At 41.6% G+C, this 62,981-nt stretch overlaps 2 protein-coding genes across 2 annotated transcripts; both read left to right on the top strand.

Moving 5' to 3' along the window:
- Positions 1-43,175: 43,175 nt before the first annotated feature.
- Positions 43,176-44,864, top strand: LOC140223931 (uncharacterized). The gene has a single exon (XM_072296455.1). It carries the CDS (start codon positions 43,176-43,178, stop codon positions 44,862-44,864), a length of 1,689 nt encoding a protein of 562 aa, XP_072152556.1.
- A 90-nt stretch (positions 44,865-44,954) lies between these two features.
- On the top strand, positions 44,955-48,380 carry LOC109038277 (uncharacterized). Its single transcript, XM_019053299.2, has one exon. The coding sequence runs from the start codon at positions 44,955-44,957 to the stop codon at positions 48,378-48,380; it is 3,426 nt and encodes a 1,141-aa protein (XP_018908844.2).
- Positions 48,381-62,981: the final 14,601 nt, after the last annotated feature.

Raw genomic sequence — 62,981 nt, 5'->3', positions numbered from 1 at the left:
CCCTATACTTTTCTGAACCCGCCAGCTCTTTGCAAGGTTGTCAAATGTAATAGTAGGGCCCAGCTAATTGCAGGGTTGCCAAATGTAATCAGTGGTGCCAAAGAAGAGTCTAATGTTATGTAAGTGTAAAAGTCACTGCCACAGAGTAAAAGAGTTTGAGTATCAAAATTAATGTAACAAAAACGATTTCCACAGCCTCGTCGTGCTCATGCTGGCCAGATGACTGATAAAATCACATGTGATCAGCTACAGTTAGAGTGTTACAGTTGGCTATTGCCGCCATTTTCATTTCTGAATGTAAACAATACCCGCCAGCTCCAGCTCAAGAGCTCCAGGTCCCTGTTCTTCTTCTTCGTCACGAAATCTGCGAGAGTGTCCTTTCTATAGGCGTAGCCTTATTATTCTATGCAAACGGGAATAAAGATTACAGAAATTGAACGTTTTTCGTAATCTTTGATCGGCCCATTCTCAAATTCCTTTCTCCGTTCCTCCTCTCATTCCGTTTGTTCCTTGCCGAACCCGTAATTCCCTGGTCCATTCCAGATTATAATCTTTGCATTCGGTAAAAATGTAATCTTTATTCCCGTTTGTGACACTGTGGAGGCCTAAAATACGGGAACCAATCAGAAATGGATTCAAATTGTCTTGACTCAACGCCACTGAGAGTGAATGGTGATAACAAACCATCAAACCGTGCGAGAGCATAGAGTACAATAGAGTCGCAATGTACTGGAGCGCCGATGAAGTCAATCCATTAACGGGCCTTTCCGAGCCGCTTGTGCTCCGAAAAGTGTGAACCAAGTGTGAACCCGACGGCACTTATCATCATTGTGGCATATGGAGAAATCAAGAACTACTTGTGTTTTTTCGACATTTTTTTAATTCAATCATCATTAATTTTTGCACATTTTGCTGCAAACGGGTAGTTAAAGCCACAGTAAATCCATTAATGTATCATACTCTTGAATAATATTCCAAAAAGGAAGTAAATTGAGACTTAAACCAAGTGTGAACCGACAAGCATTTCTTATCACGGCGGCTTACGGGAAAAGCAACGACTGCTTGTGTTTTTTCGACATTTTTTAAGTCAATCGATATTAATTTGTGTAAATTTTGCTATAAATAGATGGTCAAAGCCATAATGAATCCATTCATGTATGTTACTTTTGGATTTTATTCATACAGGGATTTAATTTCTGACTTATACAAAGTGTGAACCAAACCGGCATTTCTAACACGGTGGCTTATGGAGAAATCAACAACTGCTTGTGTTTTTTCGACTTTTATTAATTCCATCTACATTAATTTTTGCAAATTTTGCTATAATTAGAAATTCAAAGCCATAATGAATCCATTAGTGTATGTTACCCCTGGATAATATTCATATATGGGCTCAATTTCAGACTTATTACCGGCCTACTTGGCTGGTTCAATGTGTGTGGACCTAGCCGACGAACGGAGCCGAGTCGGGACTTCGGGAGTCATGGGGAGCGCTGAGCGCGAGTCTCTGCGTATGCGTCGTCGCTAGTCGCCGTACACTAGTCTCCGGAGAACTGGACAAAACAGCCTCGAAAAGTGACTTCAACGGCGATCCAGTACTTTGCGACTCTAATGTACTCTATGTGCGAGAGGCGAGAGATGACTCGATGATAACTGAAGCCCCACATACACGGTGAAAGTGGACCTTAATATTGGCTTAATGTGGGAGTCACCGATGCGTTGTTGAGCGGTTGTTACACGATTAAATCGGCAGGGCCTAGCATTGTTGCCGAGCTAGAGGCCCAATACAAATTTTTCATAAGAGTTCAAATGGGTTAGTGATCATATTTGTACAACCCTGACAACAGTGACTCAACTTGTTTGGTTTTTTAAAATTCTGGAAGTGCACGTGAATATTGAAGGTTATGTGTTGAGTGTGTTTTGTTATTTCCAACCATGAGGGAGTTGAGGAAATAAGCCCCTCCATATTGTCGAACATATTATGATTATTTTGGATAGGTGAATTATTATTCATAGGTTCAGGAATAACTTTTTTGGGCTGAACCACTACCCTCGTGGATTTGTCATCGTGCACACCAGCTCTACCTGCTAGCACCTCCCTGCATGATTTACCCAGCTTGGGCATAATTTTAAGAAGGACCGTTTTCTTTCACGTTCTTGTTACTATCGATGAAAGACATTTTAATGACTGAAAATTGCGAAACGCATGCGGACACGAATACAAAAACTCCGAACTCCGAAGTCACTAACCACACAACACACACGACCGGGAGAAAACCAAACACAGAGCAATCCTAGAGTACCTATATTGAGAGAGTATGGCCACTTGAGTTACCACCTCTGATTGGCTCAGCCAGGGACGAGTTCTAGAACTGGTCCCTGGCTCAGCCATCTTAGGCTGAATGGAGCCCTTTAGAGTACCTGTATAGGGAGAGTAGCGACAGATCTGAAACTGCGAAAGTCCATCAGGCCTTCACCGGTGCCTCCGCGAATAAAGTTAGGGCCCAAAAGGGCAGCCAACCTATGAATTTTAAATATCCCGAGTGATTTACAAATACAATTGTTACGAACCGTCGTTTAGAAAGCATGTATTTGGCTTACTTTTTGCATAAATTTACTTATTTTTGCGAAAGAACGCTCATTTATGTACATTCTTAGCCATCTTGGTTTGAATTGAAATCTGTAGGCTGGCAGTGAAATCTTGTGTGTTAGAAGTTGCTCACAAGGGTGGCTGGCCCTAAGCCCTCCATGAACCGATCTGTCGCTACTCTCCCTATACAGGTACTCTAGAGCCCTTAGGACCCAAAAATGGCGGACGCCATAAGTTAATGTAATGCAAAATGACTCAAAATGTAGTTGTCTTTGCTTATCGTAACGAGAAATTTACTCAAATGCACTATTGCGACATCTTTACATATTTTTAAGGCTAATCGTGTGCAATTTTTGAGAAAAATTATCTTAGATGTAGTAAGGTTGGCAGCAAGTGCAGTTGGTGATAACCGTCAAAAGTTGGCAATGACCCCCCTCCCATCCACAAAAACCAAAACAAGCACCGCCATTTTTGGGTCCTAAGCCTCTCCATGGGGCCCAGTGGCCATACTCTCTCAATATAGGTACTCTAAGCAATCCTCCAGAGGATGGTGATCGTTGATTCAGAATACCATCGGTGAGCCTTAATAATTGAGACTGAGATGAGTGATAACACGGTCACGGTACAGGTTTATCTACAGCTGCGTGAAGTAAGAAATTTCTCCGCGCAGGGGGCGCCACCGCCGTGTTTTGATATTTTGGTCCTCCACGCTGCTATTAGAGTCCGTACAGCTCCACGTGAGTCCTTGAGCTTTTATGAAAGTTAAAGGAATTTCTGCTTAAATCGAAGAGTCATAAGTTCTAGCCATAAAATTCTACTTCCTATTGACCAGAGAGTTTTCGATATCCTGGCGGTTTTTGGCTGGATAAAAAGGAATCTTTCATTAGATTCTTGAAATATCAAATAATTTCATGCTAATCCATCGGTAAAGAGACGTAAAACTGATTTACCGCAATTTTTCCGCCGCCATTTTGGAATTTGTCAAAATTTCAGATATCCAATGAAAAATTCATTCTTTTCGTGCCGAAATACCCCCAGATACCAAGTTTCATGCAAATCCAACGATATGCAGCCCAAATATCCACTTTCCGCTCGAGGCCGCCATTTTGAAAAGGACTGACTTTCCTGGAAAATCGATGCCAGAATTGTTTTTCTCATCTTGAAAAACGCTAGGATTCCGAATTTCACATCAATCCGTCTATAAACAACAGAGATGCCAAATTTCCGCCATTTTGAACTTTGACCGGTCGCCATTTTGTCAAAAATGAACATTTTGACCTGCGGTTTGCGCCAAAAATTTCCTTTTTTTATTATCTTTCGAATGAGGTATCACAAAGGGGGGTTGCTTTTTAAAAAAAAAGTTAGCCCCCGCCCCCCAAAATTTTGGGGGGACCAAAAAGTTGCTACCTTAGACCGAGGAACATTCCCAAAGTTTCAAACTTCTATCTCAATTTGGAAAAAAGTTACAGGGGTGGTCAGTGACTTTTGGATAACCCTGTAGAGTCGCAATGTACTGGATCGCCGTTGAAGCCACTTTTGGAGGCTGTTTTGTCCAGTACACAAGAGACTAGCGTGCGGTGACTAGCCATGACGCACGCGCAGAGACTGGCGCTCAGCGCTCCCCACTCCCCGACTCGGCTCTGCTACATGCGTCCAGCCCACGTACAAACTGGGGCTCTCAAACTGGCACTAATTCTTCTATTTCTCAGCCATTTCTGCACGGAATGCCTTGAAAATTTCAAGATCTGATCTGTGATGTATCCCGCACACATCGGTTACCCTCAAAGATCGTCGGGCCGACGATCTTTGAAAGGCAACAGTCAACAGTTCCATCGATGAGCCTCTTTGAGGCCCCTAGTTTGTAGGTGGGCTGGACGCTACAGTGAGGACCATACACATTGAACCAGCTAAGTAGGCCGGTAATAAGTCTAGCTGAAATTGAGTCCATAGATGAATATTATCCAGGAGTAACATACATGTATGGATTCGTTATGGCTTTGAATATCTATTTAAAGCAAAATTTGCACAAATTAATATAGATGGAATTTAGAAAAGCCGAAAAAACACAAGCAGTCGTTGATTTCTCCATAAGCCACCGTGTTAAAAAATGCCGGTTGGTTCACACTTTGGTATAAGTCAGAAATTAAATCCCTATATGAATATTCTCCGGGAGTAATATACATCAATGGATTCATTATGGCTTTGACTATCTAATTATAGCAAAATGTGCACAAATTAATATCGATTGAATCAAAAAATGTCGAAAAATCACAGGCAGTCGTTGCTTTTCCCGTAAGCCGCCGTGATAAGAAATGCCGGTTGGTTCACACTTTGTATAATTCAGAAATTAAATCCCAATATGAATATTATCCAGGAGTAATATACATCAATAGATTCATTATGGCTTTGACTACCTTCCAATAGCAAAATTTGCAAAAATTAATGCTAATTGAATTATAAAATGTCGAAAAAACACAAGTAGTTCTTGATCGCTCCATAAGCCGCCGTGTTACAAAATGCCGTTGGGTTCACACTTGGTTCACACTTTTCGGAGCACACGCGGCTCGGAAACGCCTGTTCATGGATTGGCTTCATTGGCGCTCCTGTACTTTGCGACTCTATTGTACTCTATGGGTTAAGCATGATGACCTTGATGCAACCAATCGCGATTGATCGCTCTTAGCAGTTGCAGATATCTCTCTCCCACCGTGAGCTGTCTCTCTCGCACTTACAGATATCCCGTAAGAGAAACTGGGATCAAGTTACAGCTTTTATATTAAACTTTCAAAGCTCGCGTTTGTTTCTAAGGATTCCAGACGTATGCTGCTAGAACTTATGAGTCTTAGAATTTAAGATATCTATTGTGATATTTAAATAATCACTGATTTCGGAGTCGGATTTTAGCAGCGCGACTGCGCGACGTGGTGGATTTTTTCGGAACTACAGCTGAGGATTAACCTTGGCCTGGTTACACGATCAAATTCCCGTCAAATTCCGATCAAATGGTGACTGGTGCGCAGTTGCGCACCATCTGCCATCAAATTTCTGCGGCCTGCAAAAATTTGATGGTAGATGATGGAACTGTGGGGCTCATCCTTCATCTGCTTTCCACACAACCGCGCTATCCCATGCTTATTTCAATCAACACGCTGTTTTAATTAATTTTACTCATCAATCTAGATAACTCTCGACCGCCATCTTGGTCATCATTTTGATCGGAATTTGACGGGAATTTGATCGTGTAACCAGGTCATTAAGCTCAGCAACATAGAATAATAGCTACCAGAAAGTTAACTGGCAGATTCTCCCGTAAGATCGCGTATGGTCACTTTTTCGAGCGGACTTCGTCGTAGTTCCCCGCGAAATTTGAAACGGCAGGCTGAGCGGGGGTCGCGGAGATTTCAAGAATCGGAGCGGAGCAAAAAAGATGGCCAACTGCTGCCCTTCCAGAGACCAGAGACAAGAGACCCTCCACTGGTATCTTGGCCATGGTGGAAGCTTTTACTTTCGGGACTTCAGCATTCTTCCGTTGACTTACCTACATGGTTGATGTTCAACAACGTGTTGGCAGTTTCGTTTCGCAAACAAGCCGAAAATGGCCGACGTTTGGGAAAGTTGTTTGGCTCATGACGTCATCCGAAGCTCATCATCGACCATGTAGGTAAGTCAACAGCCGAAAATAGGGTGATGACTGTTGCTCGCTAATAATTGTCCATAAGGAATTGTTGAAACCCCGAAAGTAAAAGCTTCCACCTGTCGCTAGGAGGCCAGGGGAGGGTCTCTTGCAGAGACAAGAGACCCTCCACTGGCATCTTGGCGACAGGTGGAAGCTTTAAAGGGCTGGACACACGTTCAAAGTGGAGCTTCTAAGTGGTAAACGTTTAGTCAAGTGTTGATTGATGACCTTCAAAGGAGACCCGCTCTCCTTTGAAGGTCATCGATGCTCTGCGGATCTCAACGTCCATCTAACCTCTCCAAGCGCGCGGCTGTTACAATAATAATTTAAGTGCGTCTGTGTAGTGAAAAATTATGGAATTTAATCAGGTCATCGCAAAAGGTCTTGCCGTTTCGACTCTGAAAATTGTCAACCTAGTTGAAAACCCAGCCTCACTTGCTCCTGCAACAACCAATCCATCACTAGGACAGGTTATCGCACAAGGTACAAATCCTGCTGTTTCCAAAGTAAATCAGGTCATCGCTAAAGGTCCTGCTGTTTCGGCTCTGAAACTTGTCAACCACTACAGCTTTTTTAACAAAATTATCACGATCTATATCCATTTTAATAAAATCAAACTGCTTCAGCACGATCTTTGTTTACTTTTAATGTTTGTTTACATGAAATTTTATGGTTAAGTCTTCAAAGTCGTGTAAACACCGCTACAAAGTGAACACATCAAGGGCCACGTCACCAGTCAACTCTTGGCTAAACGTTTACCATTTTGAAGCTCCACTTTGAACGTGTGTCCAGCCCTTTACTTTCGGGGATTCAACAGTTCCTTAAGGCCTAGATACACACGGCGATTAATCGCCGCGATTGGGTTGGTTCGGGTCGCATCGCTCAACGCAATACAATCAACAGAGGCCATCAGTGCGATCACGTATACACCTAGCGATTAATCGCCGCGATCAGCGCTAATTGTTAATGTTATTATAACCTTAAAATGATCAGTATCCTATCTAGTTGATCATATTGATAACAGGATAGTCGTAAGTACTGTGCCCAAAAGACTAGTGCCTTTTTTTAATTGAATGAAGATGAAGATTTTCAACTGAATAATGTTTCCTATTTCTGAAGTTCTGGTGCCTCTCTTGAATAATAAGTGGCTAATGAACGGACACACTTCTGCTGCAATTTTAACAATTCTCGCATCAAATGTAAAAATAAACATACTATAAAACTAATTGACGAGCACCTCGAAGACAGAAGAACGTAAACAAAAACACATGTAGACCACATGTACTGGTGGATTTCGCATCCATCAAGAATAAACAGGACTCAACAAATGCATCTACTCGCCCAAAAAGTAGGATTGAATCCTACTTTGGATTCAATCGCGGCGATTGGAGAAATTCCGAGAATTTCACTCGCCCGTCGCGGCGATTGACCGAATACACCTGCGTTTAAACGCCGCGATTGCAATCGCGGCGATTAATCGCCGTGTGTATCTAGGCCTCTATGGACAATTATAAGGGAGCAACAGTCATCACCCTAATTTCGGCTGTTGACCTACCTACATGTATGGCGTGATTCCGTGGTCAAAAGTCGGAAAAAAAAACGACCATGAGAAAAAATACGGAGCCAAAAAAAAAACAAACCAACATTAAAAAAAAAGTAGACACTGATGCCGTTGAATGTTTATCTGTTGCCTGATGACTGGTGAGGCGGCAAATTCGAATTCCAATCTTACGCGGGAAATTCAAATTCCGACTCGAACAAGTAGGAAACAGACGTCGGCGGAGGGAAGGGCATGGAGGGCGGGAGGGGGACAGGGGATGGGGGTAGGGAGGAGTGAGAGGGGAGGGGGGAGGGAGGGAGGGGAGGGAGGGAGGGAGGGAGGGAGAGGGGGGAGGGGGTGGTAGGGCGGGGGGAGGGATGGGAGGGAGGGGAGGGTGTGAGGGGTGGAGGGCGGGGGGGAGGTGGGAATGGGGAGGGGAGGGAGGGGTGATGGAGGGGGAGGGAGGGGGGAGGGAGGGGGGAGGGAGGGGGGAGGGAGGGGGGAGGGAGGGGGGAGGGAGGGGGGAGGGAGGGGGGAGGGAGGGGGGAGGGAGGGGGATGGAGGCGCGCGTTTCGTCGGTGCCAGTGCCAACACCTAAACAAACAACAACTCTTCAGCTTTTAATTAGCCTGAGATTTTCCTACATTTTCTCAGATTTGAAAGGAAATTCTTTGTGGAGTCGTCATATACTTGATTCAGGAAAGTGAAAAGAAAAAGAAAATTAACGGCACGTGCCCCTCAAAAATTGTCTTGTGTTTTTGCGCTTCTTCTTCCTCTTACTCTTGTCGTTTTACTTTTTTGAAAATTTCTTAAGCCCATCGCAGATATCTTGTGTTTGACCTTCCCCCTCCAGGGATTTAGTCCTCACCCTGATTTTCCCTGAATTATGGCCACCCCCCGGATTTCTCCTACATTTTGACCTCCCCCTTGAATTTCGTCGTTTTCCTGAGTTTCTTCTTCGATCTTTATTGATAAAAAAATTACGCATATCAAAAATCAGTTGAGCCATGAGCCATTAAAGTCGAGGATGCCCAGACTGGAGACTCTTGGCATCTGACGATGGAAGAAAATGAAACACAGTTACTAAAAAAATCCTTCTTTACTGAAAATCTTGAAAAGAGACAGAAAGTTTTAAAAAAGTATACTTCTTTGAAAATTTAAGAAGAGTTTTATATCGCCCCAGTGTGTTTTTGAAAATTTTTCAACCTCTTGCGAAATTTTTAGTGTAAATTTTTCACTTTTTCTTACGAAACAAGGGTTGCATGTGAATTTGTGGTGGTTTTCCACGGGCAGCACGGGCCCCTACCAGGGACCCAGTATCCCCCCCCCCCCTTGTGGCGGGCCTGGGTGCATGGCACAAAAGCCATTAATTAACAGGAAAAAAAAAATCTAGAGATGTTAGCCTGACGCGGAGTCGGGACAACGTCACTACAATTTTCCTGCTTGGGTTTTCCTTAAACTCTCCGCCAATCTCTAGCTACGGCCCTCGAATCAGCTATTTTATCATGTAGTCCGGGTTCTTATGTACTACCGTGGAACGGTAAGTGAAGCAAGTGTGGAAAATATCTTAATCTCTTCATTTCGATGCGTAAAAAAAGAATTTCGATGTTGTCAAGCTCAATTTTGCGTCTAACCCCCCAAAATCAAGATGGCGGCCAAAATGGGGGCTCGGGGGGTGAAAATTATGGAATTTGATTTTGATGTCATGATTGGGGTCAATTCTTATGTAATTTTGGTCGTAAAATCCGAATTTGAGGTCCAAAATACTTTCCGACCCAAAGGGTTGCCCCAAATCCAAGATGGCCGCCAAAATCTCCAAGATAGGGTCAAAACTGCGATACGTATGTAAAAGTGCCAAGTAGGGTGTCCTTGGTAGGGTTCTTTGGGTCGTAGATTTCACTTATGATGTCAAAAACTTACCACGGATCCATTGAAGCCCCAAAAAATCAAAATGGCGGCCAAAAGGGATCATACCATGTGGCAATAATCATTATTTTAAGATCCTGCGCTTATTGACGACCCATTTCTCACGAATTCTAAGCATGATGTTTGTGATGTTTCCTAATCTTAGGGAGTGCAAACTCCTTGAAGGACTTTGGGAGGGTAGAGGAATTTCCACTTTGCGGTTTGAGAAAAAAATGGGGAAATTACGAGGCAGCATTTTTAGCAATCGGTACCCGTCCAAAAGGACGGGGGTGGGAAGGAGGGCTAGGTTTAAGGGTGGGCAAAAATTCAGCATTGAGAACCCGTGATTTTGAAATGTGGCACTGTTTCTTTTTGGTCCTCAGATCACGGTCAATGTCTGAAAGTCGCATCCTCGCGCACAAACATCATGACTAGAAATCGTAAGAAATGGGTCGTCAATAAGCGCAGGGTCTTAAAATAATGGATATTGGCACAAGGTATGATCCCCTTCTATCTCCACGGAAAAAACGAGTTTAGGGTTGGGACCTGCGGGGCAGGGCCGCCCTACACCCGGGGTGGGTAAAATTGCTTCACCTAAACATCGAAGGGGTAGGCCCATGCTGAAGTTAAGGTTCAGCCCTACCTGCCTCAGGGCCCAGTCCTACCTGAGGCGGGGCCGAGCACTAACCACATAGGGCTGGGCCCTGGAGAAGGTAGGGCTGGGTCCTGAAGAAGGTAGGGCTGGACCCTGCAATGCGGGAAGGGCCGGGCCACCTAAAAAAGAATTCGAGGATGTTACTCTACTTATACGAGCATATTTAGCGCGCTCTATGCACTGTTCTATGAAGTATTCACACATTGCCGATAATTTCGTCTTTTTTTACCAATTTTTGACATTCTTTTGGCCTATTTGAATTTTTTTAGGCCCTTAACCGTCCGATAGCAATTGAAAAAAGTATATCAACCAATGATTATTGCCACATGGTATGATCTCCTTCCAGCTCTGAATATTGCATTTTAAGTTTTACATAAGTATTCCATGTGCAATATCCGAAAAAATGGCTCAAATCTAAGGAAACGCGGATTTCTATCGAATTTTATCGATGGTATGTGGCAACGTCGCGCCGCGGTGGGAGGCTGTATAGATAAACACATGTACATAATCACTAGTAATGTGGTCATAACGTATGAAAATTCAAGGTTTGCTGAAATTTGCTCAATGAGCTCGGCCAGGAACAGCCTCCAAATACTGAAATAGGCACTCGGTTTTTTGTGTTTTTCGGGGATAAAATATGGCAACATCGGCTTTTTTAGGAGGCTTTGAATCCAAAAACTTTTTTAGAGGAAGTATTTGACCATCTACGTACATTGTTTGCCAAAGGAGTTCAATTTTGGTGTAAGATGAGTCGCCCTTTTTAAACCATTTTAAAAAATGATGAAAAACAGGAAAATTATATTAACAAAGAAAAAAAAAAAACATTTTAAACAATGAGCTCAATGTTTAAAAGCAACAAAAAATGGCCAAAGTGACCCTCTTACACCTCTAATGAACATACTTGAAGGACTTTTTACTCGCCTCCAATAGGATCATTGTGAAACAGCGCGTCAAATGCCGCGACATTTAAGTCGAGCGACGGTCGAGCAGCGGTTTGACTACAAAATGCTAAAATCGCTGATTTTTGCATTTTGAGAGCTAAGAACGAGGGATTCTGATCCTCGTGGGTCCAAACCGTTATTTTTCTCTTAAAATATAGTATCAGAAGTCTCATTATCCGCATTTGCGACTTTTTACCTCGATTGCATTTACCGAAAAAAAATCCGCAAGATCGCCAAGATTGCCAAGATGAGAAATCGGTGAAACATCTTAAGTACCTTGCGGGACCACTCAAACTTTAGCTACGACCCTGAGATTTTTTGTGCTTTTTTTCTAACTATGAGACAACTTTTTGGCAGGTATCTCTGTTGGATTTCGCAATTTTTTTTTTTTGTAACTAGAGGGCTCCGCCCCCTGGCCGCTCCGCGGCCCAACCCCCTCGTATATTCTGTCAATTCGTTATGAAAATATCACTTAATTTTTTTTTAATTTACATTATTCTCGTAAATTGTATTAATATTAATACTGCTGAAGTTCTGTTAAGTGCTTATTCATTCAAAAGATCATCTTCAATTTAGCTAAAAACTTACTTCAATTAAGGTTGGAGTTTTAAAAAAAGGTGAATAATCAGTTTGAAACGGTTTATATGGGATAAAATAAAATGGATGGAAAGCAAATAGGATAGAATATAATATAATATAAACGAAATATAATAGGTTTGTCATTAATAAAACGGGATGTATTTATATTAACCTTGATAAAAGGCCACAGGTCGGTTTGATATTTAAATTAAAGAGTGGCGGTGATGCGTAACAATTTTTGGATTTGCTGCTGCAATTCCCGAGTAGTAGTGATCGCCATAAATTGCGATTTAATCGGAGAATATATCGCGATTTTATCGACGTCGCGATTTATTGCAATATTATCGGATAAAAAAATCGCGATTTTATCGACGGCGAATCATCGCAATATTATCGGGAGAAAAATCGCGATAAATTGCAATAAAATCGCGATTTTATCGAACGCGATTTTATAGAGATAAAATTGCAATAAATTGCAATTTTTCATCAACGCCTACTAACGCATGAATGACGCTTATGAAACATGTTTCTATGCCGCCGCCGCTGCCGTTTTTACCAAGGTCCGTTGGTAACTTTACCATCTCTTTTTTTTATCAATCATTGGTAATGTTAGAAAGGCAGACCGGTATTTTTACTGATTTTTCCAGGTAAGAATACCACTTTTATTCGTAATCAATTCCCGGTAACTTAATTTACCATTTTATCTCTGTAATTCTACCACAGGCGATAAAAAATATCGGCGTTTTTACCAAGGTCCATCGATATCTTTGCCATCTCACTATTCTTGGTAATTTTACAAAGACAGAATGATGAGATTACCAGTAGAACCTCATTTTACCAACCGTATTTCATAAAGTACAGTACGTATTTCATAAAGTACAGAGGAGGGAAAATAAAAAAAAAAAAAAAATCCAATGAAAACTCGGTGTCAGTCAACGCAATGTAAAAAGTTGTAAGGTTGCGAAGCGCCGATCCATCTACATAGAGGCAATTCGCACTTGGGAATCATGTTGCGGCCATAGCCAGATTCAGTGGCAGATTCATCTTGTAAATTGAAAAAGAGAAACTCGACCGAACCAGATTTTGAAACTTTCACTTGTGATTTTGAAATTACCTTACATTTAATTTGGATATTATAAGCATACTCATTTAAATCTTTAATTTTTTTGAAAGAAGACATTCCGAAATTTTTTTTAATTTTGTTTTTTGAAGGTTAAAACTGAAAAACCAAGTGGTGAAAAATACTCAGCTGTTTTTCATCACATGATAATGAAGTAATGCAACTGATAATGAAAAATAAGTCGCAAAGATAGGAGAAAAGAATTGTAATGAAATACATACAATTATTAATGATCAAAAATTAAATTCATATAATTTCGAACAGTAGAGAAATAGGAAGATTCGTAATTTTTTGTATAAATGGGGAAATTTGGGGGAATTTGGAATCGATAAATGCGGTTATCGAAACGTGCGATTATCGATACATGCGATTTGTTGTGTTTGATTGTGTTTCATGGTGTGTTTGATGTGTTTGATTGTGTTTCATGATGTGTTTGTTGTGTTTGATGTGTTTGATTGTGTTTCATGATGTGTTTGTTGTGTTTGATGTGTTTGATTGTGTTTCATGATGTATTTGTTGTGTTTAATGTGTTTGATTGTGTTTCATGATGTGTTTGTTGTGTTTGATGTGTTTTAGGTGTATCATGATGTGTATATCATAGAGTACATAGAGTCGTAATGTAAATGGGAGAGCTGGCGCCATGTTCTGCTCGACGGATTCCGAGCCCGGTGTGCGCCGAGTTCGGGTCGCTTTTTCGATACATTTTCGATCCAAAATGGCGGTGTGGAATACGTGGTAATTCCTATCTCCTCTGTTGTTGTTGTTGTTGTCATCGGATGGCCGGGTACCCGTGTATCGCAAACAATCGATTATGTATCGAAAAAGTGACCCGGCGTCACACAGGAGTCTCGGAATTCGGGACATGGAAAACGCTTAAAAGTGGCGCCAGCTCTCCCACTTACATTACGACTCTATGTACTCTATGGTGTATATTGCGTTTTACGTGTTTCATGATGTGTTTGGTATGTTTCATGATGCATTTGATGTGTTTTATCCCGGTTCCTTAACATAAGTTACATCCAAATGACTATACTGTATAGGTAAAATTACTGCATATTATCCCGGTCACTCTGAAGAAATCCGGTTTTATCCCAGTCATTACTGCTTTAGAAAAAAACGATGTATCGAAGATCGATACACAAAGATCGATATCCTTCCTGTTTTCCCGGTTTCTTAATATAGGTACATCCCGTTTTATCCATGACTATCCTGTATAGGTAAAATTCCTCCACTTTATCCCGGTCACTATGAAGAAATCCCGTTTATACCAGTCATTACTGCTTTAGAAAAAACGATGTATCGAAGATCGATACACAAAGATCGATATCCTTCCTGTTATACCAGTTTATTAATATAGGTACATCCCGTTTTATCGATGACTATCCTGTATAGGTAAAATTCCTCCCTTTTATCCCGATTATTATGAAGGAATCCCGTTTTATCCCAGTCATTACTGCTTTAGAAAAAAACGATATATCGAAGATCGATACACAAAGATCGATATCCTTCCTGTTATCCCGGTTTATTAATATAGGTACATCCCGTTCATCCATGACTATCCTGTATAGGTAAAATTCCTCCCTTTTATCCCGGTTATTATGAAGAAATCCCGTTTTATCCCAGTCAATACTGCTTTAGAACAAACGATGTATCGAATATCGATACACAATGATCGATATCCTTCCTGTTATCCCGGTTTATTAATATAGGTACATCCCGTTCATCCATGACTATCCTGTATAGGTAAAATTCCTCCCTTTTATCCCGGTTATTATGAAGAAATCCCGTTTTATCCCAGTCAATACTGCTTTAGAACAAACGATGTATCGAATATCGATACACAATGATCGATATCCTTCCTGTTATCCCGGTTTATTAATATAGGTACATCCCGTTCATCCATGACTATCCTGTATAGGAGGTAAAATTACTCCCTTTTATCCCGGTTATTATGAAGAAATCCCGTTTTATCCCAGTCAATACTGCTTTAGAACAAACGATGTATCGAAGATCGATACACAAAGATCGATATCCTTCCTGTTATCCCGGTTTATTAATATAGGTACATCCCGTTCATCCATGACTATCCTGTATAGGTAAAATTCCTCCATTTTATCCCGGTTATTATGAAGAAATCCCGTTTTATCCCAGTCAATACTGCTTTAGAACAAACGATGTATCGAATATCGATACACAATGATCGATATCCTTCCTGTTATCCCGGTTTATTAATATAGGTACATCCCGTTCATCCATGACTATCCTGTATAGGAGGTAAAATTACTCCCTTTTATCCCGGTTATTATGAAGAAATCCCGTTTAATCCCAGTCAATACTGCTTTAGAACAAACGATGTATCGAAGATCGATACACAAAGATCGCTATCCTTCCTGTTATCCCGGTTTATTAATATAGGTACATCCCGTTCATCCATGACTATCCTGTATAGGTAAAATTCCTCCCTTTTATCCCGGTTATTATGAAGAAATCCCGTTTTATCCCAGTCAATACAGCTTTAGAACAAACGATGTATCGAAGATCGATACACAAAGATCGATATCCTTCCTGTTTTCCCGGTTTCTTAATATAGGTACATCCCGTTCATCCATGACTATCCTGTATAGGTAAAATTCCTCCCTTTTATCCCGATTATTATGAAGGAATCCCGTTTTATCCCAGTCATTACTGCTTTAGAACAAAACGATGTATCGAAGATCGATACACAAAGATCGATATCCTTCCTGTTATCCCGGTTTATTAATATAGGTACATCCCGTTCATCCATGACTATCCTGTATAGGTAAAATTCCTCCCTTTTATCACGGTTATTATGAAGAAATCCCGTTTTATCCCAGTCAATACAGCTTTAGAACAAACGATGTATCGAATGATCGATACACAAAGATCGATATCCTTCCTGTTATCCCGGTTTATTAATATAGGTACATCCCGTTCATCCATGACTATCCTGTATAGGTAAAATTACTCCCTTTTATCCCGGTTATTATGAAGAAATCCCGTTTTATCCCAGTCAATACTGCTTTAGAACAAACGATGTATCGAAGATCGATACACAAAGATCGATATCCTTCCTGTTATCCCGGTTTATTAATATAGGTACATCCCGTTCATCCATGACTCTCCCGTATAGGATGTAAAATTCCTCCCTTTTATCCCGGTTATTATGAAGAAATCCCGTTTTATCCCAGTCAATACTGCTTTAGAACAAACGATGTATCGAATATCGATACACAATGATCGATATCCTTCCTGTTATCCCGGTTTATTAATATAGGTACATCCCGTTTTTCTAGGACTATCCTGTATAGGTAATAATCCTCCCTTTTATCCTGGCTATTAGAAGAAATACATCCCATTTTTATACCTGTCTACCTATCAATAATTCCTTTACGGAAGAATACATTTAAATTTCCCGGGGATTTTCAATGACGTTTAATGATTGGTTAATGAAAGACCAATGAGAATGCGAAATGACACGGACGTACACACAAAAAAGGCCTTATTTTTTTTTACTATAGTAAGAGTAAGACGTCCAAAATGGGACACGCTACTGTTCAAACGCGTTCAATGCCTGGGTGGCAGCCATTATGGCTTTTGGAGAACTTCTATCAGCTTATTTTGTTATTTGGGCCTCATTTTTGGAATCTACGACCCAAAAAACCTATACAGTGACACCTCATTCGACGATATTTGCCTTAACAAAATATTTCACCCCGCAACGGCAGCCCTTTTGGCCGCCATTTTGATTTTTTGGGGCTTCAATGGATCCGTGGTAAGTTTTTGACATCATAAGTGAAATCTACGACCCAAAGAACCCTATCAAGGACCTACTTGGCACTTTTACATACGTATCGCAGTTTTGACCCTATCTTGGAGATTTTGGCGGCCATCTTGGATTTGGGGCATCCCTTTGGGTCGGAAAGTATTTTTGACCTCAAATTCGGATTCTACGACCAAAATTACATAAGAATTGACCCCAATCATGACATCAAAATCAAATTCCATAATTTTCACCCCCCGAGCCCCCATTTTGGCCGCCATCTTGATTTTGGGGGGTTAGACGCAAAATTGAGCTTGACAACATCGAAATTCTTTTTTTGCGCATCGAAATGAAGAGATTAAGATATTTTCCACACTTGCTTCACTTACCGTTCCACGGGAAGCTTTTTTTGAACATAAGAACCCGGACTAATGATTATCTTCATCCTTTTTCCACTAGAACAAATGAATAAGGACTCCTAAGGAGTAAATTAATCGTAAAAAGTGACACGTATGAACGAATTCCGCTGTTTTATGCTGTTCGCGGATCGTTTCCGGATCTTTCTGAGTATAGGTATTACGTGTTCCGAAATCATCGAACATCAACTTTGTAGGTAAGTCTTTACCTAAGATTTTACGAAATGCGTTCATCTGACATAAAACCCTAAAAATCGAACAGTTTCAGAATACGTGACCGAAAACTGAGCCGAAATTTCAATACAAGATTGATGAGCTACGCAAACCATCTTCCTATGAATCTACTCGACAACACGAAGCATAATGTCCGGAATTGTAACTTTAGGTAGACTAAAAAGTAATCACACCTCAAAATGTCCTATAAACCATCCTACACGGAATTTTCTTGAGAATATCACACACTCCTTTTCCGCTAAGTAATACTTTTGATTCATTAAACTCACAACGGAAATCCTTCAACAATACTTAATAGTTAAAATTCTTGAGTTTACTTGAATTTTTTTCCAACTAGCTATAGCTTGGATAAACTGTGAAGGAGGGGTGGAATAATATGAAAAATTTAATTTGGGTCTTCTCCCGTCTCCCTTTTATTGGTTTTATAGCTTCTCTTGACAAAAATAATGTTTCTTAAAATCTGTTGGAAAGTTTTATTGGATTTCGAGGATGGATAACATTTGACACTGCAAGAGGGAGCAGAAAAATGAGATAGCTTCGTCAAAAATAGTATTTCCTGATCGGAAAGTATTTAGTCCATTTAAAAAAATTTCGTCGGGAAAATAATGTGATTTTTTGGGGAAAATCAATGAAAATTCTGAGAGAATATCCAACAAAATGTATCATGCGTTACGGATACCACCATTCAATAAAATTGGAGTTTATTAGAGTAGTTGAGAAACCACACAGTTTCAAAAGAAAAGGATTATGAGCCGTCAGGAGTGGCGCAAAATGTAGCGCTCAATGGAAACGGAACAAAACCCACGACGACGACTAGCTGAGAACGGGAATTAAATGTTTAAATTATTTCCAAATTGCCAAATTGAAAATCGGCCGATTGCGGATTTGGTCGGTTAGGGCCAGGCGGCATGTTGGACTATTTGTTATTGTTTGTATGCAGACATAATGGCAAGACGGCGCGATGACTCGAGGTTCGATATCTCCGGAACAGGTAGTATTATGAAAGATCCGGAATTCCGGAAACGATCTGGGAACGTCATTAAGCAAGGGGATTCGTTCCGGAATCGCTTTTTACGATTAATTTTCCCTTTTGGAATCCCCTATTTCTTTTTTAAAGTGGAAACGCACAAAGGTAATAATCAAGACCAATCCACACAGGTCAGTCATTACGCATGTTTTTGAAAGCCACTTCCCCGCCCGGCCCTAACTCGGCTGCACTCAATACTACGTCACTGCGCAGTGGAGTACCAAAACTCGTCCACGGGAATGACTGACCTGTGTGGATTGGTCTTGGTAATAATTATGATAAATAGCAGATAAGAGGTGGGGGTAAACGTCGGTGGAGTCGTGGAGGGGTGGGGGGAGGGGCGGGGGTCGGGCGGGGGAGGGGTGGTGGGAGGGGTGGGGGGAGGGGAGGGGTGGGGGGAGGGGAGGGTGGAAGATAAGGTGGAGGGAGGAGGAGTCGACGATTAGGGTGGGGGAGGGAAAGGGGTGGAAAGGAGGGCGGGGAAGGTTAGGTGGGAGGGGGGAGGAGGATGGGGGTAGGGGAGGAGGTAGGAGAGAGGGACGGTGGGAGGGAGAGGGGGAGAGTGGATCCGTTCGGACACTAATTTTCGAAAACAGGGATTTCGAGAAAATTCCTTCCGAACTTTCAGGAAAATCGATAACATAAATTTCGAGCAATGTTGCCGGTCTCCCTGCTGAGAGAAAATTCGCCTGTTGCAAATATTGGAAACTGGCTCAGACGTTTTTTGAATATCATCTGTTCATATACACTTGACGCTGATTCTCACAAGAGGGGACTCCGAGCATCCATTCTCAAATCCACAAATTCGTGTAAATCTTAAGCAGGCTTATAGGATTTTCGTAAATTTCATTTGTTCATCCCATTATTGACACCTTATTTCATTAGAAGAGTCTCCAAAGACGAATCTTACTAAATTTTAGGAAAAGCCAAGGAGTGAAAATTGGAGCAGCGTTGCCGCGATTTTCCGGATGCGCGAAATTTCCTAATGTCGAGTAAATGTGAAACTGTCCTAAGTGTTTCGTCAATTTCGTTTGTTGATCCCTTTGTACACTGTTTCCATAAGAAAGGTCACTAAGAATAACCAATCTCAGAATTTTTGACGAAAATGCAAAGGGGGGAATTGGACGGACGGACGGACGTTCCCGCTTTCCCGGATGAGTGGAAATCCGCAAAATTTGCGTAAATGTGAAGAATTGTTAGGTGTTGGCACTGGCACCGACGAAACGCGGGCCTCCCTCCCCCCTCCCTCCCCCTCCACCCCCTCCTTCCACCCTCCCCTCCCTCCCCTCCCTCCCCTCCCTCCCCTCCCTCCCTCCCCTCCCTCCCTCCCCTCCCTCCCCTCCCTCCCTCCCCTCCCCTCCCCCCCATCCCCACCTCCCCCCTACCACCCCTCCCCCTCCCCTCCCCACCCCCCATTCCCACCTCCCCACCGCCCTGTGACGGTAAATTTTCCCGTCACTTAAGTTCGAATAAGTATTTAATCATATGTAAAAATTTCGATGGCTACAACGGTAGCAGGTAATTGCGACAGTAGCGCACTCTGTAGGGACGGTGAAGTAGCGGAATACCGTAGTACACCGGTCGGCCGCCGCGCGCCACTCGGGCGCTCTCGCGGTGCCATCCGGACCCGACTACACAGCTGTTTAGCGTGTGCACGACGTCTCGGTCGTTCAGACTCCTGAAAAAAGTCGGTTTTTTTATTATTTTTGCTTTATTAGTTAATTGGTTTCAGCAAATTTACTCAAGAAAGTCGCAAAGCTAATTTAGGCAAATCATTTGATGTAAGAATGAATTTATTTGATTGTATATTTAACTTTTTGAAGTCGAATGAAGTTGGTCGATGCATGCGGAAGGTAGATGAAATGAATTTGATGGGGTCCCGACCGGTACCTCGCAGCGCTTGTCCGATTTTTCGGATCCCTTCATTTGCGTAGCTGTGCACGTGGTGAGTAGCACGCTTGCAAATGAGGGCTTGATTTCTCATCGCATTTATTCTCTTGTGTGACGCACCCATTTCTGGGTAGCTCCTATGGTGAATAAATGCATGAGCATGGATTTTTTACTTAGTAATCTCTTGTTGAAATTTATTTAAACGAATTTTATTCTTATTCGGAAGCACATCTAATTTAATTATATTTAATTTAATTTAATCATGAAAAATAAATCTCTCATAATTGATCAATTTCCAAGTGTGCACGTGTTGAGTAGCACCTGGGATTTTGGTTGTTATTGGAATTTATTTTGGAAAATATTTATTTCGTATCCTAAATCTACCATTCAAGATTGAGTGCACGTGGTGAGTAGCACCGGTTGTTTGGGAGATTTAAGGTAAAATAAATAATTGAAGAGTAATTCATTCGAAAGTTCGAACCCTTTTTGTCCCCTTTTCCGTTCCTTTCAAAGTACCTATTTTAAAAAGTCAATCCGATCAACAACATTCACCTTCAATCGTCCTAATTTTGATCTCGTATTTAGTTTTATTTTTTTTGTCTTGAGAATTTTTTAAGTTTGTAATTGTGTTCAAAAAGTAGTTTCTTTTCTTGTCAATAAAAATTGACTCTAGTACGTTCAAATTTGCTCTCATTATTCCTTCCTGCAACACCTGTCCTCACCTCAGGAAAATTTTATTTTTGATTACGCACTTCGAGTGTGTTGGCGCCCGAACCCAGGCGTCCCGACGAGCATCTGGCACCCAAAATTTGTGGCTTGATCTGCTGAAGCTCGATCCTTTCCGGAAGGCTTGCTTTCTGACGATCAGGATCGTACGAGCTCTCGCTTTTCCTCGCCACAAATAAGTGTCGGCCCGAACTGGGACTTTTTTCAACTTGGTTGACTTTTCGATTTTCGAATTTTTGGAACTTGTCTTGACTGTGTGTCATGACTTTTATTTTCTTGAAGGACAGGAAATTTTTGGAAAATTTTCGAGACAAATTTGAATGTTTTGAAAGAAAAGAAAACGTTTTACAAACTTTGCTACAATTTTTTTATTCTACTTACTTTATGATATTTTTCGGATTGATTTTTTTTCTCAATTACCATTCCCAAATTTTTCATTCCTTTCCACTGTTTTCCACACGTATTATTGAACTTTTGAGATTTCTAAATTGTTTTAGAAAATGTTTTAGTAGTTTGACTGAAATTCGATTGTATGTAGTCAATTTTTTTTATTAGATATCTTTATTAAGGTTTTATTTTGTGAAGTTTCACAATGGTAGCTGCTCGCGAATTTAATGTTGATTTTTGTTCTGAAATTTGGAACGCTTACTATTTTATTTCTTTGAAAGAAAAGAAATTCAGCTGACGTGAAAGAAATTATTTGGAAATTCATAGTATTTTTAGAGCATTATTTTATTTTGGCAAATAGGTATGTTTTTTTTATATTCAACTCTAGTGTTGAGTTCGAGAAGATTTGCAAAATTTTTCAGGAAGTTCTTTAATTTTTAAATATTCGGTACTGTTGTCAATTTTCCTTTTTACTTTATGTTTTTTGTCGTTGAAATTGTCATTATGTTTTGAAGGATTTTTCGGATGTTTTTTTTTTGTCTTACGGCAGTATTGAGATGTCATGCGGTTTAGTAGGTTTCATTTACTTTGTTGTGGGGAGAGCAATTTTTTTTTTGTGTGCCGAACTGGTGCGATTTCCCAGCGGCCGTTCTTGGTTGTAAAATGTATTGCAGATCCAATGTAGAAATGAACCTCAAGTTTTAAATTCGCAAATTTTAGAATGACATTTACAGTTATTTTTGGATCAGTTTCTTTTAAGTCCGTACCATTTTGTTCTTTAAATCTGATATTAGTCTGAAAAATAATATTCTGAATAGTAAGTTCTAGGATCAGATGGATTTCAGTAGGGTTTAGGGTTTACCTACAAAGTCGTGGAATGTTGTCCTCGGTGAAGGTTTATTTGGAATAACCGTTTTGTGGAATCTTCAGTGACCCTGACAAATCTGAGAAGTGTGATTGTGGTACTTTGGTTCAGTGGATTCTGACAAAGTTACAGCGCAATGGGAAATTCCAGTTGTAATTCCAGTGTCTCAACTCAGTTTTGTAGTTTGGGAGTCCGATTTTTTGTGTGGAATTAAGAATTGGCCACCATATGAGTTGCTAGGTTCATGGATTTGACTAGCCAAGAGGTGTTGTCCAATCTCCCGTTTTGAGGACTCCGCAAACAGGTTTTCGAGTTGAGCTATGTTTGGTTGCTGCGAAGTATTTGCGAAACCCCAATCACCAAGATTTGTTGTTTACATGGTTCACAGAGATTCGTTCTCACAAATGAAGCCGGACACATGGAAGACTAAAACCATTTGGAACAAACTATTTCAGTAAGGATTAAGTACTTAAAGTCATCATCTAAAACTCAGATCAGATATGGTGTTTCTAAATTATGTAACTTTGAATTTTCTTCGATTTTTATGCAAAAGAACTGTTCTTTATTATGTTTCTCAGAATGTTTTGTAAACTTCCCTCCTAGGTAAATTGACGAGTCCGAATTTTGTGTTTTTCCCCTGATTAATTTTTATATTTTTATCTCTGAGTATATGAAAAAATGAGGTCAGTTGAATTCCTTTTGAATTGTTTTAGAGGTTTTGCCATAAATTAGTTGTCAACCCCAGAATCTCACCACTTCAGCTGGAAATAGGGCAAATTTCCAAGAATTTCTAAAGATTGAACTAAAGAATTTTTGTTTTGAAAAAACAAGAAATGTATCAAGATTATTTGTACGTTTCAAGTCATGTGTATCAGGTCTATTATTAATTAATGTGTTCATTCTCTTTTTCCCCTGAATTAATTAATGATTAATTCCTTATTAATATATTAAGCCTGTATTATTTTTGTCGCGGATTGCCGCTCGCTTTAAGAGGGGGGGTATCTGTGACGGTAATTTTTCCCGTCACTTAAGTTCGAATAAGTATTTAATCATATGTAAAAATTTCGATGGCTACAACGGTAGCAGGTGATTGCGACAGTAGCGCACTCTGTAGGGACGGTGAAGTAGCGGAATACCGTAGTACACCGGTCGGCCGCCGCGCGCCACTCGAGCGCTCTCGCGGAGCGATCCGGACCCGACTACACAGCTGTTTAGCGTGTGCACGACGTCTCGGTCGTTCAGACTCCTGAAAAAAGTCGGTTTTTTTATTATTTTTGCTTTATTAGTTAATTGGTTTCAGCAAATTTACTCAAGAAAGTCGCAAAGCTAATTTAGGCAAATCATTTGATGTAAGAATGAATTTATTTGATTGTATATTTAACTTTTTGAAGTCGAATGAAGTTGGTCGATGCATGCGGAAGGTAGATGAAATGAATTTGATGGGGTCCCGACCGGTACCTCGCAGCGCTTGTCCGATTTTTCGGATCCCTTCATTTGCGTAGCTGTGCACGTGGTGAGTAGCACGCTTGCAAATGAGGGCTTGATTTCTCATCGCATTTATTCTCTTGTGTGACGCACCCATTTCTGGGTAGCTCCTATGGTGAATAAATGCATGAGCATGGATTTTTTACTTAGTAATCTCTTGTTGAAATTTATTTAAACGAATTTTATTCTTATTCGGAAGCACATCTAATTTAATTATATTTAATTTAATTTAATCATGAAAAATAAATCTCTCATAATTGATCAATTTCCAAGTGTGCACGTGTTGAGTAGCACCTGGGATTTTGGTTGTTATTGGAATTTATTTTGGAAAATATTTATTTCGTATCCTAAATCTACCATTCAAGATTGAGTGCACGTGGTGAGTAGCACCGGTTGTTTGGGAGATTTAAGGTAAAATAAATAATTGAAGAGTAATTCATTCGAAAGTTCGAAAACCTTTTTGTCCCCTTTTCCGTTCCTTTCAAAGTACCTATTTTAAAAAAGTCAATCCGATCAACAACATTCACCTTCAATCGTCCTAATTTTGATCTCGTATTTAGTTTTATTTTTTTTGTCTTGAGAATTTTTTAAGTTTGTAATTGTGTTCAAAAAGTAGTTTCTTTTCTTGTCAATAAAAATTGACTCTAGTACGTTCAAATTTGCTCTCATTATTCCTTCCTGCAACACCTGTCCTCACCTCAGGAAAATTTTATTTTTGATTACGCACTTCGAGTGTGTTGGCGCCCGAACCCAGGCGTCCCGACGAGCATCTGGCACCCAAAATTTGTGGCTTGATCTGCTGAAGCTCGATCCTTTCCGGAAGGCTTGCTTTCTGACGATCAGGATCGTACGAGCTCTCGCTTTTCCTCGCCACACGCCCTACCACCCCTCCCCTCCCACCCCTCCCTCCTCCCTACCCTCCCGAAAACCCCTACCCTCCCTGAAATTTAGCAAATTCGAGTTATTTTCATACAGATGTGTATCAAATCTACTCGAATAGTTCAGACAAATTCAAAATTGGTCCGATGGTTGCTAAGAATCGTTGCTGAATTTTGCGCGTTACGCGCAAAATTCAGGCATCGGGCCGATGACTTCCACATTTAAGCCACATTCAGCTCATCAGCTCCCACATTCAGCGTGTGATTGCGGTGCAAGATATATGCGATCAGGCCTGGATACACGATCAGCCTGAGCTTAGTCTAGCGTCAGTTTGATGATTGGTGCCTTAACCGTTGAGACGATTACGAGCCGATACACGTTCCTAGAGTACCTATATTGAGAGAGTATGGCCACTGGGTCCCATGGAGAGGCTTAGGACCCAAAAATGGCGGTGCTTTGTTTTGGTTTTTGAGGATGGGAGGGGGGTCATTGCCAACTTTTGACGGTTATCACCAACCGCACTTGCTGCCAACCTTATTACATCTAAGATCATTTTTCTCAAAAATTGCACACGATTAGCCTTAAAAATATGTAAAAAAGTCGCAATAGTGCATTTGGGTAAAGTTCTCGTTACGATAAGCAAAGACAACTACATTTTGAATCATTTTGCATTACATTAACTTTATGGCGTCCGCAATTTTTGGGTCCTAAGGGCTCCATTCAGCCTAAGATGGCTGAGCCAATCAGAGGTGGTAACTCCAGTGGCCATACTCTCTCTTAATATAGGTACTCTACACGTTCCGTGCAGATATCTGTCAAATGTACGATAAAAAGTGATGAGAACATGTACATTTTGTTATTATTATGTGCCATTGAACAACATAATACTGCACAAACATGATTGATTTAATAAAGCGCGTTTTAACCTGTCTAGGTTAGAGTCCCTTTATAAGTACCCAGGGGTATAAGGGGACTCTAGTCTAGGTTTGTTGACGTTTTTGCAGAGAATATAGAAGGTTAGAGGCCCGACTCATGCTAGGTAATTGAAACAGAAGCGCTCGCAGCGCGCTCGCTGGCAACGTACGCAACTACTATTTTCTATTGTTTTCCAGTGACTAGCGGCGGGTATGTTGCTGCCGGACCACCTCCACATTTTTTATACATCGTCCTATCCTCATTCTACATTAAAGTAGATTTTTGATGGCTTTTGACCGTGCTTAAGGAAAGATTATAATATATAATCGTATCTGAAGTATGATGTCAATGAATCTAATGGATCCTAATGAATCGTAGAAAAGCTAATATTTTTACGGATCGCCGTCTCTAATAGGAGGCATTATTAATTAATTACATATTCAATTGAAGATACCTCATAATATCGACAAGTCGAGTCCGAATATATGAATTCATCACATATCATGAAGACATTTACAATGAAGTTCAGTGGTTTGAATAAAAATTGTATAACTATTATCCTGCGATCAAAATTCCAATCAAACTTTATGATTTTGTGAAATTGGCAGTATCTTTCTAAATATTCCAGTAAAAGTGTCTGTGCCGGCGTGGAGCGCCGTCAAAAGCGAGAAAGTGTTGTGCGATCTTCGCACCATGATGGGGGGGGCGAAGCCCCCACACATGCCGGCGCGAAGCGCCGGTACGCGGTGCTTGCGCCGCGCATAAATTGGCCAGAGGCCAATTTTTTTTCTTTATGATAATTTGAACCGGAGTTATAATTTTTTGAAAATAGGTAAAATTGACCTTTGACCTATCATAACTCGGTTAAAAATTAAGATATTGATCCGCAGTTTGCGCCAAAATGCTTAGTTTTTTATGCTCTTTCGAATGAGGTATCACAAGATAGGGATTGTCATTTGAAAAAAAGTCAATTGGGGCCTCCCTGCTCCCCTGCTGAGGGGGGACCAAAATTTTGACCCCCCCCCCAAAAAAAAAGATGGTCCCCTTTGAGATATGAACATTCCCAAAGATTCATTTTTCTAGAGTCCCTTTATACCCAGAGTTAAGACAACTCACTTTTGATTGGGCCAGGGTTGGACTGAAAGTGGCCTAAAAAAAAATCCAATTCTCATTGGTTCTCGCTTATGGAGGCCGAAACGAGTGCACCAAGATGGCGGTACCTCGAATGTGAACAAAAATAATGAAAATATTACCTAATTGTGGTTTATTAGGAGTAACTTGTTATTTTCATCGGTCTAAAATGAAAATAGATTAAGAAATTATTCACAAACCAATCTCATTTTCTTTTTAATTGATCAATTTGTTGATGTTGTTGTTTTTGTGTGACAGACATCGCAGGATTCCTGATCCTTATCCCTCAATATCGTTCGTTTGGGTGCACTCGTTTCGGCCTCCATGGCCAGCCAAGGCCGGCTGCCAGTCAGCTGATAATCGAGTTGTTTTAACTCTGAGTATAAAGGGACTCTACAATTTTCTATCTCGTACCGTTCAAAAGTTAGAGGGGCCAGGACTTTTGGAACACCTTGTATGGTGGTTTATCGGAGCTTTGACTGTTTTCTCAGAAGCAGCGTTGTGTTCTCGGAAAGTTTCGGCTGTGTTCTCGGGAGTTGCACATAGAGTACATAGAGTCGTAATGTAATTGGGAGAGCTGGCGCCACTTTTGAGCATTTTCCATGTCCCGAATTCCGAGACTCCTGTGTGACGCCGGGTCACTTTTTCGATACATAATCGATTGTTTGCGATACACGGGTACCCGGCCATCCGATGACAACAACAACAACAACGGAGATAGGAATTACCACGTATTCCACACCGCCATTTTGGATCGAAAATGTATCGAAAAAGCGACCCGAACTCGGCGCACACCGGGCTCGGAATTCGTCGAGCAGAACATGGCGCCAGCTCTCCCATTTACATTACGACTCTATGTACTCTATGGAGTTGCACCGTGTTCTCGCCATTTTCCTGTGTGTCCTCTCGAGGTTAGGTTTGGACACAGATAGCGTTCCATAGTATGAGCTACTACTCGTTGCTGTTAGAGTCCCTTTATACTGAGAGTCAAGACAATGCGAATCCATTTCTGATTGGTTCCCGTATTTTAGGCCTCCACAGTGTCACAAACGGGAATGAAGATTACATTTTCACCAATTGCAAAGATTATAATCTGGAATGGACCAGGGAATTACGGGTTCGGCAAGGAACAAACGGAATGAGAGGAGGAACGGAGAAAGGCATTTGAGAATGGGCCGATCAAAGATTACGAAAAACGTTCAATTTCTGTAATCTTTATTCCCGTTTGTGACATCCATGAGCCGAATTGTCTTGACTCTCGGTATAAAGGGACTCTAGTTGCTGTGCTCCTCAACGCAGATTGTGCATAGAGTACATGATTAAGTCGGAATGTGTAAATGGGATAGCTGGCGCCATGTTCTGATCGACGAGTTCCTAGCCCGTTGTGCGCCAAGCTTCGGTCATTTTTCGATTCATCACTATTATTTTCAATCCAAAATGGCAATGTAGAATACTCGGTGATTCCCATCTTCCTTGATTACATCGGATGGCCGGGCCCCCGTGTATCTCGTGTATCGAAAACATTATTATGAATCGAAAAAGTGAGCCGGCGCCACACAGGAGTCTCAAAATTCGGGACCTGGAAAATGTTAGAAAAAGTGGCACCAGCTCTCTCATGTTACGACCCTACGTACTCCATGAGATTGTGCAACTCCGGGAATAGGGGCAGAGACAAGAGACCCTCCACTAGTATCGCGGCCATGGTGGAAGCAGAGACAAGAGACCCTCCACTGGCCTCCTGCCAACACGATGATGAACATCAACTATGTAGGTAAGTCAACAGTAGGATGCTGAGGTCCAAACAAGGCATGCACCGTCTCTACTTGTCTCTGGTTCTCATGTATTATTCGCGTGATAATATGCTTCATGTGATACTTCATGTGATATGCTAGTTTAAATTACTACTGTCGCATAATTGAAATTTTTGTCTTTAGCTTCTTATGGATGTTACGGTGAGCCGCCATTTTGTTTGTTTATTTACGGCCGTAAGAGCATCATGAAGCCTAAAAACTCGTTGTCCACTCAAAAAGCGGAACAGTCTCCCTGCAGTATAATGATACGAATGGCCATACTCAGTCTACAGGGTTATCCAAAAGTCACTGACCACCCCTGTAACTTTTTTCCAAATTGAGATAGAAGTTTGAAACTTTGGGAATGATCCTCGGTCTAAGGTAGCAACTTTTTGGTCCCCCCCCCCCAAAATTTTGAAGGGCGGCCCCCCTAAGGGGGGCGGGGGCTAACTTTTTTTTTCAAATGGCAACCCCTCCTTTGTGATACCTCATTCCAAAGATAAAAAAAAAAAAATTTTTGGCGCAAACCGCAGGTCGAAATGTTCATTTTTGACAAAATGGCGGCCGGTCAAAGTTCAAAATTGCGGAAATTTGGCATCTCCGTTGTTTATTGACGGATTGGTGTGAAACTCGGAGTCCCAGGGTTTTTCGAGTTGAGAAAAACGATTCTGGCATTGGTTTTCCAGAAAAGTCAGTCCTTTTCAAAATGGCGGCGGTCGAAATGGCGGCCTCGAGCGGGAAGTGGATATTTGGGCTGCATATCGTTGGATTTGCATGAAACTTGGTATCTGGGGGTATATCGGCACGAGAAGAACGAATCTTTCATTGGATATCTGAAATTCCAAAATGGCGGCGGAAAAATGGCGGGAAATCAGTTTTACGGTGGATTTGCATGAAATTCAATATCCTGGTGGTTTTTGGCTGGATAAAAAGGAATCTTTCATTAGATTCTTGAAATATCAAATAACTTCATGCTAATCCATCGGTAAACAGCCGTAAAACTATAATTTCCCGCCATTTTTCCGCCGCCATTTTGGAATTTTCAAAATTTCAGATATCTAATGAAAGATTCGTTCTTCTCGTGCCGATATACCCCCAGATACCAAGTTTCATGCAAATCCAACGATATGAAGCCTAAATATCCACTTCCCGCTCGAGGCCGCCATTTCGACCGCCGCCATTTTGAAAAGGACTGACTTTTCTGGAAAACCAATGCCAGAATCGTTTTTCTCAATTCGAAAAACCCTGGGACTCCGAGTTTCACACCAATCCGTCAATAAACAACGGAGATGCCAAATTTCCGCAATTTTGAACTTGGACCGGCCGCCATTTTGTCAAAAATGAACATTTCGACCTGCGGTTTGCGTCAAAAATTTTCTTTTTTATTATCTTTCGAATGAGGTATCACAATGGGGGGGTTGCCATTTGAAAAAAAAAAGTTAGCCCCCGCCCCCCTTAAGGAGGGGCCGCCCTTCAAAATTTTGGGGGGACCAAAAAGTTGCTACCTTAGACCGAGGATCATTCCCAAAGTTTCAAACTTCTATCTCAATTTGGAAAAAAGTTACAGGGGTGGTCAGTGACTTTTGGATAACCCTGTATAAAGGTACTCTACGGATATCCATAGAATGTCTACAGATATCCTATGAATGTCCGTAGGATATCCAAAAATCGCGAATATTGTACGGATAGCCACAGCATATTATGTGCTATCTGGGGAGCGGACAGTTTCTGTGCCTTCAAATACCTAGGCAATTACGTAGCCCGTGCAACGGCAGACGGGATATTCAGAGAATGTTATAAGAATAATGTAGGTATACTTGCGCGTTTTCTTAAAATTTTCAGAATATCCTCCTAAAATGTATTTAGCTTGGATTTTGTGGGAATATTGTCAAAATATTTTTAAATGATGCGAAGGCGCGGGATTTTTCGGGGATATTCTCCGGAGATATGCTAACTGGGGTTTGCTGAAATGCTAAAAAGGGTTATAGCTATAACCCTTATGGCCGATTTTTACCTGTGTGTCTAAAATTGAAGTTAAAGTAAACAAGGAACGCATAGCGTAGAGGTTTTGGAACTAATTTGGTACCTAACAGTCTTTTAAAAAACAAACTATTAAATGTTTTATATTTTGTGAAAATCAACAAGCTGTACAAAGTAAAAAAAAAAATCCAAATATTTAGAAAAATTCAAATCCCTTGTTAGAGCAGGTTGCTCTTCTGGACATTAGGACATTATAATAGTAGTAAGTACAATGGTATATCATTGATAGAAATATTAAAGTTCCTCTGAGAGGAAAGAACGAAACAGTTAAAATCTTTTTTCTTGAAATCGTACGATTAAATGAAGGAATTTGCATGGAATCAGATCAACTACATCAGACTTTGCAATATGGCGCCTCTTGTTTTACTTATTGTTTTAACAGAAAGCCGAGGAATGTTCGGATTTAAAATTTTCTGAATATCTTATTTGGACTACATTTTGCAATTTGGAACTATAAATTTCGGCCCAGTTTAAAAACAACGTATATGTCCATTGGTTTCCCTATGCACTTAAGTGTTTTTTCAGATGAGCCAGAATTTATAGTTCCAAATTGCAAAATGCAGTTCATTTAGACTACATTTTGCAATTTGGGCCTATAGATTCTAGCCCGGTTTAAAAGCAACGTATGTGCCATTAGTTTCCTTATGCACATAAGTGTTTTTCCAAGAGAGCCAGAATTTATAGTTCCAAATTGCAAAATGCAGTCCAATTAAAGGTTAGCGGATAGTTGCGGAAAGTAGGGTGAAAATGCCGACTTGAGGCCAAAAGTTTTTAGCCAAATTGTGCAGAAAAATACGAATTAAGTTACAGTGTTGTATGGTGATTATCATTCAATATGGCAACGCTGTTAAAAAAGTATTGCATTTTGCCCCTTCAATATGCGGGTTATGCAATGGTGTAATATAGCCCCTTCAATACGCAGGTTATGCAATGGAGTATTTTTCAAGATAGCGGTCACAACGTTGCCGGACGGTGCACATAAATAAATGATTTATTTATGGGTGAAATTTTGCAACATCGCACTTTACAGTGTTGCCAGATGGTGCAAGAATTTAGTTAATTTTTATATGCAATGTTGTCAGATTGTGCAAAAAAATTCGGATTTTCGGACTTGTAAAAATTTTCGGTTTCGAAGGACCGTATCTTACAGTAACGGCCTGGTATCTGAGACTGGAAAGTAGGGTCTGATTCGGGAAATTGAAAAAATTTCGGAAAATTACCCTCCTCCGATCCGCCGCGGATCGATGCGATTCTTTTCCATTATCGAAGATCGGAAAACTGTACGGACCGAATTTTGATACGACTTTTTGTTTTCGAGATTTCGGACTTGTAAAATTTTGACGGCATCCACGATAGACCATATCTTACAGTATGGGTCTGGTATCGGAAACTGGAGATTAGGATCTGATTCGGGAAATTAAAAAATTTTCGGAAAATTACCCTCCTCCGATCCGTAGCGGACCGATGCGATTCTTTTACACTATCGAAGATCGGAAAACTGTTCAGACCGAATTTTGATACGACTTTTAGTTTTCGAGAAAATCCAACTTTTACCTAAGTCGCATGCGTATCCTATATGTATATACGAGTTTTTATGCTTGTTTGAATAAATGGATTCATGACTTTTACTATTAACCGGTTGTATGTCTGATGTTCTAAACACGTCTATGACACATACCTATCTTATGTGTATGGCGGGTATTGTACAATAAGGCAACGTTGTAAAAATTGTTCAACGAAAGGTCTAGGTCCCACCATGAGGGAGAACGCAATAGAATATCTTTCCTTTGGAAAAATACACTAAAACCCACGGAAATCCGACAAATCTCGGAGGAACAAGGCATGCAGATCGCTTTTTTCCAAGATTTCGGCCAAGTCCGGCGGTAAAATGGGTGACCAAACTTGGGTCTCGACAACTTTCTATTTTCTACACACTTATTCCTGCCAAATTGCACGTGTCTAGTTGCAAAATAGTCACGCAAAACAGACACCGCAATCACACGCTGAATGTGGGAGCTGAATGTGGCTTGAATGTGGAAATCATCGGCCCGATGCCTGAATTTTGCGCGTGACGCGCAAAATTCAGCAACGATTCTCAGCAACCATCGGACCAATTTTGAATTTGTCTGAACTATTCGAGTAGATTTGATACACATCTGGATGAAAATAACTCGAACTTGCTAAATTTCAGACGTTGGGCGATGACTGTTGACTTCCACATTCAGGTGCTAAATTCAGCGTCTGATTGCGGCATCAGAAACCGCGGAAAAGCAAGTTGGCTGTTAATTTCCAAAATGACGGTCACTAGCCAGGGTAAAAATGACGGAATGAACTTGGGTCCCGATGGATTTTTGTTCTCAACATATTTATATGCATATTCCTGCCAAATGTCATACCTACATTTCATTGCAACACAGCCGCAAAAATCTGAGAAACCGAGGAGAAAACGGCACCAAACCGCCAATTTTCAAAAGGGCGGCCAATAGCAAGGGTAAAATGGCTGAATGGACTTGAATGTCAATTTTTCCTCATTCTAGATACACTCGAGTGTATTCCTGCAAAATGTAATGTTAAAAGGTAAAGTCAGCTAGAACGCCTTAAGAATGAGATAATAATGGAAAATAGCTTATGGTGACCATCTTGGAAAATGGCGGCCAAAATACGGGGAGCCATGGGAGATCAAGCTTGAGTCCCGATTGATTTTCGTTCTAGGTAGGTACCTTATAAACTACATTTTCACAAAGTTTCATGCTGGTAGCCTAATTTGAATTATGCCTTATATGACGGTGATTTCTGACCCTTCGCGACTCCACTACTAGGTATCCTTGAACAGCAAGGAGTCGCCTCATACCTACACTGATCTTCACTGCCTTTGGAAACATCTATACCCACAATGAAGCGTTGCCACTAGCAACGTGTGTAACGTCCGACTCAATATGATTAATGTTACCAGACTTGTTACCTGGCTTTTTTTAAGTTTGACTAAGTTGAAGTTGTTGAAAAGAAATCAGGCGGTGCAAACAACACTGCACTCCACCACGGACATTGAATTTTTTTTATTCTTCTTTCCTTATTACTGCCCTCAGTGTCTTAATTGTGAGTGTTATTCCTCGCGTCTATCAAGTTCGGGAGAATTCGACCGTGACTCCTCTATGTTCTGCCATAAGCACTTTTGAAGCTCCTCTACATCAAGTATTTGAATATTTAAGGCTTAATTGAGGTTCGCACGTAGATACCAGAAATCTTGAAACGAAAATATTATTCCTAAGAGACATGACGCAATTTGGCGTACATATTTTGCAGAAAAAATTGGACGCTGTAAAGGTTTGTGTACTTAAATATACCTACTTTCCTTTAATGCGAATTAACGATTTTAGGACTGATGACTGCTGGTACTTGGATGGGAATTTCGGAATTTGCTCGTGTAAACGAAAAAATCTGTTGAACTCCAATTTGAACTCAACCCTTATGGGTACGACATAATATTTTGCCACGTAGGGAGCTTGTGTTGCATGCACTAAAAGTTGGAGGCAAACTGTCAAGACGTTAAAGTAACCTCTTTCCGTTGGCGAAAGCTCTTTTTTGTGCGTGCCATTTAATGAAAATGTAACGATTCGAGCTCGTAAGAGCTTGTGTTGCCTTCACTAAAAATTGAAGGCGAACTGACGTGGCTTCATTGTATTGTTCGGTAAATTTTTTTTAAAATGTTTTCCGAGTTAGCGTAATTTTACGGCGATCGTTACTTAACTTTTATGTCTTTTTCAGTTGTCTTTTCTCCTTCCTCTTCTTCTTATCTTCTTCCTAGTTTTTGGGGAAAATGTGCTTTTAAAAAAATAATGCCAAACTCAATTTTCTCGCAAGAAAACCCCAGATGCCAACTTCTTTGCGGATGGGTCACTAAACCATGAACGAATTGTGACTTGCGAATATAGTTTTCTGAAGGAAAATGACGCGTAGAACACGATGCGCACATTAAAAATTTGCTCAACTCATACGCAAATTTAAAACGCCGGTTTCGCGCCGCGCCGAATGATGTCATCCGGCACCAATCAGAAGCAGGCACGGGTTTCCACGACTTCCGTCAAATGTCTATCTACTCTTCCTAGATGAAAAGAATACTAAAGTCGATATTATATCTTTTGAATTCAAGACTTGAATCTCATTCATATGTTAGCTGTAATAAACGAGCAACAATTCCATATTGAAACACGTTTTTTTTAAACAAACATCAGAGGAAAATGAGAGAAGATTGCGATATGACTACCGCAGTGCGTCAACACCGTCAGTTTCCCGCCATTCGGGTGCGTTTGAAATGTCTTGCAGTTTTTAGATTTTTCAAAAGCGGGTTTCGATCTCCGCGATTTCGGCTCCATAAAAATGCGGAAAAATCACCACGTTATCTACTCACATTGTACTTTCAGAATATTTAATAAAATAAACAAGATTTAGTGACCCATTCATCGATATATGAATAATGGATATCTGACCTTTGCCCTATATATAATTGGACTTGGATCCGCCCCCGCGCCATCCAGTCAAAAATCAAGATTTTTACTTGCAGTTTGCGCAGAAATGTCTTCTTTTTTTTTCTTATTTCGAATGATATGTATCACAAAAGAGGATGTTGCTATTTGAAAAAAAATAAAGGAATTAAGTATGGTCTGCGGCCTCTCTACCCCTTGTGAAAAGTAGTTTACATTGATACCTGTTCATGAACGTTATCGAAGTTTCGTTTCAAAGTAGGTATGAATTAGGCAAAATTTTAGAGGGGGTGGACCGGACTTCTGGGGCATCCTTTATGGGGGATATTGGAGAGTTTTCTTGTCCCCAAGACGAAGGAGTGAACGAAGTCTACGAACAAAAATTATCATACTAACAAGGGGAGGTTACCGATTGTCCCCCTCAGATCGGGTTCAAATTAGTCAGAGAGGTAGAAAGGGAAATATAAGAACCCATCTTTTTTAAGGTGCCAATGCCCAGCCGTTTTTGAGTTATGATTTTTTAAAGTTGCCGTTTTTTTCGCGTCAGCCACGCGCTCAAGTCTAGCCAACTGTGCGCGCACCTTTTAGTAAGATCCGAGTGCATCTCTCCTCTGGTGAGCCGGTTGGCCAAGTGGTAGCGCAATCGCCTACCTACGGTGCCGGAGGTCCGGGATTCGATCCATAACCCGGAAATCATTCTTTTTACAATTGATTATTTTGCTTTTTAATCGCTTCATCACAAAAAATTGTAAGTCACCTTGTAAACATTATGCTGCTAATAATTTTTTATTAATATTTTTTAATGATAGTTTTACAAAAACCAAAGAAAATAATTAGCATCATAATGTTTACAAGGTGACTTACAAGGTGCTGAAACGATTAAAAACAAAATGATCAATTGTAAAAAAATAATTTCCGCGTTATGGATCGAATCCAGGACCTCCGGCACCGTAGGCGATTGTGCTATACCGCTTGGGCAACCGACTCACCTGAGGAGGGAGGCACTCGGATCGCATTAAAAGGTGCGCGCGCAGAAGGCTAGACTGGAGCGCGCGGCTAACGCGAAAAAACGGCAACTTCAAAAATTCATAGCTCTAAAACGGCTGGACATTTGGCACCTGAAAAAAAATACGGGTTCTTATACAGGGTGTTCGAATAGTCCCCTCCTCCCCATTTAACTTTTTACCTAATTGAGGTAGAGATTTGAAATTTGGAGGACGTTCCTAGGTCAAAGAAAGCTACTTTCTGACCCCCTAAAATTTTCAGGGGGTCCCCCTTGGGGGGAGGGGGGTAACGGATCCGAACTTTTCATTTTCAAATTGGAAGATCCCTCTTGTGATACCTCATTCGAAAGAGAATAAAAAAAGAAAACTTTTCGCGCAAACCCGAAGTCCATACCTCAACCCGTTTCAAAATGGCGGCCGATTAAAGTTCAAGATGGCCGAAAATTGACACGTAGATTTTTTGTAGATGGATTTGCCTGAAACTCGGCACGGGGGGGGGGGGGGGTAATTTGGTACGAGAAAAACGAATTTGACGTTAAATTCTCAAAATGGCGGCTGATTGAAGTTCAAATTGGCCAGTTTTTTTTTGAGATCTAATTTAAAATTTGTTACTGTCATGCCAAAACACCTGTAGGTTCCAAGTTTCAGGCAAATCCAAAGGCAAATAACCGAGATGCCAATTTTCGGCCCTTTTGAAATTCAACCAGCCGCCATTTTGACGATTTTGGTTTTTTGGATATCTTACGTCAAATTCATTTTTCTCGTGTTAAAATACCCCCAAGTACTTAACATTATTCCCGTATCATTTTTTTCGCACTACGCCAAAAGTGGCGCGTGCGGCACGTGTTGGTGCACGTGCGGTCCACGAAAGTTGGACCCCCAATAGAGAGAGATATATATAGAGATAATATAGAGATAAAGAGATTAATCAATATAGAGATTTTAGTAGTTTTGAATTTGATTCATATATAGTTTTTAATTTGATGCGGTTGCTAGAAGTTGACAATTGTTTTGTTAATTGTTTGTCTTAAGTGGTTACTTATGCAACGGGATTCTCCATCGACTCGCGGCACGTGCGCCTCCACGTGTCGGCCACCTTCGTTACATAAGTGCGGTATGTACCTATCAGAATTCTCCATCATCTCGGTGGTTTTGCAACCACCACTATACCTACATGTTCGGCCACATCCGATGGTCATCGTCACTCGGCCACTCTCAGTCCCACAGTTAGTTCTTACTGTCTCTCTGCAGTTTTGCTACATCTCTTACACTCTCTCACCCCCTCGAGCTCTCCCTCTCACTTTTGAGTACGCCAGCTATGTGGACGCTCCCTTCTTGTTCTCTCTTTTTTTGAGTATGCCAGATTTGGACAGGTACTCTCTTCTTCTCTCTCTTTTTCTGCCGGGCGCTCGCTGATGAAACTCGCATCTGACTGTCTCATGACGTCATCGCGACTCTGAGGACGCCCAAAATCCTCAAATACGACCCATTACTTGACCGTTGCGTTCAAGCGTTACGTACGAACGTTACGTACATTACGTTCTAATTAATGGGAAGGGTTAACAATAACTTCGCCTCTAGGGTCACTAGAAGGGTAACCCCACAGGGGGTGCTCTGCATTACAGTCACCAGCCCAGAAAAGAGGTTTGCCAACCAGGTTATTGGATTCAAAGAAGGTCAAAAGGTTGTTCAGTAATAGTTTACTTATGGGGTTGATGTACATATTCAAGAAGAAGAATTCAGATGAATTATCAAATATAGGCTTGAAGGCTTGCGTTTCAATTCTTGTGTTTAATAGTGATGTAGCGTCTAGGGGGAGACGATGAAATTTATATTTGATTTTAATTAGTGATAAAAGGCCACCGTAACCATCGTCGCGATCAAATCTTATAATGTTGTAACCTGGAAATTTGAATCGAGAGGAGTTATTTAACCAGGTTTCAGATAACAAAACTATGTCTGGCTTCAAGTCAGAACGAAGCATTTTCAGGTCGGTTTCATTCGAATGCAAGGATCTCATATTCCAGCTCAGAATATGAAAGTTTGAAGGAAGAGTAAACAAGGTTGGATGCGACATAGGGAGAGAACGGAAGAGGGGGAAGAGGGAGAGATGGGGGGTTAAAAAGAAAGGGAAAAAAAAGAGAAGGATTAAGAGCAGAACTGGGTTTTAGGGGAAAAAGGATCAGGGAGGATCTAGAGTAGGTAGTCTCACTACCAATATCCATCAGGATTGGTGAAGAGCCAGGTTCAGAAGGTTGAGTTTGAGTGGGAGGGGGTGTACGGATAGTGGGTTGTGCTGAACTTGTCTTTTTAGTTTGAAGATTGGTTGGGGTTATTGATTTTGTAAAAGAAGAAGAAGGTTTGTAGTGTTGTTGGGACGCTTGTTTTTGTCCAGTGTTAGGTGGTTGTACAGAGGATCTAGGGGAAAGGGTTTGTTTCGTAGGTATGGTGGATGAGTTAGGATATGGAGAATTTTTGTTAAAAGGGGGAGGAGTCAATTTAAGTCGCTGTTGAGCTAAGTGGGATTGAGAGGCAATAGACTGGCTTCCTTTAATCGGAGAGGGCCAGAAACCTTTATTCTGTTCATTGGTTGGTTTAAGCACTTGAGTAGAAGAAGATTGGTTTTGATAGTTTTTAAGCCATTTATCGGATGGCATAACCGGATCGTTAAGCTCTGAAATCTTAACTTTCTTTCTTACAGGAGACGGGGAAAGAACAATTTCTGAATAGGGTCTTCTAAAGTCGTCGATAGAATATTGGAAGTTATCAGGACTTGTTTGTTCTTGGTCAGTGTTTGAGGTTAGGACTAAATACTTGTTTTTCAGAACCGGAAAGTTCTTGGGATCGATGTCTTCAATAGAAATGGTCTCTCCTGCCTTAACTTTATTCTGGATTGCTAATAGTCTGTCATTCAGGGTAAATTTGATGCTTTCAGTTTTCATCACCTCAAGCTTTTTGGTCGCCTCATGGAAGCTAAGGTTTTCAAAGGCCATAATTTTTTTAATAGATCTCTGTTCAAGGAGGGAAGGACAGGATGGGTCGAAAGTTTTGTGAGGGCCTTTGCAATGAAGACATTTGGTTACATTAGGGCAGATATCATGAGCAGCATGTTGGTCTGAGCAGTTTGGGCATCGATTAAGACCTTTACAATTTAAGATCCCCTTGAATTCAGCACGGTGGCCGTAGTTTAAGCAGTTAGAACAAGTTGTAACATTGTAGATGTAGGGGCTAGCTTTGCAACGAGAATAGAAGATGTAGAAGAAATCAGGACGGGTAGTACCTTCCCATAGAAGTTCAAGCTTATGGGAGATAAAATACCTTTCTCATTTCTTCGGAAGATACGTCGAACTGAGATAACATTAGAATATTTATCTTTTAGGTAGTTGCCTATAGATTCGATGCCGAGATCTGTATGTACATCATTGATTACTAATCTACAAGTAATACAGGGTGTTCGAAAAGTCCCCTCCCCCCCCTCTAACTTTTGACCTAATTGAGGTAGAGATTTGAAACTTGGAGGGTGTTCCTAGATAAAAGGGAGCTACTTTTTGACCCCCCCCCCAAAATTTTTGGGGGGCCCCATTTTGGGGGGGGGGTTACGGACCCTAACTTTTAATTTTCAAATGGGAAGACCCCCTTTGTGATACCTCGTTCGAAAGAGCATAAAAAAAGAAAATTTTTCGCGCAAACCGGAAGTCATTATCTCAAACCGTTTCAAAATGGAGGCCGGTCAAAGTTCCAAATGGCCGAAAATTGGCACCTCTGCTATTTGCACATGGATTTGCTTGAAACTCGGTATCTGGGAGTATTTTGGCACGAGAAAAACGAATTTAATGTTAGAATTTCAAAAAACCCTAATTTTTCAAGATGGCGACCGGTTTAGGCTCAAAAAGGCCGAAAATTTGACAAACTCGATTTTTTTGCCAATGGATTCACCTGAAATTCGGTATCTGGGGGTATTTTGACCCGAGAATAACGAATTCAACGTTAGATTTTTAAAAAACCCTAATAATTCAAAATGGCCGCCGATTACAGTACAAAATGGTCAACAGTTGGCAACCTCGACTTTTTGCCGATAGATTCGCCTCAAAATCGGTGTGAGGGTATCTGGGTGGGAGACAAACGAATTCGACGTTATTTCACCGAGTTTCAGGCGAATCTATCGGCAAAAAGTCGAGGTTCCCAATTGTTGACCATTTTGTACTTTAATCGGCGGCCATTTTGAATTATTAGGATTTTTTTAAAAATCTAACGTTGAATTCGTTATTCTCGGGTCAAAATACCCACAGATACCGAATTTCAGGTGAATCCATTGGCAAAAAAATCGAGTTTGTCAAATTTTCGGCCTTTTTGAGCCTAAACCGGTCGCCATCTTGAAAAATTAGGGTTTTTTGAAATTCTAACATTAAATTCGTTTTTCTCGTGCCAAAATACTCCCAGATACCGAGTTTCAAGCAAATCCATGTGCAAATAGCAGAGGTGCCAATTTTCGGCCATTTGGAACTTTGACCGGCCTCCATTTTGAAACGGTTTGAGATAATGACTTCCGGTTTGCGCGAAAAATTTTCTTTTTTTATGCTCTTTCGAACGAGGTATCACAAAGGGGGTCTTCCCATTTGAAAATTAAAAGTTAGGGTCCGTAACCCCCCCCCCCCCCCCCAAAATGGGGCCCCCCAAAAATTTTGGGGGGGGGGGGTCAAAAAGTAGCTCCCTTTTATCTAGGAACACCCTCCAAGTTTCAAATCTCTACCTCAATTAGGTCAAAAGTTAGAGGGGGGGAGGGGACTTTTCGAACACCCTGTATAATTAAGGGGAATGAAAACCTTAGCATTTTCGTAGGGGAGAATAGATTTGTGATTGGAAACCAGAGTATTGGCATGATCACGTTTCACAAATTCGATGTTGACTAAATTTTTGTTAATATTTTTGAAAGACTTTATAGGTACCAAGAACATTGTATCTATAAAGAGATTCTCCTATAAGGGTAGCATGTTTGTTACCTAAGCCATCATCGGGGCGATTATTGAAATTTCTTGTTCGTCGGGACGACATAGATGACATAGGTTAAAAGGCGGAGCGTGATTGGTCGGCTATGTCTTATCGCTGCTTTATCGTGCCTTTGTCAGGTGGAATGATCGACATACTGTCGAAAACTTAAGAGGTGCCGTTAGCTTGTCGATCATTCCACCTGACAAAGGCACGACAAAGCAGCGATAAGACATAGCCGACCAATCACGCTCCGCCTTTTAACCTATGTCATCTATGTCGTCCCGACAAACAAGAAATTTCAATAATCGCCCCGCTGGAGATAAAGAGATAACAAAGGGGCCTGTCGAGTTCTCAGGGTAAAGTAGATCCTCTATATTCTTTAGAATGATAGTTCTTCTACTTTCAACAGAATTAACTGATGGATCAGCGATTGTGGGACCAGGAACTATCTGAGAGGTACCACCAGGGGGTCCCCGGTCCCCTGGATCTACTGGAGGATCAGACATTTAGGCTGTCATAGGGAGACAGAGGTTAGAAAAGACGGACTTACCACATGGGCACGGAGTTAGATTAACAAAAAACTTAGAAAAGGAAAAAAGAAACAACCAAGGAAAAAGGACTAGAAAAAGGAGGAAAAAAGCTAACTGGAGGGCATAAGAACAAAAAGGAACACAAAAAACGAAAACAGAAGACGAAAACTAACGAGAACCGAGAGAGAAAAGCGGAGCAAAAACGCACAAAACACTAGTCAGCTCGGTGGATCGAACGAGAGTGTTTTTGCTCTCTTTCTGACGGTAGTTTTCAGTATGTGTCTGATTTCCACTTTATAAAAAATAATAATAATTATAATAAGTTCTTAAAATCAATTTCTCAGCATTCTCAACTCATATCAGACCAATTCACAAAATTAAAACGTGTAAAATGATGTAAAATTGCGATGTTCCCAAACGGTCTCCATTTCAAGCATTACGATCAGTGTAGCTTAACCTTGGTGATCGGGCGAACAACTCTGCACTAGACGTCAACTTTCAACCGCGCAGTAATGAGATCCTTTGTTCAGCAGCACGCAAGCGCCGCCGCCAATGACGAGTCAGCGCGCAATCGCAGTACCTGCCGCAGCCAATCACAAGTCACCGCGGCGCACGAGATTTGAACTTCGCCACAACAGAGCCCGCGCAATACAAATTCAGCGGTCAGTGGCAGCTTTCCCGCCCAATTCACTCTTGCGTCGCCAACCGACCAATCACAATCAAGTTGGTTTCCCGCATTCGCACACAAAGGAAATCTGCATATAAATATACCCGCAATTCGCCAATTAATTTACTCTGAATGCAGCAGTCGACCAAGAAGCACCTCACTCTCAAGCTCTCAACAAGGATCAAGTCAAATCAAGCCAAATCAAGCCAAGCAAGCAACTGAAGAAACATCCTAAGGAGCTTAGCAAGAAATTGGCGTTTTTTGGATCAAGACCGAAGTTCAGTTTCCCGTTATATTGGCACCAAGGTCAAGCATTAGCGGTCATCATTACACAGAACGAAGCAAATTCATCTTTTCAAGCATTCAAAATTATTCACATTCAAGTCATCTCTATTTCGGACTCATACAGTTTGTCTACCACCTCCAATTTGGAGAAGCCAATTCTTCGGAATCTGGAATTAATAATAAGTGCAATAGCACACAGCTCTCAATATTCAAACCCTTCTGGTTTTCCTGCTCATTGCAGTAGCCGGTGTACTATACGCCTGGTAACCCTTCAGGTTTCCTATCCAAGGATAGTAGCCGATTCACTCTGAGTCTGGTAAAAATAAAAACTCCAAGCAGGATCTCTTCCAGATCATTAAATCAATTTTGCAGTCACATCAAATCTTTCTCTTCTCACTCTCATTTTCCGAGCCAAGGCAAATTGGGGGGTCGCTGCGGCTCTTCACTTGTCTCGCTTCAATACCTCATATCCTATTCCATCTTTTCTTTCTTTCCTATCATTTCTACAATTGGTCCCTCGGTAAATTCACTTTCAACCTTTAGGTCTGTTGTTGTTTTTTCACCATTTTTTGAGCCGTCACTCTTCATTTTTTGGTCCCTCGGGCCGGATTATAACTTGCATATTTACAGTCCAGAATTAATTCATAATGGTGAAACGACGCAATCTTCATTCTCCTGAGGTAAATGAAAGTGAAAAATTAGCAGACTCACTTCAGAAAAAACGAGATATAGTTTTTTCTAGGGTTAAGGCCATAGAAAAAACATTCAATGATGAGCTTTCAGATGAGAATTCTGAGCAATTTAAACCTTTGTTCGATCGATTGTCAGGGTTCCAGGATAAATTCGATCTAATTCAAGCAGAATTAATAGGTCTCAATTCTGATTTACCTATTAATTCCAAAATAGACATCGAACAGGCGCAGGTAGAATTTGACGAGACAATACTTGCAGCCGAAGTCCGTTTTCTTTCGCTCACTCCTAAAACATCGAAAATTGAGGTATCCAATAATCATAGTACTCATGTTAAAAGTCATTCATCCTCAAATGTTAGACTTCCAAAACTTGAATTACCTCAATTCACTGGAAAATTAGAGGATTGGAGAAGTTTTCATAATTTATTCATGGTCTCTGTCCATAATGTAAATGAGTTAGCGAAAGTTAAAAAGTTCCAGTACCTTCTCACGTCATTGAAGGGCGAGGCACTGGACTTGATAAAAGGGTTAGACATCACCGACTCAAATTATGATGTGGCTTGGGAAATATTATGTCAGCGCTTTCAATGTGAAAGAAGGCATATTTTTCATCACTTCAACGGGTTGCTTGACTTGCCAGAAGTGAAGGATGTCCAGCAAATTCCTTCACTTCTGACAAAATACAGGGAGCACACCCAGGCATTGGAGGGCCTCGATCACAAACTGTCCGAGTACTCTTCAATGCTCACTGCAGTCATGGTACAAAAGTTAAATAATTACTTTCGAAAACGGTTTGATGATTTTCGAGGCACGGAAACGAAATATCCCACCATCGATAGCCTAGTGGATTTCCTCGAAAAAGAGTGCCTTCAATTAGATGGTTCGGCAGCCAAGTCAACTAAGCCGAAACACAAGCAACCGCCATCAAAGCAGACACTCACGGCCTCAGTTAAGCCGAAACAGAGTTCGTCTCAACAAAAATGTCCATGCTGCACTCAAGACCATCCCATTTATTTTTGCGAATCATTTTTAGCTAAATCAATCCCTGAACGCCGATCATTCGTCAAAGAGAAAAACCTGTGTTTCAACTGCATGAAATTCAATCACTCCAGTTCGGTTTGTAAGAACCAATACACCTGCAAAACATGCCATAAAAGGCATAATTCACTTCTACACTTAGAAGACACGTCAAATCAAGATTCATCAAAACCTCCCAAGACAGCTATGGTTTCCAACTCAAAACCAAAGGAATACGCATGCATTCTAGGAACTGCTCTAGTTCTAGTCAAAGATTCATTTGGTGGTTATCAACCTGTCAGAGGACTCATCGACAGTGCTGCTATGTCTACATTTATAACTAAGCGCTGTGCACACAAATTGGGTCTAAAAATCCACAAGGAAGCGCCTCCAATTTCAGGGTTAGGCAACCAGGCAGTCAATGATATTCATGGTACTGTAGAATGTGAGATCAAGTCTCGCATTGAATCGCAGCCAGTATTCACATCAACAGCGACAATAATGACAAAAATCACCACCGATCTGCCAAATATAAGTCTTCCCAACACAATGAGCAAACCTCTCAGGACATTGACTTTGGCAGATCCAGAGTGGATGAAACCAGGCCCGGTAGATCTACTAATTTGAGCCGACCTGTACCCTCATATTTATGATGGCAGAAAAATCATCCTCGATGAAAATTGGCCAATAGCGCTAAGCAGCATTTATGGATGGGTCATGACGGGCAAATTTAGCGCCCCGCATGACGCAACACGCATAGCAGCAGTGACAACCTCAGAATCAGCACCAATCACTGCTTTGCTGTCCATCAATTCAGAACCAATTGAAACTTGCCTTCGACGACATTGGGAGATAGAGGAGCCCCCGTCAAGGCCAGTGAAAAGTCCGAATGACCTCTTAGCTGAGGAACTTTTCACGGAAAAGCACTCAAGAGACAGCGATGGTAGATATTCAGTCCCTATGCTTCTCACCGAAGAAAAGATGAATCTTGGGGATTCTTATCATCTTGCAAAAAATCGACTGATCAAATTAGAGCATCGATTAAATGGAAACCCAGACTTCAGAAACGCGTACAAAGATTTCATGAAGGAATATGAGGAGCTCGGGCATATGAAACAAGTAGATAATGATTCGATAGGTCAGGGCAAATATTACATTCCCCACCATGGGATATGGAAACAAACCAGCACAAGCTCAAAAATGCGAGTGGTTTTTGATGCTTCAATGAAAACTACGTCTGGCAAAGCATTAAATGATGTGGTTCTGAAGGGAGAAAAACTACAGACAGACATAATTCAAGTGTTAACTCTATTCAGATTTCCGCGGTATGTTTTCACAGCAGATGTTTGCAAAATGTATCGTCAGATTTTAGTTAATCAAGAGGATCGGCCATATCAGCGAATATTATGGCGCGAAGATCCATCTCAGCCCATCAAAGAATATGAACTGCAAACAGTTACATATGGAGTAACATCCTCTCATTATGTATGTCTGCGCACCATGCGCCAGCACGGCGAAAATACTGGCGAAAAATATCCCGTAGCCAAAGAGATTCTCACAAAAAAGGTTTTCGTCGATGACATTTTGGCCGGAGCAGATTCTATTCAAGAGACAAAACACGCAAGAGATGAAATAATCGAATGCGCCGGTGAATGCAACATGGAGCTGAAAAAGTGGTCAAGCAATGACCCAGAAATATTGGAGGACTTGCCGGAGTCCAATCTCAAAACTCCAGTAGAATTTTCAGATGCAGACAGTTCCGAATCGCTTCTCGGATTACAATGGCAGCCAAGCAGCGATATATTCTCATTCAAGGTTGAGAAAATCACACCGGTGTACACAAAAAGAGGTATCGCCTCAGTTGTCGCCCAAATCTTTGATCCACTTGGCCTGATATCACCAATTATGCTAAAAGGCAAGCAATTCCTTCAACAACTGTGGTTATTAGGCATAGATTGGGACGAAGCGGTGCCCCTCGAGCTTCAAGCACAGTGGAAAAAGTACACCGAAGAACTCATCAAAATTTCCGAGATCCGTATTCCGCGTCATGTGTCTCTGATCGATGGAGTAAAATTTGATCTTGTCGGTTTTAGCGATGCCAGTAAATTAGGATACAGCGGCAATGTGTATCTGAGGGTCGAAAGCAGCTCCGGTGAGGTCAAAACCAGCCTTTTAATGGCGAAAAGTAAGGTGGCACCGCTCAAACCGATGAGCATCCCCAGACTGGAGTTGCAGGGGGCGGCGCTATTAACAGAGTTACTAGATGCTGCTCACTACATATGTTCAATGGCTCATCCAATCAGGAAGGTGTTCGCCTATTCAGACTCCACAGTCGTCTTATCATGGCTCCAAATTCCTCCCTACCGGCTCAAAGTATTCGTCGCTAATCGAGTTACTCGAATTTTAGAAGTATTAACACCACAACATTGGGGGCATGTCAAGTCTGAAGATAATCCGAGCGATCTGGCCAGCCGAGGCTGCATGCCAGACAGATTGGCCGACAACAGTTTATGGTGGCATGGACCAAAATGGTTGCAAGAGCCAGAAGAAAATTGGCCGAAGTTGAGTCCATTTGACCCAGAAAGCAAAGCAGAAATCATCGACAAACTACCGGACATCGTCACGCTGGTACAAAATAAACATGAATCATGGGGGGAAACTTTCTTAAAATCATTTTCAGGATTTGTTCCTCTGCTCAGAACCACCGTTTGGATGTTGAGATTTATCCATAATACCCGGCATCCTACCCAGAAAAGAACTGGACAGATTTCTAGTGCGGAGCTACAAGAAGCCCGGCACTGGTGGATAAAAATTATTCAAGGCAAAGAATTTAAAGCAGAGATCAGAACACTGAGCGAGAAAAAAGAGAGCCCGGCCTCTTTATGCAAACTTCGTCCTTTTTTAGATGAACAGGGATTATTGCGAGTCGGTGGTCGACTCAGGCACTCAGACATGAGCTACGACTTCAAATTTCCCATTTTATTGCCTAAAAATCATCATTTCACTCAACTGGTAATCGACTATTATCATGATATGACACTTCACGGCGGTCCCAGCTCAACTTTAGCAGCAATCAATCAGCGATTTTGGATAATTAATGGGCGTGCTGTAGTCAGATCTAAACTTCAAAAGTGCATCCAGTGCTTTAAAGTCAGACCAAAATTCACGCAGCCACTTATGGGCGATTTACCAAAATGGAGAGTTCAGGCAGCATATCCGTTTCTCAATACAGCGTGTGACTACGGCGGACCATTCCAAGTCAAAGAAAACAAGCTCAGAAATGCAAGGCAAACGAAGGGGTATCTAGCCCTATTTATTTGTATGGCTACTAAAACAGTACACCTGGAATTTGTAAGCGAATTGACTACAAAGGCTTTTGAAGGCGCATTAGCTCGATTTGTCTCTCGCAGAGGATTATGCAAAAATATGTTCTCTGATAACGGTACCAACTTTGTAGGAATGAATAACTCTTTAAAAGAGCTATATGCATTCTTAAAAACTAATGAAACAAGCATTGCGGAAAATCTAAGCAAAAAGGAAATCAATTGGCATTTTCAGCCCACTTCCGCGCCAAATTTTGGTGGACTACATGAAGCAGGGATAAAATCCGCAAAACATCATCTCAAAAGAATCATGGGTACTCAAATTTTCACCTTCGAGGAGATGACTACACTCGTGACTCGAGTGGAGGCGATAATGAACTCTAGGCCGCTCTGCCCGCTATCAACAGATCCCTCAGATATGGACGCCTTGACCCCAGGTCATTTTCTTGTGGGTCGTCCACTCAACGCCTTACCCGAAGAAAATCTAACAGAAACTCCTTCTAATCGTGTGGATAGATGGGGCTTGATAAACAAAGCCAGTCAACATTTTTGGCAAACATGGAAAAATGAGTACATCAACTGTTTGAGGCAGCGATCAAAATGGACTCAAGAAACTGATCCAATAAAAATTGATGATCTCGTCATTATTCAAGACAATAATTTACCCCCTCAGCAATGGAGATTAGGACGAATCACCAAGTGCTTTCCGGGCCCTGATGACGTCACACGCGTCGTCGATGTCAAGACCACCACGGGGACTTTACGGCGCCCGGTTTCCAAACTTTGCCGCCTCCCCATAAGTTCAGACAAGGACCAATAGGGCGTCTTCTCGCCAACAGGGATTGCGCGCGAAATTCAACTTCAGTAATCATTTGTCCCGCCAAAATTTTGCGCGCGCAAAAATTTTTTTCCCTATAAAAAGAGGACATCACGAATTAAAATTTCATTCACCTGCAACCTTTCGAGAAGTCAAGTCAAGTACCTGGAGCACGATGGATATTTTGTCAACGCTATTGAACTTTGACCCCGCCAAGGAGCTGCCTGACAACTTCACCACAAGAACTCAAACACGACCAACAAGGTTGGCTCAGCTAATAGAGCCAATTCCATTGAAACCGGCACGGCAATCCAAGCGACGATCGGCTGACCCTCACGACCACCTACCGGCATCTGTTGTCAAAAACAAAGAATGGAAAGCAGCTCCACCGAGAAAAAAGGTCACAGCAAAAAAAATCACAGCGCCTTCCAAAATCCGCCGTGACCCCAAAGGAAAGCAGCTTAAAGTCAAGAAACCTGTCACATTATTCACCATGCCATCACCAGTTGAACGATCAACAGAACCATGCACCCCACCCAGGTCACGAACACCACCTCCAAGCAACGGGCATCATTTTATTCCTTGCCGTGGATCGGAGCGATTTTCCCCGGATCGCATACCAAACTTCATACCCTTCTCTTCGCCGACGGTGTTCTACTACGATAACACTGGAAATAACAAAGTCGATCAAAGGAAAAGACGTTATCAAGTATACAAGAGCAAAGCAAAATTCGGAGAGAAACCTACGGGTACCCAGCTACGCAATCGCAAACGCTCCGCTCGACATCATCGCCGATTGTTCGACTAAGCTTCAAGCTTAACCATCACATAAAACGGCCCTTTTCAGGGCCACCAAATATGAGCTTCTAAACTAACAAATTTTTTGAAATATTTCTCTGTTGAACGCGCACTCGTTCAACGGGGGGAGTATGTCTGATTTCCACTTTATAAAAAATAATAATAATTATAATAAGTTCTTAAAATCAATTTCTCAGCATTCTCAACTCATATCAGACCAATTCACAAAATTAAAACGTGTAAAATGATGTAAAATTGCGATGTTCCCAAACGGTCTCCATTTCAAGCATTACGATCAGTGTAGCTTAACCTTGGTGATCGGGCGAACAACTCTGCACTAGACGTCAACTTTCAACCGCGCAGTAATGAGATCCTTTGTTCAGCAGCACGCAAGCGCCGCCGCCAATGACGAGTCAGCGCGCAATCGCAGTACCTGCCGCAGCCAATCACAAGTCACCGCGGCGCACGAGATTTGAACTTCGCCACAACAGAGCCCGCGCAATACAAATTCAGCGGTCAGTGGCAGCTTTCCCGCCCAATTCACTCTTGCGTCGCCAACCGACCAATCACAATCAAGTTGGTTTCCCGCATTCGCACACATAGGAAATCTGCATATAAATATACCCGCAATTCGCCAATTAATTTACTCTGAATGCAGCAGTCGACCAAGAAGCACCTCACTCTCAAGCTCTCAACAAGGATCAAGTCAAATCAAGCCAAATCAAGCCAAGCAAGCAGCTGAAGAAACATCCTAAGGAGCTTAGCAAGAAATTGGCGTTTTTTGGATCAAGACCGAAGTTCAGTTTCCCGTTATATTGGCACCAAGGTCAAGCATTAGCGGTCATCATTACACAGAACGAAGCAAATTCATCTTTTCAAGCATTCAAAATTATTCACATTCAAGTCATCTCTATTTCGGACTCATACAGTTTGTCTACCACCTCCAATTTGGAGAAGCCAATTCTTCGGAATCTGGAATTAATAATAAGTGCAATAGCACACAGCTCTCAATATTCAAACCCTTCTGGTTTTCCTGCTCATTGCAGTAGCCGGTGTACTATACGCCTGGTAACCCTTCAGGTTTCCTATCCAAGGATAGTAGCCGATTCACTCTGAGTCTGGTAAAAATAAAAACTCCAAGCAGGATCTCTTCCAGATCATTAAATCAATTATGGGTCCCCGCAAAACAATTTATAGTGGTGCCCACCCCCTAGAAAATTTGAATTTAGCCAACCCTTGGTCACGCCTACAAGTCTGCAGTTTTGAAGTATGTTATTTGGATGGGACATGGAAAGAGTTAATAGGTAAGAATAAAAAAAATCAATTTTTCAATTTTGGCTCGCAGTTATTATTTGTCAACATTAATAAGTATTTGGCTGAATCTCTGTTTATAGATATTGAACGAAGACGGAATGGACATGGTGCCGAGACGGTTGGTTTGCGACACCGATTCCAGAGGAAAGGTATGTCGATGTTTGCATCTATCCCCTGCTGAAATGTATTCTTTACAATTCTAAACGGCTATTGACAACCACTAATGCTCAGCCCCCCCCCCCTTTTTGAATAAGTTTATATTGCAGGCAGCTTTATAGAGGGAGAAAAATACTTCTTTAAAAAAATTAAGAAAGTAGCTCAATTTTACAGTTGTACTTTTCAATTTGTCCAAAATCTTCCTCCCCCTGACCCGCTGAGCGACGAAAGGCTTGTCTAAAAATTTTCTGCTCCTGATCCTCTGTGTGTTTTCGTTCTCACTGATTCAACTGTGACACACTTCAGTGTCTCATATCACAAGTAAAGGCATCTACACCTCCTCTCAATAGCTATGTTTATGCGAGCCTCTTAACCTAACTTCAATCGAAACCTGAGTTTGAAACCAAGGTTCAAATCACGGCATAAACGATACGGAACTAACGAAATGTAGGTTTCCGAAATTTGTGTTTGAAACCTTATTTTACACTAAAGACTAGGTTTTCGCACTCCGCATAAACGAACCGGAGGTTGAAATTAGTTGAAATTCGACTTCAAATGCGATTTTCAGGTGCGCGATCGGCAATATGGCGGATTTATTATCATACCGTTCGTAAACAACTGGTGCTTATCCCACGATTTAGCTTTAATTTTGCCATTATTCAACATTTTTTACAATCATAATTTTACTATAATTGTTGCTTAAGCACTTTTACGTGATTCCTTCAGTTATATGTGGCTTACTTATCCTTATTTAGCTAAACGTAGGACGTTATTTTCTAGTGAAGGTGTTTAGTGTCAGATGGAATCCAGGCTTATTACTGCTTTTTCAGATTATTCTTGCAACTCTAATCAACATTTTATGACTACAGAAGCAAAGCAAGCAAAGAGCTTTACAGGCTACAATTGAGTAATAGCCGTACCCACCAGTTCATCATCTGCGGAGAACTTTTTTACTGCATCCGCACGATTTGCCTAGGATTTCAAGATAAGGCACCCTGCTTCCCTTTAAGTAGTGCACCGAATTTTTTCATTTCAATCTACCGATTAAATCTAAAATCTGATCCAATCAGAGCTGCATAGCTCTTGAATTTGTGTGTTATCCGTGTACGTATTTCCTGATTGTCCTACTGGTAGTGTGACTCCAGCCACAACCGTGACCTGCTGACTTATTTCTTTGATCCAATCTCTAGTAAATGATGACTCAAATTCTGAAGCCATCATTTATTGAAACTAGTTCAAAGTTATTGCTCCAAAGTATCGTCACTCTTCTCATACTGATGCAGAAGGAAGGAGATTCTTCGGTGAGTGCTCTGTGATCCAAGATTTTCAATTTGAGATAAGAATAAGGTTATTATTGAGGCGTGTAACAATTTTTGGTCGTTGAACCACTTGTCATAATTGAGCTTTGGCGTTAGAGATGCATCAACTGTGGAAAGTGGCTCTGCCTGTGCAAAAATATCTTGTGACAGCAGTGAATGTTAGTAAATGCGCTTTACAGATAGACTGAGAGCTCCAGATTCCAATCTACCTGAATAATTAATTTCAGAAGGATTTTTGAATTGAGTTCATATCGAATCTCAGTGGGAGAATAATACACAGTGTAAGCGAAAGAATATCAATAGTAAGGTTGGGTTGGTGTCTTAGGTTAGTGAAATGCAATGGCAGGTTCTGAAATCTTGTTTTTCAGTTGCTCTTTACATGAGTCACCTTTGAAAATCAAGTTTAAGAAAAACACACATAGGTAGGCAAACAGTGGTAGGTAGCTTGCCTATTTTCTTCCTGTCTTGCTCATGGACTCGGAGAGCAGTCGGAAAGAGGGGTGAGAAACAGGATTTCAGCGCGTGTCTCCCAAGTAGCAAGGATACCTATAGATGGACATAAAATCGTGGGAATGTTGCTATATTATATTTGCCATGCGTATTGCCTACTCCCTCATTTGAAGGCGCGGAAATTATTGCTATATTGTTGCTATGATGTAGCAATAAATTCCGATTATTGGTTGTGTCACCTGTTGCCAATCTGCTAATTGCAAGGCGCAAAAATTATCGCAATAATCTTGCTATTAAGTATGATGAAAAACTCCCGCGTGTTCCTTTCCATAACTTGTTTTCAAATCTCTAGCATGAATGCAGGAATGTGTCGCAACAATTTGATGAAACAACCATTTTTCCTCAATTTAGTCTTCTCGAAATAGCTCAAATTCGATAAATCTGAAACTTTAAAAATTTCAATGCTTTTTTAAAAGGTTTGAATTTCCAGTCAAGCAAAATAAATATCGTCTATGCTTTTAACCGAGTTCTGGGAAATTTAATTTTACTTCTTTCATGCCTTTCTTTCCTCCTTTTATTTCGTTTCTGTTTTTGTTACTTTTAATTCTTTGAATTTTTTATTTCATGCAAATGCGCCGGTAAGGGTTTCGTTTCATGTCGGAGCTATGTAATGTGTGAAAAGTGAGGCTCCCGACAGGTAGCCTGGCTAGCTCAAACGGTAGAGGCGGCGCACGGCAGTAATCCGAAGGTTGCGTGTTCTAATCCCGCCTCGGACAGAAGAATTTAAAGGGTGCTGGATGATTTAATCATGAATTTCCTGTCAATTCCGGCAAGATCGGATTTTCGAATGAATTCTGCAACGTTGTAAAAATTAGGGTAGACTGAAAAATTCCTCAATTTTCCTAAAACCATTTGGCACCGCGCGCCACAAATAGCAATGATATTGCTATTAAGTATAGATTTTTTTTTATCGATCTGACCTGACGAAATCGGGAAAAATCGTCCAAATGTTGACTGAGAATTGCCACTTTATAGCTATATTATTGCAATATTTTTTACAACTTTATACCTATAAATTGATACATTATATCAATTTTTACGTTGAAAAATGCTACTTGGGCTCTGGGAATGTGGAAATTCAAAATTTGTGAAGCGTCACCAGTTTGTTGAGATTGTCACCGTACGTTGCCTCAAGAGGATTTAGACGCTTCTGCTTCAGCGATACATTGTTGACCTATCAATATCCGCTTATTTTGATCATATCTTGAAGGAGGAATTCCCATAAGTATATCCCGATTCTTTATTTGTTTCACTACAATAATGGCAGACATACAATCTTTACAACAGCATGGAGTGAAGGTGCGGTGCTTTACTGGATTAGCACTCCTACACTTTCAATGCCTATATCTACCTATTGTAAGATCATTAGAAGCTCAATAAACAATATGATGAATTTCTGCGCCTGCCACAATTATTTTTAACATCACTAAAATTACCTATGGCAACTTTTCTGAACTCAGAATATAAGCTCGAGCATGATTTAAAGGGCTGTTGAGATTACTTAGGTATTCATTCAATTTTTAAATATGAACGTAAAATGATTAAAAATCCACTGTCATTTTTCCAACTGTTGCTCAGAAAGTCAGTAAAGGCTTTTCTAGTGAAGATGAAGCCTCCGCTTATATATTGTGGAAAAATTGAACATACACAGGATAAAAGAGTAATACCTAATAATTTATTGAATCAATTCATAGTGGAAAAATGAAGTATAGCTTGTGAAAATGGCGCCAACATGAAATTCAAGTTCAATCGAAAATATGCGCATAAACAGCGCCAAAATCGGAAAGTTTGATTTCCCGCGAAAGTCGGGTTACAGCGCCCGCATAAACCCGACGGAGGAAACTTGCATTACAAACTCGGGTTTCGTGAAACCCCGGTTTCGAGCCTCGCATAAACGTAGCTAATGAGTCAGGGGTAGTTTACAAAATCAGATGCTCCGAGTGTGATGTCATTTACATTGGCATGACACGTCAATTTCTCAGCATGCGATTAAATGGGCACCAATATGACCGGAAGGAAAAAACTGCGTTACATGCCCACCAAGAAGCGACGGACCACGTTTTCGATTCAAAAAATGTGGCAATTTTGGACAGAGAAAAAATGATTTCAAGTAATCATTGCTGGAGATGATACACACTTTAAGGGATGAAGAGCATGCTTGTAATTTTAGGGCTGATATCGAAAAGCTAAGTGTAGTGTAGGTTATATCATCCATTTTTCCAACGTGACCTGTCTACTTTCGGGTCACCGGGTGATCGGTCGTAGCGAGCAAAATCATGGTTTATTTTTCAAAATAACTTCATTTCCTGACCGCCAAGATTTTGGATGTTAAAGAAATCAAGGTAGCTATTAATATTATTCCCTAGTCTTAGGTATAAGAACACACATTCGCTAAAAGTCATGGGTCGATTCCGTAAGAGAATTAGAAAGTTTGCGGTCGCTGCTGACTGTTGCCCATGCCCAATGAGTCAGTTAAGTCATTCTTTTTTATTGTGTCATTCGAAAGTAGTAAGTGACCGAAGCTTACAGGTTTTTTTCCTAAATTTTTTTGATGACTGCAAACGGGAGAAAAGTTTATTTGAAAGTGCCAAAAATTAGAATGGCCTAAAACGGCGTTTGAACTGCGCGCTCGTAGGTTTCTAATGTACACGTCACGATCAATATGGCGGCGGAATGCGTAGTGGAAGAATACACGGCGGCGTCGCGTTGGAGGTATGTTTTTGTTGGTCAATCGGCGGTAGTAAGCAGGTCGGCTCCGGCGCCGCCATCTTCCCGTCTATGACGCGTACTTATCGTTCGAAGATTCACGGCGGTCGGTTCAAACACGTTTTCGAGGACCCCTAAAAAGGAAGCGTTATATCTCCGCGGAGACAATTTTTCGTGAAATTTCAACATGCGCATCGTTCTTCTCGTACCGAAAACTGTAAGATTCGACTATTTGCAGGCAAATCCCTCCCGAGCTTAACTGACTCATTATTCATTGAGAGAGAATATGGAATTCCCACAGATGAGATTTTGAGCGTTCTAGAGCCACGGCCAAATATGCTGTACCGAACATTTAAGGTTTATCTACAGCTCCGTGAAGCAAGAAATTTCTCCGCGCAGGGGGCGCCACCGCTGTGTTTTGATTTTTTGGTCCACGCTATTTGAGTCCGTATAGCTCCACGTGAGTCCTTGAGCTTTTATGAAAGTTAAAGGAATTTCTATTTAAATTGCAGAGTCATAAGTTCTAGCTTTAACATTCTTCTTCCTATTGACACTAAAAACGACGTGAAAAGTAATTTCTGAAGCTCTGAAACTTGATCCCAGAAAAAAGTAGGGTTAGGTAAGCATGATGACCTTGATGCAACCAATCGCGATTGACCGCTCTCAGCAGTTGTAAATATCTCTCTCCTACCGTGAGTTGTCTCTCTCGCACTTACAGATATCCCGTAAGAGAAACTGGGATCAAGTTACAGCTTTTATTATTAAACTTTCAAAGCTCGCGTTTGTTTCTAAGGATTCTAGACGTATGCTGCTAGATTTTATGAGTCTTAGAATTTAATATATCTATTGTGATATTTAAATAATCACTGATTTCGGAATCGGATTTTAGCAGCGCGACGTGGTGGATTTTTTCGGAACTACAGCTGAAGATTCACCTTAACGTAAGATTTATTGCGGAAGCTCCATGAGTTCTTTTCATAAGCTAGACATTTGAGCCACCTGACTAGATAGTCTTGACACTGAGACAAGATTGTCTGCTCATAGCGAGTAACGTTCAAATTCCAAAATAGCTATTTTTTGTTCAGAGAACTGGTACTATTGTCAAATCATTCGTTGTATATTTTGAAAAAGTCTTTTAAGAAGTAAGTCTCAAAATAATACCCTAAAAAATTTTGTGAATATTCAATAGATAAGGTAAAAACAATTTTGAGACACTTTTGAAAACAAACCCAGACAACATCGAACGTTTCAGCAACGTGGAAATCAACGTAGACCTTGAAAAATTCCGGGAACGGTTACAATTTCTACGTTATAATCAACATGAAAGAACAGGGGTGCTCCGAAGACGTCTCACTGGCGATGTAACAGGAACGTGGAAAGGAACGTTGCTCTGTAAACCTAATCTAAAAAGTTAAAATCGCTCATTCGCCGTTTCGCTGTCCACATTTCCGGGACGTAGAATTCAACGTAGTCCAAAACACGTTGTACTAGAAAAGGCGGCACAGGCAAGTAGGGTGAAAATGGGAATTTGACCGCAGTAAATTATCCAACAGCGTTGCATGATTGTGCAGAAAAATACGAATTAAATTACAGCGTTGTATAGGGATTATTGTTGAATATGGCAACGCTGTAAAAAGAAAGTATTGCATGTTACCCCTTCAGTATGCGGGTTATGCAATCGTGTATTAATGCCCCTTCATTTTTCGGGTTATGCAATGGTGTATTTTTCAAGATGGCGCAGCAGCGTTGCCGCGTGGTGCACGTAAATAAATGATTTAATTTTGGATGAAATTTTGCAACATCGCATTTTACAGTGTTGCCAGATGGGGCAAGAAATTAGTTGATTTTTCCGTACAGTGTTGCCAGATTGTGCAATAAATTCGGATTTCGGACTTGTAAAATTTTCGGCTTCGGAAGACCGTATCTTACAGTATGGGCCTGGTATCTGATACTGTAGATTAGGGTCTGATTCGGGAATTTCAATTTTTCAGTAGCGTGCGCTTGGAATGGATATTGCAATGTTCAGCAGTTTGACGAATCAAAAATTTTTATTGGATATTTACAGTTACAGTTACAGTTTCAAACAGTTCGCGTTTAGAAAACGCAAACACGTTTCGAAAACGCAAACACGTTTCGAAAACGCAAACACGTTTCGAAAACGCAAACACGTTTAGAAAACGCAAACACGTTTAGAAAACGCAAACCCGTTTAGAAAACGCAAACACGTTGCATATTATTTATACGAAATCCTTACTATCGATCCAACTATTGTGACTCGCGTCCAGACCCAACCATTTGACAAAGACCTGGTTTTTCTTGCGACGCAGAATTTTCTCCACCAGGAACGTATCTTTATAGTTGGTGGGTTGGAGTTCATCGCGGTAGAATTTTCCTTTGATGATCGTATCGTGTGCGTCTTTCAGATCGTACGTGATCGGAACGGTGGGATTGACGCTGACAATCTTGAAAATTTCCGTGCTCCAATTCGGTGTGTATCCTTTCTCGAACATGGCTTTGAGTCTCGAGATCCGGACGTGATCACCGACATTCAGTTTTCGTCTGGCCAGACGTCTCTTTTCAATTTTACTCAGCGGCGGTCCACGAAGCTTTTGCAGGATCATCGGTACATCCTTTTCGGTGACATCGATTGGTTTCATCCCGATTGTGCGATGATTGCTGAAGTTGGTGGATACGCTCCAGACAGTGTTGAGCTAATTTCATGGCTTCCTTCCACTTCCGTTCGGACCATTGTTTGTTCACCGCATCCTCATCGCTTTCGGGATCTTGCACTTGACGAATCCGTTTGTTCGATACGATATAATTTCCGTCGGAATCCAGTGAGAATCCGTCACCTTTTGGACCGCGGCGGAATTTCGATCGGCCAAAACCGTCCGTGTGACTCATCGCAACACTATTTTCCTTTCATTCGATTCACAACCTCTAATTGACTGATTCTATTTTCCAGTCGTGATAATTTCGTCTCGAGTCGTTGCGCGATACTTTTGTATTCTTCCATTTTCTCCAAACAAAGCTGTGCTAAATTCATAGCTTCCGTCCACCTCGAGTCTGTCCATTGTTTGTTCACGGCGTCGGTATCCTCTTCGAGATCTTGCAGTTGTCGGATCCGTTTGTTGGATACGAGATAATTTCCGTCGGGATCCAGTAAGAAACCGTCACCTTTGAGACCTTGCTTCGTGTTGCGAACGTAAGTCCCTTTCGATCTTCCAAACCGGTCGGTGTGACTCATTTTTGTGCGGAACCTATATTTAGTGGATGTAATCTGCTTCGCGAAGCTCTTCGACGATACTCAGAATTTCACGATCGTGATCGGTGTGACCAGCTTGTTTCGAAGCTACAAGTAAAACGAGACGTTGGACCAATTCGTTCGGATCGTCCCAATAGACGAGTTCCCGTTTCGCACGGTGAATTTTCATACCGGAGCCTTTCTTCAATTTTTTACGCGATGACTTCCTCGTTGATCTCGGAGTAGATGTAGCGAACAAAGGTTTGATGAGATCGCGGTATTTTTGACTGCGGTTCGAGTTGGGTCTACCGTGTGGATGATGATTCCTCCAATGCGCATTGGTGAGCGTAACTACTCGTTGGAAATTAGCACGATCATCTGCTGTGTAATTACGCGGATGTTTCTTAAAAATGAGCTCCAAGAACCCGGGTGTCGGTTCGAACACCTCATCGCCACCGTCCAAGATTAGTCGTCCGTCCGAATCGAAACTTATGGTTCGGTTTCCGATAAGATAGTTTCCGTTGATTGCTTTCCGCACACCATACGTGGTATCGGATTGTTTCGGTTGTTTCTCCAGATCGTCCAAGTAGAACTGTACGTGCGGGGCAGTGATTGTGTTTCGAGAATCGACGTCGTCGTCTTCAGTGCGACTCGTTGTTTGTTCTTTACCCGTTGCATCTTGGAACGATTCATCATCGTCATCATCATCATCCTCCTTTGAATCGTCATCATCATCATCGTTGTTTATATTTTTCGGTGATCCGAACGAAGCAAATAAACTATCAACAAACGTTGTTCCATCTTTCGTTTCCGATTTTGAAGCTTCGATCTTGGTTTTCTTTTCCTGAGGAGCAGCGACAAGTGCGGGAGTTGACGAGCGACGACACAGTTTTCTGCAACGCTGCGAGCGGATCTGTCAACGGTTTGAAAACTTTCTTCAACGTCACCTGAGCGTCCGCCTCTCCGGTGCGAATGGTATTTAACTTCCGTTTGATATCTTGACGGATTTTATCGATACTACCGTATTTCTGAGCGATCGTCGACAACGATAAGTTATCCATCTTGTTCAATAAAAGTATCGAAGCCTTTCCGGTACCTTCCCTCGTTCTTATTACTATCTTTATCGATGACTAAAAACCCGTACTTGTCCTGCCAGCACACCGAGCAGATGTGTCTGAAATCTTCGAACGTGAAATCTGTGTTGACGTGATCGTCGTAGATGTGTCGCAAGTTTGTATTGTCCTGTTTGAAAACTACGAGCAGGTTAGCGTTATCGCGAATCAATTGTTTCGGTATGCGAGAATAAGTTTGACACAAGTAGAAACTGTCGACCGAGCTGTGTCTTCCCATACTGAAATATTCCCGCATCGCATTTTGTTTGTCACAAGCGACATCATCGAAAATGAAGACCGAGTCTGATGCGGCATCGTTTGGTGGAACAATCTCGGCCGTGTCCGAATAGACGTTGTATCCGAGACCGTCGATTCCGTCGAATATCTGACGCAGTTCTTCGTACTTTGGTTGGAACGGTGTCTTGGAGTACAAGTACACGTTGCGGAACTTCAATCCGTTCGGATGTTGTAGCAAGCAAACCATCACGTTTGTTTTACCGCAGTTGGACGGTCCAACGACAATGCAACGGATACTGTTCGGTAACAGTTCACTGTGTCGTCGTCGTTGTCGTCGGTTTTCATTTTGCTTCTTCCGTTTGTCGAGGTTCCGGACTCGCAGTGACTTTCTTTGCTTGACGAGTCGCATCGTATTCGTTCCCTATTTTATCGGACAGTTATTTTCTTTACTTCTCCGTATAAATAGTATGGACATTTTCGTCAGAGTATGTCACCGAGAAGAACATCAACTTGCAGCAAAACCAATCGAGGACGTGGACTGTTAAACTCGTTGATAAATTCACTACCGTTCGAACTACACTTACCGGGCGACTACAGGTACTGCGGACCGGGCACTCGCCTCGCAGAACGATTGAAACGCGGAGATCCGGGTATAAATCCGCTCGACGAAGCTTGCAAGTCCCACGACATCGCTTACAGTAAGACCAAAGACACCACCGAGAGGAACAAAGCCGATCTCATACTTGCCGACAGAGCTTGGGAACGTGTGAAAGCGTCCGACTCATCGTTGGGTGAAAGAGCGGCAGCATACGCCGTAACGAACGCTATGAAACTCAAAGCCAAACTCGGAATGGGACTAAACAAGACGGTGGCAGCGAAAAAACCGAAACCCAAGAAGAAGAAGAAGAGAGCGTCGAAGAAGACGAAACCGGTGGAGCGGTCGATCGAACGAATCTTGGCTCTCCCAAAGATGGGTGCCGGGCGTCGAAGAAGAGAAGAAGAAACCGGCGGAGCGAATCTTGGCTATCCCGAAGACGGGTGCCGGAGTCAAGAATCTCCTGACGAGTATCGGACTGGCCGCGCGAACAATCACACCGGTAGCGAAAATGATCAAGACTGTCATCGACGGATCTTTGAAGAAAAACGTACACCTCGGTGAAGGATTGTACTTGCGACCGTACCGTAAAGGTTACGGACTTTACTTGAGACCTTACCGTAAGAATTTAAACTGATCCGTGAGCTACCGCGCCGAGCGATGACGGATGTTGAGTTGAGAATCGCTGCGAAAGAACAATTACGAATCCCGCATTTCCGCGGTGTGTTCATGATCGATGAATTGGCGATCAAGAAACCCAAACGTCCCGAGTGCGGTATCATCAATCTGGACCGAAGCGATGGAGCCGGTACACATTGGACAGCATACCGGATTTCAAAGAGCGGGAATGCATTGTACTACGACAGCTTCGGTGATTTACCACCACCCGTTGAAATTACGCGATACATTTTACGCTCACGCGGTAGCTCAACGACGACAATAGGATACAATTATGATAGCGAACAAAATTTCAACTCGAGCGTCTGCGGGAAACGATGTTTAGAATGGCTCGTACAAACCAGGAATATATAGTATTCTCGAAACCCGAATATGGAAACTCAGAAAAGATGTCACACGTTCATGTTGACGGGGAGGAGCAACGTTCTCGAGTTTGCACTGCCTAGACCTCTCGAGTTGTTCGGACCTTGCGAGATCGGTCTGACGGGTTTTGTAACTTATTATTCCATCCCGAACATCGATATAACGAACAGACTGCTTTTCTACTCCGAGAGCCCTGAAGAGAATTACTCGGCAATTTCCTTCCCGATCGGAGCCTACGAGATCGAGGGTATACAAGAATACTTGCAGGGAGATCTTGGCGGAGCGGAAGCTATCAAACTCAAAGCGAACAACGCTACGCTTAAAGTAAGCATCAAATCCAAGTACTGGATCGATTTCCGCAGACCCGGCACTTTACGTAAGGTGCTCGGATTCGGAAAGCGTCTCTTGGCACCGGACGAATGGCACGAAGCTGACTATCGCGTCAACATCTCGCCCGTAAACATGATATGCATCGAATGCAGCATCGCCGACGGTGGATACGTGAACGGGGTGCGCGGACATCACATTTATGCGTTTGCTCCCGATATCGAACCAGGATTCAAAATGGTAGAGCAACCGTCGACGATTCATTACTACCCCGTCTTGGGTGATAAGATCCAACGTTTGCTCGTTAATATAGTAGACCAACAAGGAAGAGCGATAAATTTCGGTGGTGAAGAAGTGACAGTTCGACTGCACGTGAGACCGGTAACTTATGGGTAAACGAAGGATCCAGAACGACGATACGTTCCTAAATTCTCTCGCATATAATAGTATTGATAATCCACGAACTAGTTGTCCAACAACAACAACAACACAGCAGCAGAGGAAAACTTTGAGCGAATATTCCAAGAGAGCTCTCACACAACTCGGATTCGTGGTGAAAAATCCGAAATAAGAACGAGATGGAAGCTTGGCGACAAGAGATCATCGAATACGAATACATACGTTTCGGTCCGGTCGACGAACGGCGTGGAAACAACGATTCGATCCGGTTCACCCCCGATACCCACGGTCTGATCACCGTGCCTCAAGATTCGAGGATCTTCATGTGTGTAGAAGTGAAACTCGAGAAAAATCCTGGAGCCGCCGCAGATGCTACAAAACCTAAATTCAAGTGGGCTAACAATTATCCCCTGCACTTGTTCGACCGTATGCAGTACAAAGTGAACGGGACGGAAATCGATAGCATGCAGTCTGTCGGAGTGACATCGACCGTGAAAACTTATCTCACATACACTAGAGCGGAAACCGCGGGACTCGCAACTGCCGGGTTTTGTGACATCACTCATTCATGGACCGAATGGGATTACACAACGGCGAATCAAACTTTCTCCGCAATCGTACCGTTGTCTACACTCAGCGGATTCGCAGTACATTTCAAAGACGTTCTAGTCAGATGCTCGCAAGAGTTGATCCTAGTGCGCAGTGGTACGGATAAGAACGCATATTATATCACCGACGCGGCGACCGCGGACGGTTACACCATCAAATTTAAAATAATCGAAATCTATTGGGAGATTCCCGTCGTCAAATTCACGTTGGAACTGGAAAAACAAATCTTGCTCAAGA

The sequence above is a fragment of the Bemisia tabaci genome, chromosome 2, assembly GCF_918797505.1.
Source record: "Bemisia tabaci chromosome 2, PGI_BMITA_v3".
Taxonomy (NCBI): Eukaryota; Metazoa; Arthropoda; class Insecta; order Hemiptera; family Aleyrodidae; genus Bemisia; species Bemisia tabaci.
The sequence above is the reverse complement of the archived record's forward strand: the minus strand, read 5'-3'. Positions and strand labels throughout refer to the sequence as shown.

Bases quoted from the DNA above. Each gene is read 5' to 3' on its own strand.
- LOC140223931 (XM_072296455.1), top strand. From the start codon at position 43,176: ATGGTGAAACGACGCAATCTTCATTCTCCTGAGGTAAATGAAAGTGAA.
- LOC109038277 (XM_019053299.2), top strand. From the start codon at position 44,955: ATGACGGGCAAATTTAGCGCCCCGCATGACGCAACACGCATAGCAGCA.